Source organism: Setaria viridis, chromosome 4, assembly GCF_005286985.2.
Source record: "Setaria viridis chromosome 4, Setaria_viridis_v4.0, whole genome shotgun sequence".
Lineage (NCBI taxonomy): Eukaryota > Viridiplantae > Streptophyta > Magnoliopsida > Poales > Poaceae > Setaria > Setaria viridis.
Window position 1 is genome coordinate 13178081 of NC_048266.2, and position 72089 is coordinate 13250169.

General features: G+C 46.4%; 1 protein-coding gene, 1 long non-coding RNA gene and 1 other non-coding gene across 3 annotated transcripts; 1 reads left to right on the top strand and 2 right to left on the bottom strand.

Annotated features, from left to right (window-relative positions):
* Nucleotides 1-1374: 1374 nt before the first annotated feature.
* Nucleotides 1375-3038, bottom strand: LOC117853452 (uncharacterized). Its single transcript, XR_011898021.1, has 2 exons — nt 2798-3038; nt 1375-2369 (listed from the first exon to the last, which is right to left on the bottom strand). It is a non-coding gene; the product is annotated as an uncharacterized lncRNA (long non-coding RNA).
* Nucleotides 3039-37610: 34572 nt separating this feature from the next.
* Nucleotides 37611-41935, bottom strand: LOC117853994 (uncharacterized). Its single transcript, XM_034736276.2, has 3 exons — nt 40055-41935; nt 39894-39980; nt 37611-39822 (listed from the first exon to the last, which is right to left on the bottom strand). Exons 1-3 carry the CDS (start codon nt 41664-41666, stop codon nt 37901-37903), a joined length of 3621 nt encoding a protein of 1206 aa, XP_034592167.1. The 5' UTR covers nt 41667-41935; the 3' UTR covers nt 37611-37900.
* A 3418-nt stretch (nt 41936-45353) lies between these two features.
* LOC117854371 (small nucleolar RNA Z247) lies at nt 45354-45492 on the top strand. Its single transcript, XR_004640296.1, has one exon. It is a non-coding gene; the product is annotated as a small nucleolar RNA Z247 (small nucleolar RNA).
* Nucleotides 45493-72089: the final 26597 nt, after the last annotated feature.

Genomic DNA, 72089 nt, shown 5'->3' on the forward strand with positions numbered 1-72089 from the left:
TACATTGAATTTTGGAGGCTATGGCCACGAGTTTGATGTACCGAGCGTTGGAGGCTCACATCGGCTACACCCTAAGGAGGCATAAATTCTGTGAGCGGCAACATACGCTATCCTCGCCAAAAGGTAGAAAAAGTCTTAACGACTACTTTAAGCGCAATCGCGCTCTCTTTTTATCACAATGCCGACTACTTATTTTTTATGTCTTCTCTTAGTGGTTGTTAATCTACTTGAGCAGAACACGCCTCAATTCGTGATAGTCTTGGATCTTTTATCATGCCTAAACGCTTGAACGTGAGACAAAGATCTCCGTAGCAGCAGTGCCAGTATGCATAGACGAGATAAAGATCTTACACACGTAATGACAATAGCTAAATAGGGGCTGAGAGCCTAAACGTAATAGGCTAACTACTCGGGAGAAATATGGCCGAAACAAGAGCATGACACACAATATTTATATTATATTCATCACTGAATAAATTTCAGTAGTTCTAAATTCTACAAATATGCTACATAATATATGCATATCTTTTTACAGGTCAAGTTTAGCAACGACTCTCCAGGATGCTAAGCGTACCTATAATGGCTCCGCTAGCTCCCGGGCTCAGGGGCTAAGCGCCAATTATTACTCAGAATATCTCCAGTGGCTTAGCTAGCTTCCAAGTTCAGAGGCTAAAGCGCCAATTACTACTCTATATACTTCTGGTAGCTCCGCTAGCTCTCAAACTCGTTGCTAAGCGCCAATAACTACTCGATGTGGCTCCTACGACTCACCTAGAGTATAAGCTCGGGGGCTGGATGCCACAAAACTACTCGGATGATGACTTGTGTGAAGACTAAAGATCCTCGAATTGATTAATTAATCATTCAAAGGCTCGGGGCTGATAAGCTACACCCACTCCATATGGAATAGCCCCCGAGCCTTAGGTTGAATCGAAGAATAAGGCTGAGGGTCAATAAAATCTTGAATCTTCTTTTTTCAAGATGGGCTACTCCATACGGAGTGCGACTTCCGCCGCGCTTCATATCACATTCCAAAGATGAAGATCACAAAATCAAGATGATCAAGGACTTGAGCACATCATAGCCTCGTGGCAGCTTTGAGCAACTTTGAAGATTCAGCCAGACAAAGTACTCGAAGAGCACCAAAACTACTCGACGAGGATCTGAAAAATACTTGAAGAGCATTCGACTATGAAGCGCTCGGCGGCTTGTCGGGGATAAATCCCCAGTACCCGCAAGGAAGGAAGAAGACAAACTCCTTTGTAATCCTACTAGGACTCATACCATGTAATCCTACTAGGACTCCTATCTTGTAACCGACTAGTAATCCTACCCACTGGAGTATATAAAGAAGGGCAGGGGTACCTAGATCGGTAGCTCAGAACCATCATCAATAGCCAACAATCAGGCTACACAACACCCAAGTACAGGGCACAATATACAACACCCAAAACATGATGTAGGGTATTACGCTACTCTGGAGGCCTGAATATATATAAATCCGTGTCTTGTGTCCTTGCTTTTACCTTCAAATTTCAGATCTGATAATTCCCCACCAACTAATCTACTACATCAGGATACCGCTTGGTAGGGTGAAAGTATAAAATACCGACAGATCCGAACATATATGAAAATAGCGAAGACTAGAATCCATATGTAAATGGATGACTTAAGTGCCCTCCAGCTACCAGCAGCATAGGCCCCCATCAGACTGAATAGGTCTACTATCACTGTAAACTGCATCGAACGGAGCCATAACTTATGCCTTGTAACACTTTTGCTTAAAAGCAAGATGATTAAGACAAAAGATGCAGCAAAGGCTGTTGCATTGAAGTAAAAGAATACCTCATGCCGTTGGGAGAACTCAACATGAAGGGTAGGGTCAGCAGCTTTATGACCATGCTCGTCTTTTGTCCAAAATCCCCCAGGTGGTGTTAATACAGAATTGTATGTCACACTAAAACTGCTAAGGTTCCAAGCAGTACCAAATACTTCCGCAGTCCCCCATAAGAGATTAAAATCATCCTGGATGGTATCAACTGACGAAACTCCGCTGGACTTATTGCCCATGGAGCCTGACCTGTGCCATCGCTGCCACCGATGCCAGTGTCCATGGCAATCTCCCCAGTGCTATCTCCATGGCTGCCACCGATGCCAGTGTCCATGGCAATCTCCCCAGTGCTATCTCCATGGGTGGTGTTGTCTTCAATCTCACCATTGCCTGCTCCTAAGGATGTGGTGTCGATCGGAGAAATTGCAGACCCAGGATGCATGACAGCTTCCATATGGTTGCTCTCAAGTCTCAAACTCAGAGTAATTTGGGTGCGATTGCAGCAGCATGACCCAGCTCTTTGGGTGCGAGAAGATACCTGGAAGATTCAAAGGTATTCTAGGATTGTTCTGATTAATTTCTGGAACAAGAACAGTAGCAACTAAGGATGCAGCCATGCAGGTAAGAAGAAAAGACTTGGTGAAGAGTGAAGTCAATGCCACCAACATAAAGACAGAAAACAGTGGCAATGAATTACCGCTACATTTCTATGGCTAAGCACCAAACCGAATGTCAGTTGTAGTAAGTTGGACACGGTCGTTAAAAATAGAGAGAGCTTATTGCAAACATAAAGCTTTGAAAAGAAAAAGCCCACCCAGATATAACCCAATAGGTAAAAAGAAATGGCAGCGACACTTCTGAATCTAATCGCTATAATCATAAAAGACGTTAGCCGGAAGTCATAGGCCATTGCGAATGCTATCCAAAAAAGAAGTAAACATGCCGGAGAGGTAAAAGAGAACATACCTAGAGGGACAGCATCACCAATGCTCATCAAATTACACAAAAAGACTCCACAGCTCAGGTTGCAAGTTTGAGCTTGCTACCAGAGCAACTGATGAGTTGGCTGTCGGACTGGTTGCCACACTTCTAAGGCCTGAAGCTCAGCCACCGAGGAGCCTATGGAAGGTGTGAACAAGATGAAGTAGAGAAACTGAATATGACAAAGGGAGGAGATCAGGCGAAGTCAATACCCCCCATAGGCGATACAGTGACCCGCAGCTGACGGGCCACCAACCATGCCATTTACATTTAGGCATTTAAGACGCCACTGCTGGAGTGACATGTGCCTATCCCTTGTTTACTTCACCCCCAACTCCAACTTTGGCACTATGAAAAAGAAGATTCCTCATCACATCAAACTTACGGTACATGCATGGAGTACTAAATATAGATAAAATTAAAAACTAATTGTACAGTTTTGTTGTACTTTGCGAGACGAATCTTTTGAGCCTAATTAGTCAATGTTTGGACAATGATTCACAAATACAAACGAAACGCTACAGTATCGCATTTATAGCAAAATACCAATTTTGCCACTCCCTAATTGGAAACTAAATAAGGCCCTAGTCGAAACTGGAAAGTAGAGTTTATTCTATTCCCAGATTGTAGTAGCACGGAATCTGATAGGACTACTTTGCCGTTAGGGCATCAAATACCAAAATAATGGAATGTTTGGTACCGTTAGAGGATCAAATACCCAAATAATGGCCCCGTGGTTTGCTGCAAAAACGATGTGCTCATAACAAAGATGCCCGGGGTTCAATGCAAACAGCAGAGTGTGATACTAGCGAGGCCCGAGGCCGCGACAGAGGCACAGAGGCAAACCAAAGCGGACTAGCTGGCTCTGCACACAAGTTGGACCGACTGACTGGTAGTGCACGAAGATGAAAGACCTCCGTCCGAGCGCCCCGGGTTCACACTACACACCGCGGCGTCGCAGAGCAGACACCGACTGGGCTCCGAGTCTCCGGCGACTCGCCGATCCGGTCTCCCCTGATGCGCAGCATGCGTTGGCTCGGGAAGTTGACAATTCCGATGCGGGTCGAGGCTCGTCCTCTCATCCTGGCCTGAGAAACTGCGACGTCGCCGTCGTGCTCTCAACGGAGGCCTGAGGCGTCGACGCGCGGGGCGGGGCACAGGGCCCAAGTCCGTGTGCCGGCGCCTGCTGGCTTTGCGAACGGGGCGCCAAGGCGGAAACGCACCCACCGGCCAGGTGTTTGCTCGATCGCCTGGTGGGCGCGGTTGACGGTCGGGCGGCGAAGCACCGCGCACCGGTCCGGCATTTCGTCGAACACCCGCCGGTCGGCAGCGTTGGCCGCCTCGTTTCGTTCGGGGCCCTCGCAGCCGAACGGCCGAGAAGACCACCGGCCCCAGAAAGGAATATTCCACTCCAGCGGATCCCCTTCACTCCACATGTAAACAAAGACCGCGGCAGGCCGGTCCGGGCCGGGAAGTTTTTTTTATTTTTAACCCTTTTTTTCTTTATTTTTAAAAATAACATCACCCGGGTTTTATTTGCGTGCCGTGACCCTTTTGGCCGCGCCAGACCGCCTGGCGCGGCAGGAACACGCTGCCGCGCCGCATGAACTGGCGCGGCGGCCCCCTGCCACGCTGGCGCGGCGAGTCGCGGCGCCAGGTGGGCGCTGACGTGGGCGGGCGTTCGCCGCGCCAGCCCGCCTGGCGCGGCAGGACCTACACTAAGTCCACGCGCCGGCTCCCTTCCTCCTCCCTCCCTCCTTTCTTCCTCCTCCAGACACCCGAGACCGAGCTCCCTGCGCCGCCCCCCGCCGCCCCACCCTCAAATCCACCCAAAATCCGGCGTTTTCGGTGGGGGAAAATAGTGGAAATCGATCCCTGCTTCGTGTGGAAGGTATTCCCCTACTTATTCTCGTGTTTTACCGTTGCATTTGGTAGATCGGAGGATGTTTAGGTGACTTAGGGTTAGGTTAGTGATTTGAAATTTCAATGAAATGCAATGGTGTTTTGTGTTAGATGATACGTAGTTCATACGCAATTGAGTCTCTGCCCGCGATATTGACGTGTAGAACTTGTCGATTTAAGGATATATTCATTGAATCGTATAGTGCAATGTATATGTGTATTTTTTGTTTGCAATTTGTCCAATATATATAATGTGTGTAGTTGATATGTCGAATATGTGCAATGTGTAGTGTATATGACATGGTGAAATGTTTGTATTTTGTAGACGGATCGTTTAGTTCGATTTTTTGATGGTGGTGTTGTGAAACAAAATGGGGAGTTAGAGAATATGAATGAGTCAATTGAAATATTCGATGGTCCTCCAAGTTTTAGTGATTTAGTTGACCGTGTAATGATGAAGTATGGATGTAGAGTGGATGAGATCAGTTTGAGAGGTCGTTTTGATTGTGGGAAAGCTAGAGCTCATTATGTTCTCATGAAGTTAGCATCCGATGCGAATTGGAAGCACTATAAGGATGTTGTGCACGAAGCTAATGTTGCATGTTTGGAGGTTATAGTCGAAATTGTTCGTATGCCTGGCCCAAATGTTGTCATGAGAGAGGAAGTGACGGTAGTGAACCATAATGGTACCCAGGAGTCAGAAATGTTGCATCACGTGTTAGGTGAAACAGAACGTGATTTTGACTTGGCTATTGCCAATGATGATTTTCCCAATAACATTTTTGAGAGGGATGAAGCAAATATAGATGTTGATAATGTCTCTATGGGTTCCGAAGATTGTGAATTGGAGGAAGATGGGGTAGTAGGTGTGGAGGTAGAGGAGGAATCACTATTTGAGAGTGGTGGGCATGAATATGAGAACGTCGGGGTAGAAAATGAAGAGGATGGACTGCAATTTGACACCGCAACCGTACATGATGTAGAAGGCATTCGTCGTATGGACGATTGTTTTTCTTACACCCAGTATGAGTTGCGGATGTTAAAAGAACGTGATGTCGAACTGCCATCCGTTCCCAATGATAAGGACATAAGTATGGTTCACAAAGCAATATGTGAATCTAGTATGGTGAATGCCGAAGGGACGTCCATTGGTGAGAGTCCAGTGATTAAGAAGGGGATGAAGTTCAATAGTCTTGAGGAGCTGAAGTTTTTCGTGGCTGACTACGCGGTGAGGTTACATAGACCTTTTAGCGTAGTTCACTCTGACAAGAACTTAAGATACAATGTGATGTGCAAGCAAGGATGCCATTGGCGTGTATGGTCTCGGCTAATATCAAGCACCGGACAATGGAGAATTTCAAATGTTGTGCAACCGCATACTTGTCGGTCGTCAAAGCCGAAGCGAGAGCATGTACAGTGCACAGCAAAGTACCTTGGACGGCGTATCCTAGGCATTATCCGTAAAGACAGCGAGACATCGGTGCCATCACTCGTGGAGTCCATCTTCATCTTTAGTGGGTACTGTGTGAAGTATTCGAAGGCTTGGCGGGCGAAGCAACACGCTGTTGCCCTACTTTGGGGCGACTGGAAGGAGTCGTACGGCATGGTTCCTAGGGTACTCTCAGCTATAACCTACTACAATCCCGGAGTTAAATGGTGGATCGACTCATGTGGCATGATGGTTCCTGACAATGGAGTGTTGAAGCATATACTGCAAAGGGTATTTTGGTGCTTCCCTCAATGTAGTGAGGCATTTCAACATTGCCGTCCTGTGATACTTGTGGATGGTACATTCTTGACTGGCAAGTACAAGGGTACATTAATGATGGCAGTTGCTGTAGATCCAGAACAATAGCTTGTGCCTCTTGCTTTTGCCTTGGTCGAGAGTGAGAATAATGAGAGTTGGTCATGGTTTATGAAACTTGTTCGGGTACATGTTCTTGGACCTTCACGGATAGTGTGTATGATATCAGATAGGCATCATGGGCTTCTAAATTGTGCGAAGGACCACATTGATGGTTTTCCACCGCTTGTGCATAGGTGGTGCATGAGGCACTTTGCTGCCAACATGTCGCGTCGGCAGAAGAGCAATCGTGTGATTGGAAAATTGAAATTATTATGCAAGGTTCATATAGAGAGAGAATTTCGTGAGAAGTTAGAAGATTTAGTGAAGGACTTGAACGACGACGCAAAAGAATGGTTGAAGGGTGAAATGGAGGACAAGGATAAATGGGCGCAGGCTTTCGATGAGGGAGGGATGCGGTGGGGTATTATGACCACGAACTTCTCGGAATCACTCAACGGAGTTTTCAAAGGCATCCGAAGTAGGCCCATCGCTGGAATTATTGAATACACATTCGAAAAATGCAACGCCTACTTTGTGAACCGATGGGGAAAGGCACGTGAAATGTTAGATCAAGGCTATAGAATTGGGCAAGTTGCAGATAATTATTTATCAGAGGCTGAGCTTAGATCCGTGCACCACTTAGCAGAACCGTACGGGCCAGAAAGGATGGTGTATTCTATAAGAAGTTACGGTACGACTAACATTGGGGGTGAGAGTCATGGAGGCCGACACTATAGAGTGGATCTGCACGAAGTTTCGTGCACCTGCAATGTTCCTCAATTGTTGCACCTTCCAAGTTCACACTTCATTATAGCTTGCAAGACAAGAGGTCTTAACTATGAAAGCCCCATGTACATGTCACCGTTGTACTCTAGGGAGCACACCATCAAAATTTGGGAATCAAGCTTTCAACCTTACCTAGATCCGTCACAATGGCCGGCATATGAAGGGGTAGGGTACGTGCCTAACCCCAGTTTAATGAGAAATAAAGTAGGAAGGAGGCAGAAGAAGCGTTTCATAGGCGACATGGACGTGTCGGAAGGGAGGCTTTCTGCAGATTATGATACTGGTGATTTTGATATTGACAAGTCGGAAAATCGTTGCTCCAAGTGCCACAAGATCATTAGGAATTGCACATGCCGCAGTAGAAAATCAAAAGGCACTAAATCTAGACCGAGCAGTAATAGGCCGCGTACTTCGAACAATTGGGTATGCGCGTTGCTTGTATTATGCGTGGCTATTGTTTTATCTTTTTTATAGTAGTACATTATCATATTTTCCGTACTTATCATATAATGAAGCTTTTTACTAACGATCATTTTTTGTTGTTTCTTTAGGATGGCGGCCCCGGGGTACCCTCTTCTTGAGGCTGCTTACGACTTGCACCACCGTGCCCACCACCTCGCGGACCTAAATGAGGTATAACAATGGTTGCTAATTTTTGCTGATGAATGCATACCTTAGGATGAGAATTGCAAGATTTTCGTATGAAATGTTCTTATAAATTAAGGATGTGCCTATCGTTACTATTCGCTTGTGTACAGTGTAAACAATTTCATACTGCAAATGTCATTTGTATCATATTTGTGTTACTTACCACTTTAGAAGCCCGTTATTCACAATTGGATTGACTTCTCATTTTGTAATAATCTTATAATGTTTTGCAGAATTTGACACCACTCAGGGCTACGGTGCACTCACCACTTAGGTGGGATGAGCGGTACGCCCAGTACCTACAGAGAGCAGGTTTCTTGGATATCGCTGTTCAGGTCGTGGGGGGTCTCCCTCCAATGGACGGACCACTGTTGACCGCTATGGTCGACAGGTGGCGTCCGGAGACTCACACATTCCACATGCCCTTCGGAGAAATGACCATCACAATGCAGGATGCGGCTATGATACTCGGCCTTCCACTGCATGGGCAGGCAGTGACAGGTATTATACAGAATGAGAATTGGCGTGATATGGTCGAGATGCATATTGGGATTAGGCCGCCAGAGCCAGAGGGCGGAGATAGCTCGAAGAAGACGTCCGGTGTTAGCTCGGCATGGTTGAGGGAGCACTTCGAGGTGTGTCCTCCGGGAGCAAATGACGAGGTCGTGCAGCGCTATGCTCGAGTGTGGCTATGGCACTTTGTCAGTACATTCCTCCTTCCAGATGCAGCTGGGAACACAGTATCGTGGATGGTTCTCCCCATTCTAGGTCAAGTTTGGGAAAACATAGCCACTTACAGTTGGGGCTCAGCGGCTCTTTGCAAATGACGAGGTCGTGTAGCGCTATGCTCGAGTGTGAGGCTTGCCGGCGCACAGCGAGAGATTCCAATGTTGGAGGGTGCACTTATATGCTCCAGATTTGGATTTGGGAGCGAATGCCCGTGGGTCGACCTTCCCGCCTCCGTGTCGATGTAAGTCACAACGGCTAATTCCTTTTTCTACGTTAATGTTCGAAAAACTATTGTATCATGTGACCAATTGGACTTACTTGCAATTTCTGCCATGGCATCGAGACGATGCTCTTCCCACGTTCTATCACGTGTGGAAGCATGTGCGGCCCATTCGTGGCAATCCGGATAGGCGCTACAGGGCCTACACGAACGAGTTTGATGTTCTCACGCAGCACCAGGTAATTTGGTAACCATAGTTTTTTAAGCTAACTTGCGTATAATGGTAGATGAAATAAGTATTGCGTGAAAATTTTTGAAGGTGGAATGGAAACCGTATGACCGTGACCAGCTTAGCCATATCGTCTTTTCACCGACGTGCTATAGAGACAGAGAGCTGTGGAGGTGCACGACCCCAATGATACTGTACTACATGGTAGAGTTTCATATGCCGCATAGGGTGATGCGGCAGTTTGGGAGGATGCAACCGTGCCCTCCTTTGGAATTATCGACTTCGCAGCAGCTGCACAGGTACGCAGGAATAAATAACTATTGGAGGCTATTCAATTAACGCAATTAACATGTTATACTAATAGTTGGCTAATTTCTGATGCAGTATCGACCGCAGAAAGCGGTACAAGGAGAATGATTGGAGGGTAAAGCATGACCGGTACGTCCTCCTGTGGCAGAACAAGGAAGGATGCGATCCTGAAGGTGGACCGTACTGGCGACCAAACAATGAGTACATAAGATGGTACTGTACTTCGACGAGAACCCATTGAGGATGCACCGTCTGATGATGACGCTGACATAGCTGACGCGTACGACACGGTGACACGCCATGGGACACAGCCTGAGCGTGCACCTCTCCACGACTACATGGTAAGATTTCGGTTTGTAATTATAGTATCGTCACATTGATCACTTATGGAATGAAAACTCCTGCGTGCAGGGACAGCAGCTTGCAAGGCTCTCAAACGAGGCGGGCGTGATTATGGAGCACGCTGTTGGGGAAGGTGATAGTCTGCTTCGTGCTTTTGCAGAGGTAGAAGCCCAAACTAATTTTCACTTATACTCGTACTATCTTTGTAACCATCAATAACATAGTCGTGAATATATGGCAGAGGGTTCGTAAAAGTTGCAGGCGAATGGCTATGAGGATGAACTGCATGACATCCTCAGATGCGCACGACGGGGGCAATGTCCAGGGTACTTCTTCAGGATCACGTCGGACTGCATTGGCGACTACCCCCACGGCTGCAACACCGTCCACTGCGGCAGGTCCTAGCAGTAGATCGCGAGGTAAGGAACCCGCATCCCCTCAGGAAAGCGAGGACTCGGAAGGTGAGCAGTCTGAGGATGATGACCCTACGTATGGTGAGGAACTCGAGATTTCTCACGATGCTCCACCTGTGACTCAGACGCAGGGAGAGTCCAGCCAGGTATATTCACAAGTTTCTCCAAATTCAATTATACATTTTAATGTTCGCTCCCGAAGTGTCATACAAATTTTATGATTTGTGCCCAATTATTCAATAGGAACCTGCAACTCGTACCCGGTTGCCACGTTGGCGTCATCGTTCCCGGGACCACACCGACGTTGGCAGCGCCAATGTGCTGCCCACGCATCCAAGGAGGGAGCGTCGCCCAAGAGATCCTTTTAGCCCTCCGAATGAGCGGCGGTCAGCCACTGAACCTAGCATGTGCCCAATTATTCCATAAGTTGGTTGTTAGGTTTATTCATGTCACGTTTGTAAAAGACTAAGTTGGTTGCTACGTTTTTTTATGTCACGTTTGTAAAAGACTAAGTTGGTTGTTAGGTTTATTCGTGTCATGTTTGTAAAAGACTAAGTTGGTTGTTACGTTTTTTTATGTCCGTACAATGTTATATGTTTGCTCCATGATGTACTTGTAGTTCGTGTATTTTTTTGTAAATGTTCAGAACAAAAATACGTTTCAGATTGTGCAGCGCGGTCCTAACGCCCCGCCCCACCCTCCTAGGCCGAAACCTACTGAAAGGTTACTAAAATTGACGCCCCATCCCCCCCGGAAACCTACTGACCCCCTGCCCGAACTGCACTGAAAGGTCGTTGTGTGTCGTGCGGTAGGTAACTCCTGCCGCGCCAGGCCGCCTGGCGCGGCACCAACCCCCCCCCCCCCGACCGAAACCTACTGAAAGTAACTTTCAGTGGGCACGGCAACTACCTCCTGCCGCGCCAGGCCGCCTGGCGCGGCAAGGTCCCACCCGACCGAACCTACTGAAAGTGTGGTGCACTTGGCGCGGGAACTGCCTCCTGCCGCGCCAGGCCGGCTGGCGCGGCACCTTACTCCTGCCGCGCCAGGCCGCTTGGCGCGGCAACACCCCCCCCCCCCGACCGAACCTACTGAAAGTCTTGTGCACTTTGGCGCGGCAACTGCCTCCTGCCGCGCCAGGAGGCGTGGCGCGGCAAGCCCCCCCCCCCCCCCCCCCCCGCCCAAAACCTACTGAAAGTTTGGTGCGGGGGGTGCGGCACCTCAGTCCTGCCGCGCCAGGCCGCCTGGCGCGGCAAGGCCAAACCCCAACCGGCGGTTCGTTTTAGATCAGAAAGTAAATATCACTTACAACCAAATTTCACTATTGTGGTGATAACTGATACCAGTTCTTTGCCAATTTGTTTGGTTTAATCAGGAAAAAAACCAGTGCACATATGCTCTGATTTGTTCATAATCGAGCATTATACTTTAAGTTGTTCAAAACGCAGAACATACTGTTTGGTGATGTAGCTGTCCTTGACCTTTAATGGGCATATAATATAGTTAATGTATTTGGTTATCTTAGGGTACCCTTCATTTTTTGTTAATCCATTTTAGCGCATTTTCATTTGTCCATGCTCATATGTGTCCAAGCTTTCCTTCAACAATAACATATCTGCAACAAGAACATAGTTATAATATCCAACTTTTCAGTTGACTAAGTGAACTCCTATGGTCCTATGCTAGTACAGCCATTTGATGAAATTTCTGTTCTTGGAGAGTAACTTAGTGAAATTTGATATTACAATCTTGTAACTTCATTCTAGCTTCCTCACCTCACTATCATATTATGGGTAGTGCATGCCAATCAGATGTTGAAAATAAATTCTATTGATTGAATAACTGGCATTCTCATTTTCCGGCGGTTCGTTTCGCTTGCCGCGGGACGGCCCCCACCAACCGAACTTTCAGCGGCAAGCCCCCTCCCCTGCCACCAGCGCATTTATTAGTAGGCCCGGTAATTCTGGCTACATTTAACACAAGGCACATGGTACTGACAAGACGCCCACAAAGTGTTCTGCAATAGGATTAGATCAGACCGGTGCGCAATCATGGATAAGAATAACAGACACGTGCATTAAATGTTAGGGGTACGTATTTCCCCATTCGTACTTCGTCTTCTACTATTATTGCATCACAAATACCTTCAAGTACACCCGCTCTACCAGCGCTATACCTTCCTCCTCTTCCACCACCCACTCCTCCTCGTCCTCCATCCAAATCATCGATCTCATCGAAGCTACTACTATTTTTTTCACACTTTAGCGCTGACTACTAGCTAACTTTGATGCGTTTGAACATAGTTCTCTCGGAAATGAAAATAGTTTTTGACAACTAATTGTAGTTCCCAGAATAAACATAAACATAATTTTCTCATAAAAGAACATAGTTTTCACAGCTACAGAGAAACATGATCCAGCTACATCAACACGTTCATCTAGTCCGAGTCACCTTCATATAGTAACTCGTCGTCATCATCATCATCATCATCATCATCATCATCATCTCCGGCAACAACAACTCCCTTGCCTTTCTTATCGACATTAACCTTACCAACAGGTAAATCGGCAACAAGAGCCTTCATCGTCTCCATCTGTGCCTCTTCCGCTTTTTGTTGTAACTCTTCCATTTCAAGCCTTCCTTTTCTTGCCCTAACTTGCTACAAATATTGTTCCCATGAACCCTCAGGGTATTTGACATTCGGATCAACCACATAACCTAAGCGATCTCTTTCCTCCCTCAACCTTTGTTTCTCCAACTCCCTCTCCTCCTGCAATTTCCTCCTATTTTCTCTCTTCTCATTTTTAGTTAGAGGTCGTGGATACTTGGATCTATTTTGCCTCCAATACTTAATAATAGTTTCTCTTGCATAAAGTCCTTTAGGTTCCACTCCAGTCTCATGCACCATATCTTGATATATTTTTTCCCAAAGCAAGTCGTCGTCAGGAATAGGCACATCATACTTCTTCCTAATCTTTTCTTTAATTTCTTGTTGTTTCCTTGACTTCCATGGTTCCGATGTATTTCCCAACTTTAATAACAAATCATATCGACCACAAAAATCTTCCCAATCACATGTCCTTCCCTCCTGCAACAACAATTAAATATTCTTACAAATTTGAAACAAGTTACAACCTTCATAAAACATAAGAGACGAGTAGTTACTAACCCAGTAATCGCCATGTGCATTTCCACAGAACGAACCATATCCAAGTTCAGAAGGCACCACACCTTCTGTTGCCAATATACCACACTTGCATCTATCACTAGGAGAGGACACACATGGCCACGGTGCATTTTCACTTTCAAACTCCCGCACTTCCTCCTCTATTGGCCACATTGCCATTGGGCCGTATATATACTCATTGAAATCACACAACGGCCACCCATCCTGCAAAAAACCCACGTGAACTACTCATATGTAAAGTAACTACAAAACGTTGCTCCAACTTCCAAGCAATAACATCAAGTTAAAGTATAAACAATATACTGCAAAATTATAACTGCTAGCTAAACAACATACTAATATTCTCGTAATATACTTATATGAGTCTTTAGGGAGCATCGAAAGAATGGAGTAAACTTAGGTGGATCCCCTAAGTTAGGACGCATAAGCTTAGCAGGAACACCACACTTGCACATGGGAGGATCCCTCACACGCCTACAAGCAGCCTCCTGCTTCTCCTCATCGGTCATCCTAGGTGGGTTTGGTGGAGGAGGAACCCAACGCCTAAACTGATGGTATGGTTTAAGCTCTGTGCTATGATATGGGAATAGGCGGATCCTAGGATCATATTTGTCAGGTCCATCGATCCACTGAAAGAAATCACAAGGTGCGGCAGACAGTGGATCAAAAGTCCATTTGCATACAAAGAAGGCTCTTCCGGCTGTCTTTGGATGCCTTGATTGTTTCACCTCTGCTTGCGCGCCACATCTACAAAGTGGTACCGGAAGAGCAGGAGGTACGGGACCAGCAACATTGGACTCGCCCACATAACGCACATACCACCTACGCCGTTTGTATTCACAACCTAACGACGCCATCTCACCTGGAAATCAAGTGCAACAAATTTAATACACAAATAAACTTTACACACGTAATCCATACTAGCTATATACATCATTTTGATAAAATGTAAACACTCGATCTACAAAATACAAACACTGAAACAAAAATGAGACTAATTAATTGAAGATATAAAAAAAATACATGTCATGTAAACCACACAATTGGACGAATATATACCTAAATCGAAGCATTCAACAAGTTCTACACGTCAATATCGCGGGCAGAGACTCAATTGCGTATGAACTACGTATCATCTAACACAAAACACCATTGCATTTCATTGAAATTTCAAATCACTAACCTAACCCTAAGTCACCAAAACATCCTCCGATCTATCAAATGCAACGGTAAAACACGAGAATAAGTAGGGGAATACCTTCCACACGAAGCAGGGATCGATTTCCACTACTTTCCCCCACCGAAAACGCCGGATTTTTGGTGGATTTGGGGGTGGGGTCGCGGGGGCCAGCGCTGCAAGGTGCTGCTGTGTGGTGTGTCTGGAGGAGGAAGAAAGGAGGGAGGGAGGAGGAAGGGAGCCGGCGGGTGGACTTAGTGTAGGTCCTGCCCTGCCGCGCCAGGCGGGCTGGCGCGGTGAACGCCCACCCACGTCAGCGCCCACCTGGCGCCGCGACTCGCCGCGCCAGCGTGGCAGGGGGCCGCCGCGCCAGTGCATGGCGCGCGGCAGCGTGTTCCTGCCGCGCCAGGCGGTCTGGCGCGGCCAAAAGGGTCACGGCATGCAAATAAAACCCGGGTGATGTTATTTTTAAAAATAAAGAAAAAAAAGGGTTAAAAATAAAAAAAAAGTTTCCGGGCCGGCAATGTGCAGGTCGCGTGACAATCATTAATATAATACTGTTTCAAATTATAAATTATTTTGATTTTTTTTAATTCATACATATTATTATGCATGTAGATAAATATCCTCCAGATGCATAACAATATCTTTAAATCTAGAAAAGTCAAAACGACCTACAATTTGAAACGAATGGAATATTAATTAATACATTGTCTTAACCAAACATGAGTCAAGAGAAGACCAAAATTGCAAAGGTATGATAGGCGAAGTACAAAATCACTTCTGACTTTCGACATATATAATAGAACAATTAACCCTGCAGAAAAATACAATGATAAAATTAACCTTTTAGTGTTCAAGCCTTGTGTGCTCAGGAAGCGACTCACCAGTTTGTCATTGGTAAATTTCATCATTACTTCATTATCCATATACTAGAAATTAAGGATATTACTCAATTATTCATCACCATGGGAAATCATACGTGACAATCTTCTTCAAAACTCAATGAAAAATAGGGTAGCAAATTGTCATTTGTAGATGAGAATTACAAAGACAAGGACTATACAAGTATATTATGATGGAAATATATATAAGAGCATACATCAAACGAGCCACCTAAAATCAATTGGTTTCTCCAATTTGCAATTTCAATACAATTCGCCAAATTGAAATCAGAAGCCTTGTATAATTCGGGAGCTTTGGTCAGAAGAAATCAAATGGTTTATAGAATCAGACGCTTAGAAGGTAACAATTGAGGACGGCAAAGGCGGACGAGCGGCGTGCACAATGGCCGAATGCGACGAGTATATCATATACTCCCTTCGTCCCAAATTACTATTTATTTTGATTTTTCTAAATATATCACTTTTTTTATGTATCTAGACATAAGTATATACCTAGGTGCATATCAAAATGTATACTAACACTACTGGAAAACTGAGCATTCGTCCCGAGGCTCAGTACCGGTTGCATTTTGGCCTAGTACTAATGTGAGCATTAGTACTGGGCCTAACGGATAGTCCCCGAAGAGCCGCCCGTGACCCCCAAACGGTACTAAAGGGTCCACATTAGTACCGGTTGGTGCCCCCAACCGGTACTAATGTGCCACCCACCATACTGGTGAGGGTACCAACCGGTACTAAAGGGACCCTCACCCAGTACTAAAGGGGATCACATTAGTACCGGTTGATGCCACAACCTGGTACTAATGTGCCACCCCCTGTGGACCCTTTAGTACCGGTTGGTGCCTCCAATCAGTACTAAATTTCCTCCTATAAATCCACCTCCTTCTTCCTCCTGCTCGACAGCGCCGGCCCTGGGAGGGGGCACGGGGTGCGATGGCCTAGGGCCCACAGAAAGGGGGGGCCCAGCCCAGGAGGCCAGGAACCCATGTATACGGTACAGGCTGTAGGCCACAACCTGACAGGCTGACAACCGGACTAGGCCACCAGCACCAGGCTTTTAGCATGAGAAAGCCAAAACCAAAACACGTACGCTCATCCAGTCGTCCGTCGGTCCATTATTCGGGAACGCGAATCGGCACGCGGCACGCCGTCCACCCGTGAGTCACGGAGTCGCCGTCTCGCCGATTAGGCGATTACCGTGTGTCCGTGCCGTACTGGCGACTGCCGCCGGAGGGGATCTGTGGCGGAACCACCTCGGATTAGCTTGATTAAGCAGGGTTAAGCCGCCTAACATGCGACACCACTGCCTAATCCGAGTTAATACGAAGTGCCGTCGGATTTCGTCCGATTTAACCACTTAAAACAGGATCAAGTTCAGCAGACCCACACGAAGGTGAGTGGTTACAGAGAATACAACAAGTCCACTGTATTAAGCAGTATTACTCCAGTAGTTCGGCCATGAAAATTAACATCAGAGTTTCATAAAAAGAACAACATAGAAAAACACTAGCGGAAGACTTCGTCGGGGTCGGACGTTCGGGCGAGGCCAGCCAGAACATCACGGAATCCTCTCCTCGCCGTCCGAGGAGGGGTCCCACTCGACCGTCCAGCCTGGCGGGAGCTGGGGCGGCCAAGCGCCAACAAGGGAGGGGTCGGAAGCCGCAACTTCACCTGAAAAACAGGAGCCACAACAAGGCTGAGCTACTAAGCTCAACAAGACTTAACCGGGGAGGAGCCACTACTCTTCCAACTAGACATGCAAGGCTTCTTGGCTGAGGGGTTTGATTTGCCAAAAGCGCTAAGTAACCTATTTTCAAGTTTTAGCTCAGGTTCTATATTTATTTACCAGTCTAGGTTGTGCAACCTATTCTAAGCAACATCGAGCCAAACAAGTGTATAGATAGAAACAACAACATTGCCATCATCAGATTCCTCATTTACTCAGGGTGACATAGCGATCAATTAATCTCAACTGTGAGAGGCAGACGAATCGATTCGAGTTCTTTAACCATGCATGGTGAACCTAGCCCCACGACATCCGCGCACCCGGAGGTCGCTTCCTGTGTCGGCCTTCCCCATCGATCCCCTAACCCGTGTCGGGCCCATTTCCTTTGGTGCAAGGTTCCACAGACCCGGCCTCTGCCGTCCTGTGACCACGCTTTGCCACCACGTGCGACAACCAGCAGGGGAACTCCGTTCCAAGAACAATGGGGCGACCGCTCACGTCTAGGTTCAATCAGGTACTAGGCTTCCTCATCCCATACTAAGTATGAGGCTAGTACTTTCAAACACTTGATCACGAACACCACCAATGTCGGACCTTAGCAAGTTTTCATAGACAGACGGGCAACCATCCAACCACCAAAGAGTTACCAAACCCTGCCCGTCCATCGTCCTTATAGTTGTAACAGGAGAGTAAACATGCAACTCCTACAACTCGCGAGTGACAGGAGATCACTCGGCTTTTACCGTCTCCTATTAAGCAATGCAGCTACTCGGTCAACAGCTAGTGTTCACATCAAGGGTTACTTAGTCATGCATCTAGGGTTTCACACAACTCCTAGACGTAAAAGAACAAGATGCTATTCGGAAGGCATGTGCAAGTCTGGCAAAACACGTAGGATGTCATGCAACCGGGGCTTGCCTGTAAACAAGGAAGGCTGGAACTGCCCGGCTTCGGGGGCGTCTTCGACTTCCGTGGGCGGGAACTCGGCTACCGCTTCTTCTTCCGTCGGCGAGATGCAGCTCTACACGAATGCAATGCAAGGGTTAGCTTATCGTTGTGAGTTGACAGCAACACTGACTCTCCTGATCCCAGAAACTTGCGACAAAGAGCAGGAGGTGGAGACTGTTTGAGAGAGCTAAAGATGATCAACAGGTAAGGGTAGGAAGAAACGAGTGGTCTGATCCTTGAACTAGAGGGTGTGATAACTGGGATCCTCCGACGTAGGCGCTGAAGGGTTCCCACGTTTTACACTTACACCCCCAAGTTGAGGAAAAGATCACAGCCAGACCCTCGGGCGAGGTGGACAAAGGTCGGCAAACAGACAGGGTCGGACGAGACGGAACTGGGGTCGGGCGGATAGGAGGGGTCGGGCGAAGCGGACTTAGGGTCGGCACTCACCTTCTTCCTGAAAGGAAAGCTTGGGGTCGGAAGAGGCTAACTTGGGCACGGAACTTAAACGTTGAGCAGGAACTAAGGCTGGCGGTGCTCCGGCGGCGGCGCTTCTTGCAGATTGCAAGAGAGCTCTTGCGCGGCACAAGAGAGCAAGCTGCGGTGTGACTTGGATGATCTGAGAAGGAACTGGGAGAAGAACTTCTCAAGATTGGGCGGGGGGCGCTATGAGCTTGAGCAGGGAGCTAGAGGAAACTAAGGGCAACAAGGCGGAGGGAACTCCGGCGACGGGGGCATTCCTTTTATAGCTGCGGGAGCAGAGGAACGGAAACGTCGCGGGGAGAGAGAAGGGAAGCCGCGCGAAGGCCGGGGAGAAGCAATGGAGTGCTCTGCCGTGGCGGCGATTGAGCAAACCGGGCGGTGCAACAGAACTCTGGGGGTGACGCCAGCGATCATTGCGCTACTCCGTCAGGGCGGCGTAGGCACGGGTAGACCGGTAGTTGAGATTTGGCGGAAAGCGGGCGTCGCCGTGCGGAAGAGGTGATAGAAGCGACCGGTTAAACGGCGCTAGGATCGAGGGCGCACAGGTGGGAGAACAAACGGACGCGGCGCGGGGGAGAGCGCGGAACAACAGATTGTCGGGCGGCGTCTGACGGGGCGGGAAAAGGAACTGTCGCGGCCGCGGTCGGGGTTGGCGGTGGGGGAATCGTCGTGTAGCGATGACCGGGCGGCGCAACTGTTGCTGGAAGGGACGGAAAAGACGGGCGACATCGGTCTCCGGGGCAGAGATCTGGTATCGTGATGATGGGCGCGGGGAGCGAGGATCTGCAGAAAGGGGCGCAGAGGGCTTCCGCGGCCATTGGGGAAAAGGGCACGGGAACCCACTCGGTCGTTTGTCAGAGACAAAACTGAGCGGTGGCGTCGGAGAAGGCGAGCCACGCGGCAGGAAGGCTCTGAGGCGGCCATGCAACTCGAGTGCGGCTGATGCGGGGAATCTGGAAAAGATCTCACGGATCCATCGGGGAAAAGATCGGACGGGTGAGGAAGATTAACGGGATCCAACGGATGGCCTAACTCGCCAGGGTCGGGAAAAGGAAACGAAGCGGTAGGGGTCGGATCTCAGGGGTCGGAACTGGCGGAAAACTGAGCACTTAAGTGCGATCAACAGAACAACTGACGGAGGTTAAGGGCTGAGATCAAAACTAACTAGGAAGATTAGGGGTCGGTCGTCACAGCCTACCCCCCTTAAAAAGAATCTCGTCCCGAGATTCAAGATCAAGGGTGTGCTGTTCTTACCTCCTTGATGGGATAGAAAGCCTGGAAAACACTTGTTCAAATATTCTTCCGTTTCCCATGTTGCTTCATCTTCGGTGTGATTTCTCCAGAGGATCTTGTACATCTTTACCCTTTGGCGCCGGGGTACTCGGTGTATGTCAGGTCAGGTTCTACTTGAAGCTATTCTTGTTCTAGGATTTCTGTTGGAACTCGGACACATTTCTTCAACTGAGACACATGGAAAACATTATGTATGGCTGACAGCTGCTCTGGAAGTTGGATCCTGTAAGCTACGGGTCCACATATCTCCACAATCTCATAAGGGCCGATGTAACGGGGAGCTAACTTGCCCTTTACTCCAAATCGTTTTACTCCTTTGGTTGGGGAGACTCTAAGGTACACATGGTCACCAAGGTTGAACTGCAAGGGTCTTCTCCGTCGGTCGGAGTAACTCTTCTGTCGAGATTGGGCAGCCCTGAGATTTGCCTGAATTACTCTTACTTGCTCTTCCGCCTCTGCCACTAAGTCAGGGCCATAAACCTGTCTTTCTCCTGGCTGGGACCAGTTCAAGGGTGTTCGGCATCTTCGGCCGTACAGAGCCTCAAACGGTGCCATCTTCAAACTGGCCTGATAGCTGTTATTGTAGGAGAACTCTGCTAAGGGCAGGCACTTATCCCAGTTCTTGTCATAGTGAATGACACAAGCTCTTAACATGTCTTCAAGGATCTGGTTGACTCTCTCGGTTTGGCCATCGGTTTGGGGATGGTATGTTGAGCTTCGAATGAGCTTGGTGCCCATAGATGCTTGTAGTTGCTCCCAAAATCGTGCCACAAATTGAACTCCTCTGTCTGAAACTATGGTCTTGGGTACACCGTGTAGAGAAACGATACGGTCAAGGTACAACTCTGCATATTGCTTGACTGTGTAGGTGGTACGAACAGGCAAGAAGTGCGCTGTCTTGGTCAGACGGTCCACTATAACCCAAATAGAATCGTACCGTTGAGTTGTAAGGGGTAACCCAACTATGAAATCCATGCTGATGTCTTCCCATTTCCAAGAGGGAATAGGTAGCGGCTGCAAGGTTCCTGCTACCTTCAAGTGACTGGCCTTGACACGTCGACAAGTGTCGCATTCTGAAACATAACGAGCTATCTCAGGTTTCATCCCACTCCACCAAAAGGTCTGACGAAGATCATGGTACATCTTGTTGCTGCCAGGGTGGATGGAGAACTTGGAAAGATGAGCTTCATCTAGGATCTGCTTTCTAATCTCGGGGTCGGCGGGCACTACTAGCCGGTTTCCATAGTACACACCTCCCGTTTGGTCCTGTCGAAAAAGTTTATACCCTTCGTCCTTTACTGAGATTTTACTGATGATCCGTTTCACTTCTTCATCCTGTGTTTGTGCTGACTGAATCCGGTCCTCCAAAACCGAGTCAAGGACGATGTGGTTAAGGGTTCCACGGGGAACAAACTCTAGACTTAGCTTTCCCATCTCGTGACACAAGGTGTCGGTGAAGTCTGCTGACAACAGGCAGTTGCAACGAGGTTTTCGACTGAGGGCATCGGCCACCACATTGGCCTTGCCAGGATGATAGTGCACGTCCAAGTCATAATCCTTTATTAACTCTAGCCATCTTCTCTGACGCATGTTGAGGTCGGCTTGCGTGAAGATGTACTTGAGGCTCTTGTGGTCGGTGTAGATGTTGCAGTGAGCTCCCATTAAGTAGTGCCTCCATATCTTCAAGGCATGTATCACTGCTGCCAGCTCAAGGTCATGGGTCGGGTAGTTCAGCTCATGAGGTCGCAACGCACGTGAGGCATAGGCAATGACTCGGTTGTCTTGCATAAGAACACACCCGAGTCCAGTGCCGGAGGCGTCACAGTATACGTCATACGGCCTAGAGAGGTCGGGTTGAGCCAAAACGGGGGCGGTGGTTAACAAGTGCTTCAGGGTTTGGAAAGCTTCTTCGCACTTGGCGTCCCACACAAACTTGGCCTCTTTCTTTAACAACTCGGTCATCGGCTTGGCTATCTTGGAGAAACCCGGTATGAAACGCCGATAGTAACCTGCCAGTCCGAGAAAACTCCGGATCTGGTGTACCGAGACAGGAGACTTCCATTCCATGACCTCTTGCACCTTGCTGGGATCCACGGCAATACCATCCGCGAAGATAGTGTGTCCCAAGAACTTGACACTATTCAACAAAAACTCACACTTGGAGAACTTTGCATACAGCTGGTGATCTCTCAGTCGCTGAAGAACTATGTGAAGATGGTTGGCATGCTCTTCTTTGTCCTTGGAGTACACCAGGATATCATCAATGAACACCACTACAAACTTGTCCAGTTCGGGCATGAACACTGAGTTCATAAGGTACATGAAGTAAGCGGGTGCATTGGTGAGTCCAAAGGACATGACTAGATACTCATACAATCCATATCGGGTAGAGAAAGCTGTCTTGGGTACGTCGCAAGGTCGGATCTTGATTTGGTGATAACCAGAACGAAGATCGATCTTGGAGAACACTTTTGCTCCGGCCAACTGGTCGAACAAAACATCAATGCGGGGCAGTGGGTACTTATTCTTGACTGTTACCGCATTGAGGGGTCGGTAATCCACACACATCCGTAAACTGCCGTCTTTCTTCTTCACGAACAGGGCGGGGCATCCCCAAGATGACGTACTGGGTCGAATGAAACCCTTTTCCAACAGATCATGCAGCTGGGTCTTCAACTCTGCTAACTCAGCGGGTGGCATCCGATAGGGTCTCTTAGATATCGGAGCTGTGCCAGGAACTAACTCTATAGAAAACTCCACTTCTCTGTCAGGTGGCATGCCTGGTAAGTCCTCTGGAAACACATCTGGGTACTCACAGATAACAGGGAGGTCTTCTATACTGGTTCCCAAGAGAGAAAAAGCACAAGGGTTCAAGGACTCAGGATGGGTCAAGGATAGGGTAGCACTGCCATGAGAGGGCGAGCTGATGAAAAGAGATCGGGCTGAGGTATCTAAAACAACACGATGTCGAGCCATCCAATCCATGCCAAGGATGACGTCTAGTCCTTCGAGGTCAAGGATGATAAGGTTTTCCTTGAAGAGGGTGGGGCCTAGCTGGAGAGGTACAAGAATAACGACCTGATCCGACGTTATCCTCCCTCCAGGAGTGGTGATCACATAGGGTTCCTTAGTGTGACCTACACTTAGCCCACATCTTTCCCTTGCCTTACTCCCGATAAAGCTATGGGAGGCTCCCGAATCAAACAACACCTCAACAGTTTGATTTAAAACAAGAAAAGTACCCGTCATCACTGACGCACCTTCGGGGAGTTCGGCCAAGCTGGTGTAGTTGAGTCGGCCTTGTCGGACTTGCACCTTGGGCCTTCTTCCTCTGGCTGCCATGGGGTTCTGGCCTTGCTGCTGAGTCTTGCTCCTGGGGCAGTCCCTTGCAAAATGTCCCTCGTTGCCGTAGGTAAAACATCTGCTACTGGCCGCAGGACGAGGCGGCGTTGGTAAGGTCGGCCGGGGTACTTGTGGTTGGAAGCCTGGAGAACTGGGCATTGTTGCCAGCGGGGGTCGGGCGATCCATTTCCCTGACTGTTGGGGTCGGCCAGGGGCTGGTGGAGGGATCATCCGAAACCTTCGGGCTGGCGGACTCGGAAGAGCCACAGAGGCTTTCCTCTTCTGGTCGGCTCTGAGAGCCTGCATGCAATCCTCCTGGGAGATGGCCAGATTGACCAACTCGTTGTAGGTGTCCACCCGGATGGGGTTCAGCCTCTCCCTGAGCTCCAAGCTCAGTCCTCGGCGGAATCTGTCCCGCTTCTTCTCATCGGTATCCGCGTGATATCCCGCATAACGGCACAGGTCGTTAAATGCCTGGGCGTAGTGCAGCACATCCCTAGTTCCCTGGGTGAGGGCCAGAAACTCGTTGAGCTTTCGCTCCAGGAGACCTTCAGGAATGTGATGTGCCTTGAACGCCGTCTTAAACTCGCCCCAGCTGACTACGTGGTCAGCAGGTAGCATGGCATGGTAGTGGTCCCACCAAAGCCGTGCGGAACCACGCAGCTGCTGAGCTGCAAACCGCGCCTTATTGTTGTCGGGGCATGGAGCGGTAAGGAGCTCGAACTTGGATTCGATCGTCCGAACCCATGCATCGGCGTCGAGCGGTTCTTGGGTCTTTTGGAATAGCGGGGGCTGTGTCCCCAAAAAGTCCTCATATCTTGCGACATGCTGCTGCTGCTGTGTTCTGCCTCCATGTGGCTGTTGTTGTCCTTGTACCAAATGCCTGAGCAACTCGGTCTGAGTTGCTAGGATTGCCTCCAAGGGTGATGGTGGCGGGGGCGGGGGAAGATCCTGGCGCTAGTCACTGCTGCTGGGCATAGTTCCAGACCTCGTGCGGTGCGCCATCTGCAAGAGTTAACGCCCCATTAATCTCATAACCTTAGGTGCATTCCAACGCATGGGAACGTATGAATTAAATCCTTTGATGCAACTCTTGCCAAAGGTGCATCACACGTCCTCATAGAGGAAGCACATTCCTCCCATTTCATCACAGATAGCCTCTACTTGCCCTGGTACTCCACCTCAGGTAACCACACCACATACAGACTCCTAGGGTCGGGTCTACTCGAACCAAGGGGTCGGACACGGCCCGCACTCTCAGAGGGTCGGACAAGGCGGTGACGGTCTTAAGGGTTGGCGCACTCTGGTTCGCAACTAGGGTCAGCCAACTGAACAAGAAAAACACAGGGTCGGCACCACTTACTTAACCTTGGCATTCACATCATACGAAAGGATAGAACTGTACACTGCACTGGATTGACTTTATACACAACGTCATTTCAACTGAGGAAGTACTCAACTCAAGGCTAACCTATTACAACCTTTCCAAAACTAGGCTGCCGAGGAGTACAACAAAGAAAGAAGGTTCCCTGAGAACCCTTAAACTACCACTGGACACTATGAGTCGGAGAAGGGGCGCCATCTTCTTCTATGTCCATGCTGGATGCTCCCTCGTCTTCCTCAGGGTCCTCCTGAGCTTCAAGTTGCATGTTGAGGGCATGCATGTCTTCAAGCTCAGCTTGGTGTTCCTCTAGGTGGGCATTGGCAACGGCCAATTCCATTTCCACCTCCATTTTCTCCTCCGAGAGCTCGATCATATCGTCCACAAGGTCGGCAACTTCTCCTTCTAGCTCGGAGATCCGGTCTTGCATGTCGTGGATCTGGACTCCACGTTGGATTAGCTGGTAGGTTTGGCCTACCAGATCTCTTCTGGTTGCTTGGAGGTACACGTGGGTGTCCGTAGCAGTCCGAGCAAAGAGCGTCATGGCCCTTCCTTGGAGCTCGATCAGCCGGTAAAACGCAGCCATGCATCTGACGTTGGTGGAGATAGTGAGCGTGGCGCAGGTAGCGGCCAACACCTCAAGGTTGCCGATACGGTCCAGCCAGGCCGGGTCCATCCGACTTCTGACAGGAAAAAGACCGATCGGGTCCAGGGTAATCTCCACGGGGTGGAACTGACAGAACTGCGTGAGCAACTGGAGAGCGGCAGATTCCCACGTATCTTCCGGAGAAAGACCGTAGGCTATGATGCCCAGAGAGGGCCAGTCGGGCCTCACAAAAGGGGGTGGCACCAGTGCTTGCACTTGGCATGTCTGGATGCCCTGCTCCACATATAGCCGCCCAGAGTACAGGGGTGGGGACTGATACCCAAACCATCTCAACATGTCCCACAAGATCGCGGGAAACCCCTCAAAATGTAGGCAGGTTGATTGGAAGGTACCGTCCGCTCCAAACACCACATGTCCGGGAACAGCCATCTGGAACCAGAAAACCGAAGCTATGTAAGATAACTCCGAAGATCAGGGGTCGGATAGAGAAGCAGAAGGGCTTAACCGAAAGCAACTAAGAGGAGCTAGAAATCCTTAGAAGGAACTCTGTCGGACAGGGTTGCTGTTGAGAAAGAACATTACCGATTTGTGTATGACGCATGCATGGCCTACCGTATTCTTAACCAAAGACAACTGCCCGATCCTTGGGTCTTACGCGGTCAGCGCCGGTGACAAGGCAACAATACGTCTCTCCCTATATTATCTAGTCGGTTCTAGTAACGTCTTAACGAACGCGGTTAGCAACCTGCAGAAAACACACGCACGAACCTTTCGTGCCAGCACCCACGAAAGCGTTCCCAAACATTACCGTCCACTATAGGAACGGCACCCATGCGTTTAAGGCTGCATGGACAGCACTCAACCGTGGAAATAGGTTCCTTCTGAATAGAACCATATAACCCTTCGCATACTCGCGATGCGGCATCGGCACACGTATGACAAACGTGGCGAAACAACCGTGCCAATAGGTTCGTTGGAATCGAACCGTATCAACCTTCGTATGGATCACATACGGAACCTGCGCACGTATAATAGACGTGGGCGAAAACAACCGCGAAGATAGGGTCCCTTGAATGGAACTCCCTATCAACCCTCGCATGCTCGTGATGCGGAACTCGGCTCACGTATAACAGACGTGGCGAAGTGCTGGAGGAGTTAGCAACATAACCAGATACTTATTTAGTCACCTAAAACAACCCCAAAATCCCCTAGGGCCTCTCGCACTAAGTCATCCTTAACGTTTGTACGAGATTTTTGAAAAGTTCTTGCAACTTTTACATTTTCAAGAAGGGTTTAGGGCTCATTGGGTTCTCTGATATGCTGAACTTGGCTCTGGTACCAGCTGTGGCGGAACCACCTCGGATTAGCTTGATTAAGCAGGGTTAAGCCGCCTAACATGCGACACCACTGCCTAATCCGAGTTAATACGAAGTGCCGTCGGATTTCGTCCGATTTAACCACTTAAAACAGGATCAAGTTCAGCAGACCCACACGAAGGTGAGTGGTTACAGAGAATACAACAAGTCCACTGTATTAAGCAGTATTACTCCAGTAGTTCGGCCATGAAAATTAACATCAGAGTTTCATAAAAAGAACAACATAGAAAAACACTAGCGGAAGACTTCGTCGGGGTCGGACGTTCGGGCGAGGCCAGCCAGAACATCACGGAATCCTCTCCTCGCCGTCCGAGGAGGGGTCCCACTCGACCGTCCAGCCTGGCGGGAGCTGGGGCGGCCAAGCGCCAACAAGGGAGGGGTCGGAAGCCGCAACTTCACCTGAAAAACAGGAGCCACAACAAGGCTGAGCTACTAAGCTCAACAAGACTTAACCGGGGAGGAGCCACTACTCTTCCAACTAGACATGCAAGGCTTCTTGGCTGAGGGGTTTGATTTGCCAAAAGCGCTAAGTAACCTATTTTCAAGTTTTAGCTCAGGTTCTATATTTATTTACCAGTCTAGGTTGTGCAACCTATTCTAAGCAACATCGAGCCAAACAAGTGTATAGATAGAAACAACAACATTGCCATCATCAGATTCCTCATTTACTCAGGGTGACATAGCGATCAAGTAATCTCAACTGTGAGAGGCAGACGAATCGATTCGAGTTCTTTAACCATGCATGGTGAACCTAGCCCCACGACATCCGCGCACCCGGAGGTCGCTTCCTGTGTCGGCCTTCCCCATCGATCCCCTAACCCGTGTCGGGCCCATTTCCTTTGGTGCAAGGTTCCACAGACCCGGCCTCTGCCGTCCTGTGACCACGCTTTGCCACCACGTGCGACAACCAGCAGGGGAACTCCGTTCCAAGAACAATGGGGCGACCACTCACGTCTAGGTTCAATCAGGTACTAGGCTTCCTCATCCCATACTAAGTATGAGGCTAGTACTTTCAAACACTTGATCACGAACACCACCACTGTCGGACCTTAGCAAGTTTTCATAGACAGACGGGCAACCATCCAACCACCAAAGAGTTACCAAACCCTGCCCGTCCATCGTCCTTATAGTTGTAACAGGAGAGTAAACATGCAACTCCTACAACTCGCGAGTGACAGGAGATCACTCGGCTTTTACCGTCTCCTATTAAGCAATGCAGCTACTCGGTCAACAGCTAGTGTTCACATCAAGGGTTACTTAGTCATGCATCTAGGGTTTCACACAACTCCTAGACGTAAAAGCACAAGATGCTATTCGGAAGGCATGTGCAAGTCTGGCAAAACACGTAGGATGTCATGCAACCGGGGCTTGCCTGTAAACAAGGAAGGCTGGAACTGCTCGGCTTCGGGGGCGTCTTCGACTTCCGCGGGCGGGAACTCGGCTACCGCTTCTTCTTCGGGCGCCGGGTGTAGCTCGTAGAAGCCGTCGGCGAGATGCAGCTCTACACGAATGCAATGCAAGGGTTAGCTTATCGTTGTGAGTTGACAGCAACACTGACTCTCCTGATCCCAGAAACTTGCGACAAAGAGCAGGAGGTGGAGACTGTTTGAGAGAGCTAAAGATGATCAACAGGTAAGGGTAGGAAGAAACGAGTGGTCTGATCCTTGAACTAGAGGGTGTGATAACTGGGATCCTCCAACGTAGGCGCTGAAGGGTTCCCACGTTTTACACTTACACCCCCAAGTTGAGGAAAAGATCACAGCCAGACCCTCGGGCGAGGCGGACAAAGGTCGGCAAACAGACAGGGTCGGACGAGACGGAACTGGGGTCGGGCGGATAGGAGGGGTCGGGCGAAGCGGACTTAGGGTCGGCACTCACCTTCTTCCTGAAAGGAAAGCTTGGGGTCGGAAGAGGCTAACTTGGGCACGGAACTTAAACGTTGAGCAGGAACTAAGGCTGGCGGTGCTCCGGCGGCGGTGCTTCTTGCAGATTGCAAGAGAGCTCTTGCGCGGCACAAGAGAGCAAGCTGCGGTGTGACTTGGATGATCTGAGAAGGAACTGGGAGAAGAACTTCTCAAGATTGGGCGGGGGGTGCTATGAGCTTGAGCAGGGAGCTAGAGGAAACTAAGGGCAACAAGGCGGAGGGAACTCCGGCGACGGGGGCATTCCTTTTATAGCTGCGGGAGCAAGGAAACGGAAACGTCGCGGGGAGAGAGAAGGGAAGTGGCGCGAAGGCCGGGGAGAAGCAATGGAGTGCTCTGCCGTGGCGGCGATTGAGCAAACCGGGCGGTGCAACAGAACTCCGGGGGTGACGCCAGCGATCATTGCGCTACTCCGTCAGGGCGGCGTAGGCGCGGGTAGACCGGTAGTTGAGATTTGGCGGAAAGCGGGCGTCGCCGTGCGGAAGAGGTGATAGAAGCGACCGGTTAAACGGCGCTAGGATCGAGGGCGCACAGGTGGGAGAACAAACGGACGTGGCGCGGGGGAGAGCGCGGAACAACAGATTGTCGGGCGGCGTCTGACGGGGCGGGAAAAGGAACTGTCGCGGCCGCGGTCGGGGTTGGCGGTGGGGGAATCGTCGTGTAGCGACGACCGGGCGGCGCAACTGTTGCTGGAAGGGACGGAAAAGACGGGCGACATCGGTCTCCGGGGCAGAGATCTGGTATCGTGATGATGGGCGCGGGGAGCGAGGATCTGCAGAAAGGGGCGCAGAGGGCTTCCGCGGCCATTGGGGAAAAGGGCGCGGGAACCCACTCGGTCGCTTGTCAGAGACAAAACTGAGCGGTGGCGTCGGAGAAGGCGAGCCACGCGGCAGGAAGGCTCTGAGGCGGCCATGCAACTCGAGTGCGGCTGATGCGGGGAATCTGGAAAAGATCTCGCGGATCCATCGGGGAAAAGATCGGACGGGTGAGGAAGATTAACGGGATCCGACGGATGGCCTAACTCGCCAGGGTCGGGAAAAGGAAACGAAGCGGTAGGGGTCGGATATCAGGGGTCGGAACTGGCGGAAAACTGAGCACTTAAGTGCGATCAACAGAACAACTGACGGAGGTTAAGGGCTGAGATCAAAACTAACTAGGAAGATTAGGGGTCGGTCGTCACAGGATCGGCCTGCGTGGCTGCACTGCACAGTTTTACAGCGACACCGGCACACCGCGCGGCACGCGGCACCGCGCGTGCAGCACAGGCTGACAGGCGTACAGCGGGTCAGCCGCACAGGTATGATCTAGGTTTTTTTTCTTGATCGTTTTTAATCTAAATTAATTACTTCGTACTTCTAGTAGTCGGTACTCATATAGTCGTATCTTTCTTCTAATTTAGGTGCTAGAAACTTAGAATGTTACTTTTTAATCTAAATTAATTACTTTGTACTTCTAGTACTCGGTACTCATATAGTCGTATCTTTCTTCTAATTTAGGTGCTAGAAACTTAGAATGTTACCTAAGAAACATTTGTCGGGGTCTCAGAAAAGAAAACGGAAAAGAGTAGAAGATCAATTTATTGAATCTCAAAAAGGTGCTATACATAAGTTTTTTTCAGCTTCAAGCAGTGTTGTGCCTGATGATAATACTGTAGATGCACTTGATATTGAAGAACAAGGGCAGCAATATCAACAAATTAATGATAATTTAAGTGAGCAAGTTGATGACATTGATGATGCTACAGAGAATGAAAATTTACAGCCTTCCTGTGAACCTGAAAATTCAATTGATGATGTGCAAGAAGCTTATATTCATGATATCTTTGATTCTAGAACTTGGGGAAATCTTGATAATAAAGGTAGAGATATATTGATTGAAAAGGGGCCGGTGAGAGAATTGAATCTTGAGTTCCCTGCAGATGCTCCTAATAGACATTTTTCATATGCTTACTACTCCAGAAAGTTAAGCAATGGTGAGGTGGTTGATAGAAAATGGTTGGTTTACTCTAAACATATTGACAAAGTTTTTTGTTTTTGCTGCAAATTGTTCAAATCAAGTCAGAGCAAAAGTTTGCTAGCACATGATGGATTGAGGGATTGGAAACATCTTAGTTTGAGACTCAAACAACATGAGAATAGTGTTGAGCATATAACAAACATGAATACTTGGAATGAACTTAGGCTAAGGTTGAGCAAAAATAAAACAATTGATGATGATTTGCAACGAGAAATTGCAAAGGAGAGAGAGCGTTGGAGACAAGTTTTAGTAAGAATTGTTTCTGCTGTCAAGTTTCTTGCTAAACATAATTTGGCTTTTCGAGGGAAAAATGAGAAATTATATCAAGATAGCAATGGCAACTTTTTGGGCACAATTAAAATGATGGGTGAATTTGATCCTGTGATGCAAGACCATATTAGGCGGATTCAAAATAGTGAGATTCATCATCATTATCTTGGGCATAAAATTCAGAATGAGATGATTTCTCTTCTTGCAGATTGTGTGAAACAAACTATACTAAAGATCATCAAAGATGCCAAGTACTTTTCTGTTATTTTAGATTGTACTCCAGATGTGAGCCATGAAGAACAAATGACTCTAATTATTCGGTGTGTCAATATGTCAAGGAATGTTCCAAGGGTAGAGGAGTTCTTCCTAGAGTTCTTGAAGGTAGATGACACATCAGGATTAGGTCTTTTTAATGAACTAAAGAATGTATTGGCCTCTCTTGATTTGAATATTGATGATGTGAGAGGACAAGGCTATGATAATGGTTCAAATATGAAGGGTTCTCACCAAGGTGTTCAGAAGCGCTTGCTTGAAATTAATCGAAAAGCACTATACATGCCGTGTGCATGTCATAGTCTAAATCTTACTCTTTGTGATATGGGAAAATCTTGCAGGTAAACTATTATTTCTATTATACATTGTTTTCATATAATATGTCATGTTTTGGGAAAACTTTCAAACTTACTATTTGTTAAATCTTGCAGGCAAGCTATTTCTTTTTTTGATCTCATCCAACGTATATACACATTGTTTGCAAAATCTACTAACAGGTGGAAGATTTTAGTGGACAATGTTCCAGGATTGACAGTTAAGTCATTGTCTAATACACGCTGGGAAAGTCGAATAAAAAGTGTTCAAGCTATCAGATTCCAAACTCCTCAAATAAGATCAGCTTTAATAGCGCTAGAGCAGGCTTCAACTGATGATCCAATGGCAGTTAGTGAATGTCAATCTTTGGTGAGTGCACTAGAGAATTTTGAATTTTTAGTTGGTTTGGTTATTTGGCACGATATTTTATTCTCTATAAATAAGGTGAGCAAGAAGTTGCAGTCTAAAATTGTGAGTATAGATGATACTCTCAAACATATTGAAGGTGTCATATCATATTTTAAGAAGTACAGAGATGAAGGTTTCACTTCTAGTATGAATACAACAAAAAACATTGCATCTGAAATGGATATAGAGCCCAAATTTCGTACAAAACGTCAAGGAAAGAGAAAGAAACAATTTGATGAACAAGATGACCAAGATGAGGAAATACAACGATCTGCTGTGGACTCATTTAGAGTAGAGTACTTCAATGTTATGATTGATGCTGCAATTGCTTCATTGACTAGTAGATTTGAGCAGATGAAAAAATTTGATAACATTTTTGGGTTCTTGTTCAACTCAAAAAATTTGAAATCTTTGGATGAAGCTGATCTTTGGCTGCACTGCAAGAATTTTGTGGAAACATTTTCTCAGGATAACTCATCCGATGTTGAGATCAATGATTTCTTTTCAGAATTAAAGGTGCTACAAGTGACTTTGCCAGATTCTTTGATGTCAGTGCTTGAGATTCTGGAGTTTGTTATAGCTGCAGATTGCTATCCAAATGTTTCAGTTGCCTATCGAATCCTGTTAACTGTACCTGTGACTGTAGCTTCGGCAGAAAGAAGTTTCTCAAAATTGAAGTTGTTGAAGAACTATTTGAGATCAACTATGTCACAAGAAAGGTTAAATGGATTGGCTATGTGCACCATCGAGAGGGATATCTTAGACACTATTGATCTCAATACCGTCCTTGATGATTTTGCATCAAGAAATGCCCGAAGAACTATCTTTTTATGAGAAGCAATGTATATTATGGAGTTCTATTCTTCCTTAAGGTAATCATATTAGTTTTAGTCTATATTATTCCTTGATAATTATCAAACATGCTAAATTAGAAATATATTATTAGGTTTGGTTTCGCTTTGTAAGAAAAATTAGCACTTATATATATTATAAGATTTATATATAGTTTAGAGGGCCCTCGCGACGAGTTCGCCAGAGGGCCCTCAAAAGCTTAGGACCGGCACTGCTGCTCGAGCCATTCACCACAGCTTGAGCTTCACCCTATCCATGACGCCATAGGGCAGGTGCTGCCAGATTGAAGACCATTTCTTGTTGATTTCACTCATTCAAGTGTTCTAAAGGTTAGAAACTTCATTCACCCTTGATACATGGTTAGTTTACTATCCTAAGAGCTAGAGTAATTTATGATTTTTAGAATAAGCTACAATTTTTTGGATGCTATATTTTGTATTAGTCAAAGATATTGATATGAGGTTAGAGAAATAATTTCATACTTTAGTATTTTTCAAATATGAGCTAAATATATTAGGCAAATCATAGATATAATAAGATAAAATAGATGTACGTATTTTTCATTTGTGTGCTATATTTGAGCTACTAGTCCAGTACTCCTCTCCGATCCAGCCTACAAATATGCACCACCCCAGTAACCCGCTCCAAGCCACAAGCTTTTGCATCTCTGAGCTCTTAGCCCTCCAACAATTCCCCCACAAAGCTCTATCCCCGAGCTATCTTTTACAATGCATTCCTTTCATGTATTGTAGAAAGTCACTACCGTCGTTAGACCAGAGCCAGCCTGTGGTATGTGACATCGACATTTGAGTTTGTCGTAGTGTATCATGTTGTTTGGGTCTGAAATTTAAATTTTTGTATTTCCATCTAAACTTCCAGCAACATTTCACTTTAATGGTATTTGTTTCATGTTTGTTATGTTTTATTTATAATTGTATGGATGATCAAAATATCTTTAGTCGGTAATATTTTATAGATGGATCGGCAATGGATGTACAACGCAGAAAAACGTTTCATGGAGTACATTAATAGCTTATGTGGTTTTCTTGATCAGGCAGAATCCAACAAACCACCGTCTGGTTTCATTTGTTGTCCATGCAGAAATTGCAAAAATGAGAAGGATTACTCATCCAGAAATACTATTCATACCCACATATACAGTTTTGGATTCATGCATAACTATTTTGTTTGGACCAAGCACGGGAAAGAGGAGTTATGATGGGTGATGATGATGAAGAAGATGACAACATTCCTGACTGGATTCAAGGAGGTGCCTTTGCAGATGCTCCAATGGGCAAGGCTGAAGAAAAGATGGGCGAGGCAAAAGGTCCTATCGATGATCTAGGTCTGGTGTTGCGAGATGTGAAAGAAGACTACGAGAATGTGAAGGGGTCAAAAAATTTCGAGCGTATGTTAGATGATTATAAGAAATTATTGTACCCAAATTGCAAATAGGGGCACAAAAAGTTAGGTACCACACTGGAAATGCTGCAATGGAAGGCAAAAAATGGAGTTTCTAACAAGGATTTTGATGAGTTAATGAAAATCATAAAGAACATACTTCCCGAGGGGAACAAATTTCTATCTTCAACATACCAAGCAAAAATGATTGTTTGCCCTCTGGATTTGGAGGTACAAAAGATACATGCATGTCCTAATGACTGTATCCTCTATCGCGGTGATGAATACAAGAAATTGAAGGCTTGTCCTGTATGCGAAGCGCTGCGCTATAAGATCAGGCGAGATGACCCCGGTAATGTTGAAGGGCAAGCCATCAAGAAGAAAGTTCCTGCAAAGGTAATGTGATATTTCCCTGTAGTACCACGGTTGAAGCGTTTGTTCAGAAATAAGGCACACACAAAGTTGATGCGTTGGCACAAAGAAGAACGTAAGCAAGATGAAATGATCAGACACCCCGCTGATGGGTCTCAGTGGAGAACAGTTGATAGAGAATTTCCCGAGTTTGAAAAGGATGTAAGGAACATACGGTTTGGTTTAAATACAGATGGATTCAATCCATTAGGTGAGTTCAGTAGTGGTCATAGCACTTGGCCTGTGACCTTATGTATGTTCAACCTTCTGCCCTGGATGTGCATGAAGCGGAAGTTCATTATGATGCCGATAATTATTCAAGGTCTAAAATAACCTGGCAACGACATTGATGTTTACCTAAGACCATTGATTGATGAACTTCTACTGTTATGGAAGGAAGAGAGTCACCAATCCATTTGGTGACGTTCAAGGCATGTCACCGAATCAATCAGTGATGCAAGAGGCTCAGGCGTCAGTGCCTCAACGACTAGCTGGAGTTGGACCACCAATTCATTTGGTAGTGCACACTGAGGTGCACTGAATGCAATTTTGGTGATAGTTGGAGCAACGACTAGTTTTTTGGTTGAGGCTATATATACCTCCATTGCTCGGCCATTTGATGTGTATTAGAGCTTGAAGAAGCTATAGGCTTTGTTTCCACATTCACACAAGTGCTCTATCCACCAAAGTGCTAAAGAGAAAATTAAGACAATTAGCACAAGGCTTAAGTCTTTATTAGTGTTAGTTTAGGCCCATTAGTGTATCGCTTTAGGGATTAGCCTAGTGTTAGGTGAGGTTTGCACATCTCTTTGTTATCGATGCTTGCATGCACCAAGAGTTGTAAATTTGTGGCTTGTATGTCTTGCGAGACCCTCCAACTACGTTTGTGGAGTCGCCATCGGTGCATGTGAGAGGGAGGAGAGGCCCTTGATGTTTTGCCAAAGCTCTACCAAGTGAAGAGCGACAAGGAGCATCCGTGAGAGACTAGGCGGAGACCCACTTGCGCGTGTGTTGGTGCTCATTAATGACACACTTCTACCCCTGTTTATCTTAAATAATGACATATATTTAATACCATAACTATTGATCATACCTAATAATCGGGCCGTTTTTGCATATGTATTGTATTTTGGAGGGCATTTTGTTTTCGTAGGAATTTGGACTGTAATGGATCATAATTGGTTGAGGCCCTGAGCAAGCAACATCCCAAAGAAAGACAAAGGCCAGCAGCCCAACAAAAAGGGCCTAGGACGATCATCCTATAGAGCACAAGATGATCAGCCTAGGGTCCCTATGGCCTATTCGTGCTTATTCTGGGTGAGCAATCCTCCAGGAAGACTTAGGGGCTAAGTTTCTAAAGATATAGCAAGCTGGTCTCGAGATCAAAGAGAAGCAATTGATGATTTGGAAGGTTATCAAAAACTATTCTTATCCTGAGGTTATCGTTGTGCCTAGCCCACATACAAGGAAAAAGAAGAATCTAAAATATCTTAGAAGACTTGGGAACGAAGGGAGGCGCAAAAGGCTGAAAGGAAGGGTTAGGCCGATTGGCCTGGACCCACCCAAGACGATCAAGTCTGGGCTATTCCCTTGCCCCCTCGACTTCCCATTTCAACCATGGCTCCCCAAGACTATAAACACTGTGATTCTCCAATGCCACGAGCAATCCATTCGACGTATTAATCGCCAAGCAGCAGAGAAGTGGAATGAGCCTGAGGGACACCATCTCGGAGAGCCGAGGGTCGTGCGGTTGTCTAGGGATTAACATAGCTAAACCTTAGCTGATGTGGGAACCCTACGAGGAAGATCCATGTCAGGAGTTTTGGAGCTAGGATCAACAGATCAAGGTAGGATCCCGGTGAAGGTCTGTTGATGTACAATCATTCATGGTGAAGTAATAGATGTGTTCAAATTCTTTAACGATCTAAGTGCCTCCTTATATGGTTTCATGCTTTATCGGGTTTGCTTGTTTTCAATCTATGATCGATGATAGATTGCATAGGGTGTTCATGTAGTCGTGGTGACTAAATTTGCATACCGGATCTACCAATGATTATGATATGTTCTTTATGTTCATGCCCTTAAACTGCCTGCACTGATTGGGGGGATCGTGACAGGGTCTGCTTCCATGTAAGGTGGGGTTTTCAGGAGCTAGACCAGAGGTGTAGATTTAAAGAGTCTTTTGAACGAGAATGACATCTGTTTTACTTTGCTATTTGCTCAGAATTACAATATATGCATAGTCTAGGTTGCTCTAGTTTTGTTATCTCTTGCTCATATCTGCTATACATCTGATCTACTCATAAACATGAATCATACTAACAATGTTAGTTGAAATAGTTCTTGTATATGCTAGTTGAAATAGTTCTTCTATTATAAGTTGCACGGATTGATAAACCTTAGGGGAGTACTCTGAGGGAAGAGCTACAACTGATCTGTGCGCTTGCGGTTCATGAACTGGTGTGCTAACAGCCACCAATAGCATGGGGAAGAGGCCTGTCAGCTATCCTATGGAGTTACTTAAACATGAAGTTTATGCCCTTGCGCAGGCATTCCCTTTGAGAGGGGCTCCAACAACAAGGACCAATGCAAAAGTTTTGCTTTCCGATAACTCGGTAAAAGTCGCCGTGTCGTCATGTGGGAGTTTGCCTTCTCTACCTTATTTACGTTCCTCATTTCTTATTGCACTTACATTCCGTGTTTACTTTTCCTATAATTACCATGTGTAGTTTATAGGATCAGAATCTAGAGTGCAAAACTCTTTTGCGTTAGAGATAGCAACATATAGAAAAATCTAATGCACATTTAGATAGAAATTGAAATAGATTTTTATATATATGCTTGGAGCCTTAGTGCTTAGAACACCAATTCACTCCCCTCTTAGGGTGTCATGGTCCCTTCACTTCGAAAGAAAAACACAACCCTTATTTGAAGACAATATAGACAAACATATTTTCAATCTAATAATTGCTCCCACAAAAATGGAGCCTTCAGAGTTCAAACTTCAAGACTGCCAATGGCAAAGCCATGGCACTATCAACTTCCATGTCAGAACGGACCTCTAAATTCAGAAAAAAAACATACTGGAATCATGAACAGACCTTTAAATTTATTTGTAAAATCCCCTTAAAATTTTCTCCAGGGCTTTGAGTACATCGGGACCTAACGCATACATATGACATGCAGCTTCAGGGTTGCATCCAAATCTACAATCTGCTAAAAAAATTCCAAACCTGAACAGCTTACACCATCACCATCTCGATTTGGGTCGAGCTCAAAGAAACATACACCGAACCCAAACACATCCATTATTTGCAGATAATACCACAAAATACACATTTAAACCTGATGGCATTCCCATAGGAATGGAAGCTTCATACTTGCCGTCCAGGTATCGGTGTGGTTGTTCCCGAAACATGATTTGGACTCCTCTGAGAGGAAGGGGAAGTCCCACTTCTCTCCCTTGACGTCAAATGTTTTGCAATGCCACTCGACATAAACATTACAATCACAAGGAATATTACAACCCCAATCACTAGTGCATAGACATATACTGAAGTCCTGAATTTCCGGCAGCTTCCAGCAGCAAAAGCTGTCATGAGAGCCAGCAGGTCGACTACCATGATTATGTGCAATACCCAAAGTGGCACATCCTTCTTCCAGACAGATCTATTCAACAGAAACATGATTACCACAATGGATGTCATCAAGGAGATAGAATTGAACCAGAAGAATATTTTGTAGCGCCGGGGATGGATATCAAGAAGGACCGGATTGCCTGCGACATGGCCTTCATCATCATCATCAGGCCAGATTCCACCCGGAGGGTTTAGACCAGCTTGATATGTGATCGAGGCTGCCAAAATTGCAAGAAGAATCAAATACTTGTGCCTCTTTCGACCTTCTTTTTTAGGATGACCTGAACTTTCTTTCTTCTTAGAAGCAGTTTCTTGGCTGGCCTCCTTACCAATAAGCAGCTGAAGGAGACATTCTATCAATTTTCCGGTTTGCCCTCCTAGTGTACCTTGTGTTGAGGAGAGCAGAAGCACTTGAATCACAAGAGCGATCAGAACTGCAACAGCAATTATGATAAGATAAATAGATTGTCTTTCTTTCCGGCAGCTTCCTGCAGCATAGGCGATCAAGAGGCCAACCAAGCCAAACACTAAACACATTCGCAATGCATAGGACTTGATACCGTGCTCACAGGACTCCTTGTTCACAAGTAGTATTGTGATAACTACAGATGACACGAATGAGAGTGAATTTGAGTAGTAGAACAGATCATAGCGCTTTACATTGTTGTGCTGAAGGATTGGATCTCCTGGTTTAGACATGCCATCAGACCATACACTTCCTGGAGGGTTCATGCCAGCTTGGTACGTGACTGTTGCAGCCAGAACAGCAAGCATCAACAGCAGCTTACGCCTCCGCTCCCAATATTTGTCATCAGCATCACCCCTCTGGCCGTGCCCAAGCTCATAGTCCATGTCGTTATCAGCATTTCTCTGGTTGTGCCCAAATGAAGGTTCTTTTGTCCATATATATCTGCAGGACAACTTCTCAATCTTACCTGCCAGAGCCTTTTTCCACCCTTCGGGGATAACATGTATTGCTATCAGAACATGGACGACAACATAAGCTAGTACAAGGCATACCAACAGTGAGATGTAGATGGAATTCTTTGTTTTCCTACAGCTCCCCATAACATAAGATCCTGTTAGAGAAAGAAGATCCACTATCATTGCTGTCTGCAGTGCATATCGTTTTATAACCTTGTTGCTCATCCTACGATTCAGGAGCATAATAATCATGACAAGGGATGCAACAAAAGCAATAGCATTTAAATAGAAGAATGCAATATAGCGTCGATGGTGTGTGTCCTCAAGGATGGGGTCACCAGGTAAATGAGGTCGATGATGAGCACCCTTAAGGATGGAATCAGCAGTCGAACTATTGTTCTCTCTTTTTGACCAGAAAGCACCCGGTGGATTCAAACCTGATTGGTATGTCAGAGATACTGCAAGAATGGCAAGAAGAAGTAGATATGTGCGGGACTTCTTCAGATGCTCATCAGTTTCATTACCACCATCATTTTCATTGCTGTCATCCTGTTTGTGAGCTTCATCATTCTTCTCAATGTTGCCATTTGTAAAAGGGCTAGTGTCATCGTTAATTACTTGCTCAATATCTGCAGACTGATGCTCAAAGTTAGATGTTCCATCTATATGATTTGTAGTCTTGAGGTCATCCATCAATGAAGATTTTTGCTTCACGTTCACATATTGAAGGTTTTCTGTAGATTGATGTCAGGGTTAGACATACTGCCATTAGTATTTGTAGCTTGCTGAAATTTTGATGCATTACCTATTTTGGAAATAGTCTCTTTTGCAGCTGGATTTGTAGTCTTTAAAGCATCCATTGATGAAGATTGTTCCTCTGGTAATAGGTTTTCTGTAGATTGATGTTCAGGGTTAGACACATGTCATTAGTATTTGTATATTGCTGAAATTTCATCGGTGGATTACCTGTTTTGGACATAGGCTCTTTTGCAGCTGCCTGTGTTGAGTGATCTTCCAGACTGTACATGACATCATTGCTATTTTCGGATTGCTCATCACTCATCAATGCATGCTCTGAGCCAGACACAACCTCATCAGTATTTGCAGTTTGATGTTTCCCTGTAGTCTGTTGCTCTCCATGAGATTCACCCTCTTTGTCTTTGATATTCGGAACTTGCTGATCACGTGCAATCTCGTGTTTTGATTCAGAAGCACTTTCTGTTGCATCTGTTTCACAATGTGCAGATTTCCGAGAACTTGCAGTATTATCTCCCTCTCTGTTTCTTAATTTGTTTCTACGAGTCTCCAGTGAAAAGACACGGCCAATAGCATCCACATACTTATTAATGTCTGGTTCAATCTTTTTAAGCCAGTCTGCTACAGGTCTGTGAACAAAGGTCCCAGCTAAAAGTGCAAAGCAGATCCATACTCCAACAGTAATTGAAATAACACAGACAGATGTTGCTACACTCGTACAGCTTCCAGCAGCATATGCTGCAATTAGGCCCAATAGGTCAACAACGACACACGCAATTACTGCTTTGGATCTTATGCCATGCTTGCTCAATTCTGGGCTCAGAAGCAGTATAACCGTGACCAAAGACGCAACAAAGGAAGTTGAGTTGCAAATAACAAAAGTATTATAACGAGCAAGGTGTTTACTGCGAAGCATAGATGTAGCTGGAATTTGTTTTTTCTCATTTTCAGCCCAAAAGCCACCTGGTGGGCTCAACCCTGCTTGGTATGTGACAGTAGCAGCGAAAGTCACAAGCATCAAAATGAATTTGCGAGCTTCATCTATATCTTTCTCTTGGGGACTGTTCCTTTGGCTTTTATGACACTTGGATAGAATCCAACCTTGCACAGAGTCCACCTTCTCTTTCAGCCATTTTGGAACAAATCTTTTTTCCGAAACAAACTTTGGAACAACTCGTATAAATACTAGGATATGGATCATAATATATACGAAAACAGCAAAGACCAGAACCCAGATGTAAATGGATGACTTCACTGCCCTGCAGCTTCCAGCAGCATAGGCCCCCATTAGGCTAAACAGGTCCAGAATCATGGTAAGTTGCATGGAGCGGAGCCATAACTTCTGCCTTGTCACATTTTTACTCAGAAGCAAGATGGTAAGCACAAGAGATGCAGCAAAGGCTGTTGCATTGCAGTAAAAGAATACCTGATGCCGTATGAAGAATTGAGCATGAAGGACAGGATCACCAGCATAATGTCCACCAGGCCCATTTATGTTGTTTGACCAGAATCCCCCAGGTGGAGTTAATCCAGCATTGTATGTCACACTAACAGCTAAAATTCCAAGCAGCACCAGATACTTCCGCAGGCTCCACAGGAGGTCAAAATCATCAGCGACTCTGGATTCAGGGCTACGGTCTAACAAATTCTTGGTGGATGAAGTATCGACGGGGTCGTGCCTGGTGTGTCCTGTGACCATGCCAAGCTCCCTTGTGCTTCCTCCATGGGTGCTGCTGTCTTCACTGCGATCATTGCTTGGTTCCGGAGTAGCGGCTCTGTTGGGCAGAGCAATGGCTGGCACAGGCTGCTTGACATCTGCCATATGGGTACTTGCTCTTCAACAGAGGTTGTTAGCCTCGGCCTCAGGTGAATTGCCCTCTAGCCTTGCATCCGAGGCAGAGCAAGGGATTCTCTAGTTAGAGAAGATACCTGGACGATTCAAGGATTATTGAAGGATGGTTCTGAACAAAAGAGGCAACTGGCAGCTGGTGAATAAGGAAGACGAAGAGACTTGGGTGAGGTCAATGCACTAAACGAAGATGACTAGTAGTCGACGTATTGAAGGCTAACTTGATTGCCTGACCCCACCAACGAGAAGCTCCATGAAAATTATTTGAGCATACTTATATGGCTTGTCAACATACCAGGAAAGATTTGTACCAAGTGGGATCCAGTCAGCCTGAGAGTTCACACAAGTTGGAGCTCAAAAGGACAGCAAAGTGCAAGAGCAAAGTCTTTTTTTTGTGCCCCTAAAAAAGTAGAAAAGTAAACCCTACTGTATATGCCATTGTAAGGTAAAAATATTAGCAGCAACATCCATACTCTAGTGCCTGGATTCATTGCTTGTCTGATGAAATATATATGCCCTGCAATGTAAGTAAATAACTCGTATGCTCGCATGGGTTGACTGACATTGGAACGTACTGCAATACTAACATAGTAAAATGGAAAGTATTGCATTTGCAACAAACAGCAACGTAGATAAAGACTGCTCGGACTCGTAAACACACTCATAATATTCAAGGACGGATTAGTTGCCAACTCACTATCAGGGATGGTGTGAACAAGTAGAAAAGAAGAATATTGCAAGGGGAAAGACTGACTTGAATACAACTACTTTCCAAAAGGCCGCAACACAACGATGTCCACGTGATGTGTATTAAGCTGATGCTCATGGCATATTGAGAAGCCTAATGCAAGCTATGTCAACAAGAATCAAGTCAAATATCTCAACGGTGGAGCTTGAACATGGCGTGCGATGAAGGATGGGCATACCAAGCACCAGTCAGTAAACAAAAGACATGCCCAGTTGTTAACAGCAAATTGAGCTGGGCTGTGCGTGTCAGTGCTAAGATCTCACTGCCGTTGCCATGTCGTTACGAAATGAATTGATGCACGGATGCACAAAAGATAAGCTGCTAGAATTTTATACCTGGAAGACAATGGCGGCCTGGCGGGCATGTGGGTAACCGTAGGCACCGAAATAAAATCTGTGGGTAGCGACAAGGGAAAGCATATTCGCTGACCTCGGGAATTGCTGATAAAAGCCCGAGTTTACACCACTGGTAAATCTGGCACTGCACCGCGCACGAATCCTCACTGGAATGATGGTCGAAGACTCGAAGTGCCTTCCCCAGTTCCTGGCAGCCTAGGATGTCCCTGTCGCGCGTACACCCGCCGAAGCCGCGGATGGGTCCCGTTCAGGAATTCCGTCCAACAGGTGCCGGGCATGGCCTGGTGAGCGGCGCTGGTAGATGAGTTGTCAATCCAGGGCCGGCCAAACGGTACGGCGGACTTGCCCGCCCCCGGCCAAGTAAGGATGGATTCGGATGGCAAATCCGAATTATTCGATATCGGTTTTAATTAAATATGGATATTCGTATTCGTATTAATATGGATGTCTAAATCGATGTATCCGTATTCGATTTTCAATATCTTTCTCTATCCGATCTCGGATTCGTATTCGACAAAAATATGAAATATCCGATATTATCCGTAACCGCAAAGAATAAAGTAACTAATGAAGCCATCTAAAACTTATTTATATTACTAAATACTAATTACGATGTTAATTTTAATATTGCTAATGAAATAATTACTTGCACCATTTAAACTATTAAAAAATTATCCATATGACAAATTAGTAATTATGTTAACCTAATATTACTAGTGATATATAATGATAAAGTTTAATTAATTTTAATATGACTATTCATATTAATTTTAAATACATTATATTATTTATTAAATAATAAATCATATTTAAATGTATTAATGAACTTATTTTTATTATTAAATGATATATATTTATGAAAATACTTATTTTTATATTTATTTTGATATATTTAACTATTTATTAGTAAATATGTTATTTTTAATAAGATATATATTATGTACTATGCTCATAATTTACTCCTTACTTTTAACATGATTTTTTTCAACTATAAAACCATAAAGCAAAATTGACACTTGTTATGACGATATGTTATAGACAATATGTTATAAATACGAATCCGAATTCGAACCATTCGTTTTGTATTCGTATTTGATAATATTCGTATCCGTATTCGAATTCGAATTAAAATATAGTAAATAGTGCTATCCGAATTCGATTCAATCCGATCCGAATCCATCCCTACCGCCAAGCGGCGACGCATCGAAGGACGAAGGGGATGTTTTGTCGGCGGCTCCTAGGGAGTCCCTTCTTCCGATAACGCCTCCAGAGCGCAGTCCCAGAAACTACACTGTGATTTCCGTAGCTGCCACCTCATCAAAGAAATCACCCATAGAAACTACAGGCTCCAACGCCTGATTCCTAGCTGTGGCCTCTAATAAATTTCTCCCCGGTCCGGTCCCATCTCGGTCTCTACCGGCCACCGCCCCACGTCTTCAAGTTCGCGTGCCGTCGAGATCTCCGTCACTATTGCCAACTAATGAGGAATCCCGTGCGCTTCTTCTCTCTAGTCTCTACTCGCCTGTCCGTTTTCCTCCGCTTAGACCCGTCGCCGAGAACCCAAGCAACAAATACACCACCAACAGCAAGAACTCTTGCCTTCCTACCTCATCCAAATCAAATCCACCGAACGAGCAATCCATTGTAGCAGCTCAGCTCGTGTTGCTTCGGCGGAGAAAAGGAGAGGAGCAGGATGCTTCCTTGCATCTCTGCATCTTGCAGGAACTCAAATTGGAGAAAAGGAGAGGAGCAGGATGCTTCCTTGCATCTCTGCATCTTGCAGGAACTCAAATTGAAGAGCAGCTTGGATTGGTGGAGAAAGGGGAAAAGATGAGATAGATAGTGTTAGAAATATGTTTGAAACGAGAAAAGATTTGTGCTGCGGTTGTGGTGTTAGAGATTGACTCGGATTGCTTAGAGGTAGGTTAATTCAAGTCATAAGGCAAATGAATCCTAAGTGATCACAATTATGCTCATGTACCTTTATAAATACGCTACCGTGGCCGATCAAAATAGAAAACCATATTTCCGGTAATCAGAATCCTCTTCCACAATCTCCCAAACTAAGCTTATAGCGTCACCATCTACCTCTACGTCGGCATTGCTAGGGGTTGTTTATGAGAAATTAACTCGAGAAAACTACCTCCTATGGAAGGCTCAATTCCTTCCTGCTATACGAGGAGCTTAACTCATGGGGATTCTAGATGGATCTATCCCTGAACTGCCTAAGACTCTGAAGGTGGTCAAGGCGGACGACAAGAAGGAGATCGTCCACAACTCTTAGTACGACTCCTGGGTTGTGAAAGATCAACAGGTATCGAGCTACCTGCTGAATTCTCTCACCGAGAATGCATGGATGCATTAGCATCGGTGGCAACAACAAACACAATAGTAGAAGCATGGGAGACGCTTGAGAGGATGTTCTCGGCGCACTCCAAGGCGCGGATTGCAAATCTGCGCGTCCTACTCTCCACAACTAAGAAGGGTAACATGTCCTCCTCAGCTTATTTCACCAAGATGTCTTCTTTCGAAGATGAATTAGCAATGGTTGGAAAGATTATAGATGATGATGAGATGGTTCACTTTATCATGAATGGTCTTAACTTTGACTATAATCCTTTTGTATCATCTATGCTTGGTTGGGTTGGCTCCCTCTCTTTGAGTGGTTTGTATTCTCCGCTGCTCACATATGATCAACGCATGGAGATGTATCAAGAAGGAGGTCAGTTCCAGTCATCAGCTAACATGGCTGGTAGAGGGCGCGACTGTGGCAGCAACTATGGTGGTCGTGGCCATGGCAATAACAACAACCGTGGTCATGGTCATAGCAATGGTGGTCGTGGTGGACCATATTGTGTCAGTAGCTCTGGCCCTAGCAACACCAATACATTCAAGCAAGGGGGATGCAATACCAAGACGGTTTGTCAAATTTGCAAGAAGGTAGGACATGAAGCGGATTGCTGTTGGTATAGATATGATGATAATGAAGATTATTAGAATTAGAAAACGGCAAGGCGGCTACTACTGGGGTTATGGCTATGACACAAACTGGTATGCAGATAGTAGAGCATCTGACCATGTTACTAGTGAGCTTAAGAAGATGACAGTCCATGACAAGTATAATGGATGAGATCAAGTACATGCCGCCAATGGAACAGGTGTGAAAATTAACAAAAATATTATTCTGAAAAATATTCTTCATGTTCCTAGTGCTAGCAAGAATTTAGTTTCTGTCCATAAGCTAGCTTGAGATAATGATGCCTTTATAGAATTTCATCCAAATTTCTTTTGTATAAAGGATTAGGGAACGAAGAAAGTCATCCATCAATGTAGATCCTGAGGTGGCCTCTATCCTTTAGGATCTCATCTGTCTCCAAAAGATTCTAGAAACAAAGCTTTTGCAGTCAATAAGCCCTCAACTACACTATGGCATAGTAGATTTGGTCATCCAGCTGTTTTTATTGTAGAAAGAATTCTTAGTTTGAATAAACTTCCATGTGCTAGTGATAAAGATTCTGAGTCTATTTGTAATTCATGTCAAATGGCCAAGAGCCGCCAGCTTCCATATCCTACATCAAATAGTTCATCTAAATCTCCCCTTGATTTAATTTTTTCCGACTTGTGGGGACCTGCTCCCTTATCTATTGGGCAACATACCTACTATGTTAGCTTTCTTGATGATTTCAGCAAATATACATGGATCTATCTTCTAAAGAAAAAATCGGATGTCTTTCAAGTTTTCCAAGATTTCCAACAACTTGTAGAAAGAAAATTCAGTCAAAAAATTAAGTCTATGCAGTCGGATTGGGGAGGAGAGTATGAGAAGCTAAATTCCTTCTTTCAACACATAGGAATAATGCATCGAGTTTCTTGTCCTCACGCCCATCAACAAAACGACACTACCAAAAGGAAGCACCACCATATAGTTGAGGTAGGTCTTGCCATCCTTGCTAATGCGTCCATACCTTTGAAATATTAGGATCATACTTTTCTTACAGCTACCTATCTCATTAACCTCCTTCCAATCAAAGTCACTAACTATGATGTTCCCGTGGCTCGGCTCCTTCATGAATCTCTAGATTATACATCTCTAAGGGTCTTTGGGTGTGCTTGTTGGCCTAACTTGTGGCCATACAACTCATGAAAACTTGCTTTACGTTCTATTCGTTGTGCCTTCCTAGGGTATAGTGCTATGCATAAGGGTTTTAAATGCCTTGACATCTCTACAGAATGCATCTACATCTCCAGGGATGTTGTCTTTGATGAAGATTTTTTCCCTTTTGCTCATCTTAATCCTAAGCCGGTGCTCAATTGCGTAAAGAAATCATTCTTTTACCTGCATATTTGCTTAGTCATGGGGATGTAAGTTGTGTACCTAATGTTACTAATGATCCTGGTGAAGATGTTGATGTTTTACAAGAATCAGATGCAACAAATTTGGAGCTAAATGATGGAGAAAACACTACATATGATAATAATACAGCTGCTAATGAAGCTCCGGTCGCAGAGAATCCCGATAATAGATCCCAGGCGGATCCACCTGCGCTGGCCAGCAGATCGGGCTTGCCCTTCCAAGGAGATTCGCCGGCGTCCGCCCCGGACTCCGGAGTCGCTCCGGTTTTGACGTGTGGGGGGAGGGGGGCGGGGACCCGTCGTCCACACATGCTGCTCCCTCCTCGCCACGTGGTGCCTGGTTCCTGCCAAGCCCAACAGCTTCACGGTCCTACCGACAGCGCTACCTGGAGGATCTTCTGCGCCCTCCACCGGATCAGCTGTGCCGCCACAGTCATTAGTACTTGATCTTCCTTCACAATGGCGCACACGTCTACAACATTGTATTGTCAAAACTAAAAAGTTTACATATGGGACTATTGGATATGGAAACTTTTGTGCCATTGGAGAACCAAAGAGTTTACAAGAAGCACTAAATAATTCAAGGTGGAAATAAGCTATGCAAGAGGACTACACAGCTTTGCTCAGAAATAATACTTGGCATTTAGTTGAACCCAAGAATGGTTGTAATCTAATTGACTGCAAATGGGTATACAAGGTCAAAAAGAAGGTTGATGGGACAATTGATAGATACAAGGCACTCTTGGTAGCAAAGGGTTTTCGGCAAAGCTATGGAATTGATTATGAGAATACATTTAGTCCAGTTGTCAAGATTGCTACTGTGAGACTTGTTCTGTCTTAGCCAATATCCAGAGGTTGGTGTTTAAGACAGTTGGATGTTTAGAATGTGTTCTTACACGGTGTTCTAGAAGAGGAGGTATATATGAAACAGCCCCTAGGTTTTGAAAGAAGTGATGCTCCACATCTAGTGTGCAGACTTCATAAAGTAATTTATGGTCTGAAGCAAACTCCACATGCCTGGTATGCGAGGTTAAGCTCTAAGCTTATTGATTTTGGGTTCATATCTTCCAAATCAAATAATTCTCTATTTATTTATAAAAAATCAGGAGTTATTATTTATATGCTTATATATATTGATGATATCATTATCACTAGTTCTTCTAGTGAAGCTGTTTCAGCCTTGTTATTAGATTTGAGAAAAGAATTTGTTCAGGAGGATCTTGACGACTTGAATTACTTCTTGGGAATTGAGGTTCATAGAAGTAAAGAAGGGTTGTTACTATCTCCAGAAAAGTATGCGCAGGAAATTCTAACATGAGTCGGTATGGTAAAGTGTAAAGGCTCTCCAACACCATAGTCAAGTTCAGAAAAACTCTCAAGTTTTGAAGGTGAACCGTTAGGTCCAGAGGATAGTACATGTTACAGGAGTATAGTTGGGGTATTACAGTACCTTAGTCTTACGCGGCCTAGATCTAGCCTTTTCAGTCACAAGGTCTGTCAATTTTTGCATGCACCAACATCTATTCATTGGACTGTTGTTAAACGAATTCTTCGTTATGTTCAATGTACATTTACATTGGATGTTGGGTTAAATATAAAGAAATCAAGTTCAATAACTTTGAGTGCCTTCTTTGATGCTGATTGGACTGGTAGTGTTGATGATAGAAAATCTGCTGGAGGATTTGCAATATTTTTCAGTCCCAATCTTATGTCTTGGATGCTAGAAAGCAGGCTATGATCTCAAGGTCTAGCACTTAAGCAAAATATGAGTCTATGGCTAATGCTACTGCAGAATTGATTTGGCTGGAGTCTTTGTTGCTGGAACTTGGAGTGCAATTGACACAACAGCCTATTTTATGGTGTGACAATTTGGGAGCTACTTATCTTTTAGCAAATTCAGTTTTTCATGCTCGAGTAGAACATATCGAAATTGATTTTCCCTTTGTGAGAGAGAGAGAGAGTCACCAAGAAGCAATTACAAGTCAGATTAGTGTCTAGTCATGATCAAGTTGCAGATGGGTTTACTAAGGCCTTGTTGCTGGTAAGCTAGAAGATTTCAAGCACAATTTAAATCTTAAGAGAAGTTTAGATTGAGGGAGGATGTTAGAAATATGTTTGTAACAAGAAAACATTTGTGATGTAGTTGTGGTCTTAGAGATTGACTCGGATTGCTTAGAGATAGGTTCTATTTGTAATTCAAGTTATAAAGCAAACAAGTCCTAGAATTGTACTCATGTAAATCTCTTAGTATTTTTCATCCTTTATAAACATGCAACCGTGACCGGCTGAGATAGGCCACCACGTTTCCTCTAGCATGCTACAGAGTAGGGGGAAAAATTATTTGAGCAATCCCTGCAGGAAAAACTGCTTGCTACACCCGGTGAGGGGCGTGGTAGCCAGGAGGTTCCCCGCGGACACGGACGCGGCAAGCGGGGCTGGGCCAAGCGAGAGCTGCAGCTGGCGGGGCTGCGCTACAACCGCCGCGCGCGAGCTGGTGGGGCCACGTTGTGGCCCCTGCGCGCGAGCTGGCGGGCGAGGCCACCAGTGTGAGCACACAGCGGCGGCCGGTGTCGAGGTAGCCCGCGCCAACGACAGGGCTATGGCGAGCTGCGCCCCCTCAGCGCTCTCCTGCGCCGAAAATGGTAGCACGGCTAGGTAGGGGATAGAGACTGCAGAGCAGGACGTGTAGGCAATGGTGGTGGCTGGGAAGCCGTGAGCAAGGTGAGCTCGTGCAAGTGACGAGGCAACGACGGCGAGGCACGAGCCGGCCAGGTTCAGGCTAAGCCGCGCGGCGTTGTTGGGACTGTGGGTCCCACAAACTGCGTGCCGAGAAACGACGCACCGCTCCAACACGTTTTTCAATGCGTCTATGATTGTCGGTAGTAGGACAACGTCGATTTTTTCTCCTCTCCTCGATAACTCTCTTGCCATATCAGCTTTTTGCTTGTGTGGCAATCCATTTAATACTATGAAACCATCTGACCTGGAGGGTTGGTACTGCCGTCAGGGCTGAGGGTTACTTGCGTGCTGCCTCTAAAAGCTGCCTTAAAAGGAGAAATTTGGATTTTTACCGTCCTAAACAACAAACTTCGCAAAATTGTCGCTTGAAACATTGACGCATAGTTTTCCTTGCAATTTTCCTTCTTTTAGTGATTTCTTTTCCATTTTACATTTTCTAGGCACTTAAAATGATGAAACTACCCTTGCCTCATCTGGTTTGATTGATGGAATCAAAAGCAAATCATGGCAGTTCCGGAGCCGCAATTTCTGATCGCCGGGTGCCGTTCTAAAAGCGCACTGATCGCGATCTGGACCCCGATTGGAAGACAGGCCGTTCCCAGGCCACCACGGTTCGCCACACCACGACCCCGATCAGTTTAGCGAGGCCGTTCTTCACTTCCGGCAAAGGAGAGGCAACACGATACATTGATGGCAGACTGCTCGCCATTGATTATTTTGTTTATATATAGTTTGCAAATTCGATTGCTGACTGGCTTCTGATATACTTCCTCCATCCCAACTTACTATTCTTTTTAACTTTTCTAGATACGTAACTTTTGCTATTTATCTCAACATAATATATATCTAGGTTCATGTTAAAGGCTATGTGTGTGTTTAGTTGAGCTTTTCAACTTGTTTTAGATTTTTAAAAAGCCAAAAACCAACCAAAAGAGTTGGCTCCCACCCAAAGCCACAGCCAAAAGTAGCTTTTAATTGGTACAAATGCCACAACATCCTCCCCTACTTTCACCGGCTGTGGCTTCCAACTTTTCACCGAAATTACACACCTTCCACTAGTTACGTAGCATACGGGTTCGTTTCTTTCCTTTCTTTCCCATCCATGACGTCTTCTCGTGAGCTCCTCCCATCGGCACCATCCCACGACCTCGCCAACGTGAGCTCCGCCGCGGCCTCACCCCCTCCTTCCTAGCACTACAAGAAATACGTTGATCTATGATGAAAATTTTATGACACATTTGTTCTCGTCATAGATCTATGACATTTTTGGTTGAAAACATCATAAAGTTTCACATCCGAGCAAATTTAGTGACAAAGTTACAAAATGTTATAAAAGTTGCCACTATAGTAAAAAATAAATCGTCACTTGCTGTTACATGGTGGTTTTGTGATAATATAAGCTTTGCAAAAACGTCATAAATGAACCGGAGTCCCACATGTAAGTTTAAGTTGATATAAGAAACGGTAAAATAAAATAGAAAATGTGCTCCTCCCACATGTAAGGTAAGTTTCAGGTGAGTGTGGTAATTGACAGCAGAAAAGCTCGCGCTAGATCTAAAAAATAGTTTACCTGCTGCCGCGCTCCCATGATAGAGAAAAGAGAAGAACAGAGAGAAGGTGGCCAGGACAGAGCACTCTGGCGGAGATCTGCGCCTCCCCGTATCGGCTCAGTCCTACAACAGCATAAGTCTAATGCTTTCTGCTGTAGCGTATCAATCTGGTCAGCAATTTGAGTTGAATTCGTCAAAATTTCATTTCACATTAATGTCTTTCAATCTGTTTAGTAATTTTGAGTTGAATTCATGAAAATTTCCTAGATGGATAGATGTTGGATACATAGTTGTCAACTATTTACCCCCGATCATGAGAAAGGGGTCAGTGATTTCATGGAATTTGTTAAGAGTAGATACTCTGACGATGAACAAATACTATACCCGTGTCGTGGATATGTGAATCAGTCTAGATGTACTGTGAAAGTGGTGAACATGCACTTACTTATGACTAGGATGGCAAGCACCTACCCGAGGTGGATCCATCATGGAGAAACATTCAAGGATAGGGTTCAGCAAAATAAAATTTGCAGGATAATAGGGTTCAGGAAAATGTAATTCTGCAAGATGATGGGGTTGAGGCAATTGCAATTCTTTTGGATGAGGGGGTTGTGGATAATGCAGATCTGCAGGAAGATGGTGATTAGGAAATGGTTCAGAAAAAACGAACACATATCGGGTACGGAGGAGGATGAAGGCACTGAAGATGAACTTCGTGAAATGATAGCCGACATGTGCCACACTAATGAGCTTGAAGGGAAAATGTTAGAATGTATAAAGGAATGTATAAACCATAAGGTGTTACTGGGATATAAAAATATACACAATTTATATTTATTGTGATGTTACTTCATATCAAGTCTTTCTATCGGATCAGCAATGTCGCATTCAATGCGATTTTGAAGGTGTTATCTGTTGCTTTCATAGGAGCTTGTGTTCTGACATCTTATGATGATGCAATAAAGTACATACGTGCCATGGGACTCAGCTATGAATCTATCCATGTTTGCAAAAATAATTGTGTCGATGCGAAATCTGGTCGACTAGTAAATATTTGTAGTTTTGCCGTGTGTTAGATCGGATATGGCCTACCACATAATGGCATAGTATGTGTGTGTGTGAACGGCTGAGAGGACGTCTCTTGTCTTTGTCTAAAAGCGGGGGGGGGGGGGGCGTCCCCTTTTATAGTACAAGGGGACAATCCTTATAGGTCGGGGAAGGAGAAGAGAGTGAGTGTACGGGTACTGCCTAGTCTTGTCGAATCCCACATCGGTGGATATGGTATGGCTTCTATCCTCGGTCCCTATTCTCCTCGTCAGGCCACTACGCCATAGCGGGTAGGTTTACCGCGCCACTGTATAGACGTGCACAGGGCGTGGCATGGTACGGCTCCGCGTACGGCCGGCTAACCCGGGCACCACCTCGTTATCCACCCCACCTACTCCCTGGGCCCACTCCGGGTGGGCATCCCCAGTCAGGGAGATCAGTGCAAGTGGTACAACAAGTCTCTAGTCGGGGGATTAGGTCAGGAGCACTCGGTCGGGTTTACTTAGTCAGGGTCGGACTATGGCCCTACCTCCGGCTGGCTCCCTCTAGTCAGGGCACCAACCAGGCCTCCTGGTCGGAGGAGCCGATCGGCAGCCGGATCATGGTCTCAGCCTGGCTGTGTGTAGCTGGGCCGGCCCAGGTACATGTTTGTTGTTATGCTCTTTATTGGGCTAAGCGTCACGGGAAAGTAGTCCCGTTGGGGACCTCGACACTATGGACCTGTCAGGAGCCCCCGTGAAGCCCTAAAGGGGCTGTCGGTCGGAATGCCTTGCCACGGGGAAACACACCCAGAGGTGTTGTTTATTTTTGTTTTGTTTGCAAAGCGGTCAGGCCACATTGAGGGGTATGGCCCCATGTTCAAGAGGATAAGGACAGACTCTGCGTGGGAGCCGTACCGACGCCTCGTGACCCGGTACTTTCACCTCGTTTTTTTGGCGTACGGTGGTCAACCCGTCATCTAAAGGCCTGATGCCTTTAATGCGTGGGCGTTGAACCGTCGCCTCAGCGTAAGGCACTTTTATTGTGTGTCCATGGATGCGAATCGTAACCGCTCCCAGATCTTGGCCATTTGCCCAGCCATAAATAGGGAGGCTTCCGCGTCCGGAGCCCCCAAGGCTCGGGTTGTAAGTCCCATGGCTCAAGTTGTAGATCCGAAAGGTTTGAGGCTCTTGCTCTTTGTCCTAGGTGGCTTTGGCTGCTCCTCATGAAGCCAGAAGATCTCTCGTAAAAGGTGTTCCACCTCCTTCTTGCAGCCTCCTTCATCATACCCGGGCGGCACGATGCGAGAAGAACTCTCATAACGTTGACCTGGCGCGCATCGGAGAGGTAAGCCTTCTGCAATCCTGACTTCAGCCCCGGTCTTTTGTTTTTTCTACCAGTTGCCTTAGCGTGCGTGCCCTTATTTCTGTAGAGCCTGGAGATGATATTGACCGGTAAGTCCTGGTTCCTTTGGGAGGAGCATGGTCGTCAGGGAATAGGATGCGACACATTGCGGCAGGTCGGTGAGCTTGCTCACTAGATGAAGACTACCCGTTATGAGTCCCAAAAACAGGCGGCACGCGCGACCGAGAGCGTCAGGAGTCTCACCTAGCGGAAGCCGTGGTGGCCGCCCGAGAACATCAGGAGGCAGAGCGCCGAGCGGCCGAGCAGGCGATTGCGACCGAGCAGGCGCTCACCACGGCGCCAAAGGCCCTGGGGGCAAAGCAAGAGGCTCAAGCGCATGCCGAGCAAGAGGCCGCTCAGCTACAAAAGAGGGTGACCCAGCTGGAAGAGGTGCAAATCATCCTCGAGAGCACCAGTCAAGAGCTGGGTGAGAGGAATGCCTTTGTGCGGCAAGAGCTGCAGCGGTCGGAGGAGGGACGGGTCACGACTGTTGCTGCGATGGAGAGTAAGTCCCGCCATCCCAAGAGTTTGAGGTGGGTTCGTACCCCTTTTCTACCTTTTACTGACTTGGTCTCCTGTGCAGTCCTGGAGGGGGAGTTGAGGATGACCTAGGTGACGGTCACTTGGAGCGCGGAGGCGTTGGCCTGGTCCGTGGCCGAACGGTTCACCCTCGCGGATGAGCTCAACCAACTCCGCGATGTGGCGCAGGTGGTGGTGACTGAGGTGCTCGGGTCAGGCCCAAGTACAAGCAAGCCTGCCATCCAGCTTGTAGAGGTCCCGGACATGGTCAAAATGCTTATCTCCGACGGTGTGTTCCACGGGGTGTCAGAGGTGCTGACATCGGTGGTGACCCACTACCCTGACCTGGACTTCAAGGCGATCTGCAGAGGGTACACTGACGGAAGGAGCTTCGAGGAGATCTAGATGCTGGGTCAGAGCTTGGCCCCAGGCGCGCGAACGATCGTCGCGCACGTGACCGCGACGTGGGTCATCGAAGCTCGCCACTCATGGATGGCCGCACGTGCAAGTCGGTAGGGTACCACCAATCCTAACGTAGTGGTGCAACTGGGGAGACTGCGACTGTGACTATCAGCCTGACTGTGACTGGGGAGCCCTCGTCCTCATCGGCTGTGCCATCGACTGACCCAGCCGAGGGGGAGTAGTAGAAAAAAGGTAGTTAGTTTCTTTGTGTATGTAAGAAAATTGCAGGGGGATTGTGAGCCTCCGAGTGAACAATTTTAAGTTCGTTTGTGATTGTGACGGGATGTTGGTCCCACCCGTCCTCGTTTTTGTCCTTAATCAACTTCCACTTTTTTCCCTTTTCCTCTCAGACCTACCCGTTGACCATAGGCTGCAACCTTTAGAACCTGGGCGTAGCCCATGAGGCTCAGTTGCTCATAACCATAGTCGTGGTGGGGTCCGATCGGTCTGCAAGTTAGAGCATAAGTTGCCTTTAGGGTGAGTTAGAGGACGGGATGCCCTTTCCTTTGGGCGCGCCCTTTCGCTCGGGGCGTGGTGCGTGTTTACACAAAAAGTAAAGAGGGGGTGGTGCCTATCCTCCGTGGAGGCTTGGAGCAACCCGGGCCGAGAGTGCTCGGGCCGGGGTGCTGTAGGAGCGAGTGTTGAATGGAAATGGACTTGTAATGAACCAAGCTAAGGAAAGAAATGACGTAACTGCTCAATATTCTAAGTGTTGGTGAGGATGTTGCCGTCGTCATCCTTCAGTTGGTAGGCACCTGGTCGGATCACCTTGGCTACCGCGTACAGTCCTTCCCATTGTGGAGAAAGCTTGTGCCTGTCCTTGGTTGTTTGGGTCCTCTGGAGCACGAGGTCACCGACCTTGAGGGTTCTTCCTCGAATTTTCCTCTTGTGGTACATGCGACGGGTTTGCTGGTAATGGGCAGAGCGAATGAGCATCGTCTCGTGTGCCTCCTTGAGCAGGTCAACCGTGTCCTGTTGAGCCTTCGACTTTGTCCAGGTCGAACGCCTTCACCCTTGGAGTGCCGTAGTTGAGGTCGGATGGCAATACCGCCTCAACATCGTACACTAGGAAAAAGGGGTGAACCCTGTCGACCAGTTCGGGGTCGTCCTTAGGCTCCAAAGGATGGTTGCGAGCTCCGTGACCCATCTTCTGGCATGTTTCTTCAGCCGGTCGAAAATGCGTGGCTTGAGTCCTTGGACGACCATGCCATTGGCCCGCTCGAGTTGGTCCGGGGGTGTCCGACTGAGGCCTAGTCGACCCTGATGCCGTAACCGTCACAAAAATCTAGGAACTTCTTGCCGGTGAAGTCTGTTCCGTTGTTTGTGATGATGTAGTTAGGGACGCCGAACCGGTAGATGATGTCGAGGAAGAACTCGACCGCTTCTTGTGAGCGGATGTTGGTGATGGGCTTTGCCTCAATCCACTTGGTGAACTTATCCACCACAATGAGCAGGTGGGTGTGACCTCCTGAGGCCTTTTTGTGGGGTTTGACCATGTAGAGGCCCCAGACCGCGAATGGCCAGGTGATGGGGATGGCCTGGAGTTCCAACGCTGGCAAGTGAGTCTGTCGGGCGTAGAACTCACACCCCTTGCACCTACGGACCACCTTCTCTGCGTCACGTAGTGCTATGGGCTAGTAGAAACCTTGACGGAAGGCTATTTCCCCTGGTTCCGGTGTGGACTTTGAGGAGAAGCTATTTCCCCTGGTTAGTCAGGATGCATTTCAGGAGTACCCCGACAGACTTTGTTTGTAAAGTTCATCACCGATGGCAATGAACGTTTTGGTGTGGAAGGACCGAAACAGCGACCAGAGGGGGGTGAATGGGAGCCTCAAATATTTCTTTTGAAAACTTAGGCCGATATCCCAAAATCAAACCCCAAGTCCAAACGAGTGGAAGAGGAGACGAGCAACCAAGGTAGCTGGGTGTCTATGATAATGACCAAAAGACACAGTGGGACTCTTGAGAAGCAACTAGAGCAAAACCTACAACAAAAACACCTCAAGAACTCAAACATAGCTCAGGCCAGAGTGGTTCTATGAGCTCTGGGCGGATGGTCCACACCCCAGGGGCTGATGGCCTACCCTTGGCGGACAGAGCTCCCTGAAAATGTTCGCATGAACTCCAAATTGTCCGAAAATTGGTCAAATCAAAGCCAAATGCCACCAAAATTTAACCAAAGCATCTCAAGGTAGCAGAGAAGCTACTCCTAAGAAATCATCCCTCAAAGATTTGTCAATGAACGGAAAAATCAAATCTCGTGAAGAACACTACTTTTTCAACTACGAAAATTGAATCGCCTTGATCGATGAACTCGTGAGGTTTCAATTGAATTCCTTTGGTGGAAGGATTCAAATCACGTCCTTGTTCATTTCCAAAGAATCAGTTTGACTCAAAGCACCTTACAAATCACGGATCGAACAAAAACTTTGAAGGGGGTGGAGAGGAAGAAGCAAGAACGCGAAGAAAACAAACGGAAATTGCAAATCCAAATGGGATGGAACAACATGGCATGAAATAGATCTTTGGATTACTTCACCATGTTCGGTTACAAGCCACTCCTAAGGACAATCCAAATTAGGATGGCAAAAAGATCAAACAAAGATCCCTCCTCTCTCCCTCTCTCCCTCTACCAAAGACTCTCACAAAACAAATGAGGAGCCTACCACCAACTAGCCCAAAAGGTTGCTGCCCCAAACAGCTCTCCTACACATATATAGGCATTTGGCAAAGGTCCAAAATGCCCTTACATCAAGCACACAACTCAAATACCCCATAGGGGTAAGACCGTTCAACTTTTTCTTCGTTCATCGGACGGACCCAGCGCCTTCACGACTTAGCTTTGCCTCGATGCAAGATTCGCAATGGTGCCACGTGTCCTCTGACTCGACGCTGTCCGGCCGCACCAAACTCTTCCCCCAGTTTTGAGGCCAAACTGGTCAAACCTTCTTGCACGGCCACCTGGTGTGACTCACCCCTAGTTTTGAGGCCAAACCGGTCAAACCCTCTGGCACGCCCCGCAAGGCATGACTCACTGATGTCGATGTGTGTCCAGCCTCCACCAAGCCTTCAACGCCTCCAAGTCTTTCGCTCTCGGCTCCCGGGCCGCCTACTCGACTTGCCTCCGTCTTGCTTGACTCGACCAACGCTGTCTCCATCACTATTCATATACTCTTGCTGTTTCGTGCACCATGTGGATTGCCCATGACTCCATCCAAACTCCTCAAGTCCCTCGGTCAAATCCTAGTCGTGTCCACCCTTCACAGCCCTGGTACATCAGCATGAACCTTTTACTTGACCTTCAGCTCATGCCGTTGACCACCATGTTACATCCTACACCTGCACATCACAAGTCAAGAGACACAACATACAAGCTATTGTTTACACAACCACCACAACACAACTCACACAACTCACACCTCCGGTTAGCCATTAACATAATCAAGCGCATATGGAATAAGGACTCAACTGGTAAAGCCTCAAATCATCTTGTCAATCACTCATCACAAATAGACCAAGGCACTTCTCAACTTGGTCTCTTAGGCGCGTCGAGCGATTCGTCGCCCTTCAATCCTCTCCAGTGGGAGGACTTCTTCGATCATGTAGGCGAGCAGCGGCACCCTTCAGTCTGTTGGGTCAAGCACCATCACCACAGTGTCCAAGATGGAGCCCCCCTAGCCCTTGGTCAAGGTCAGGCCATGCTGATGTGTTGGATCCCTTGAGCACCTGGTTGGGACCATGCTGCGCCTAGGTCGGATTCACCCGGATGCTGGCAGATGGCTCATGGTGGTCGTTTACGAAGACCCCGTCTGAGGGCAGATCCCACTTGGCCGCTAATTTCACGAGGGAGTCGGTGGCGTCGTTGTCCCTTCGTGGGATGTGGTGCAGTTCGATTCCTTCGACTTGCCCTCGAGGTTGCGCACCTCTTGGAAGTACACTACCATGAATGGACTTTTGTAGGACGACTCCTTCATGACTTGGTCGACCACTAATTCTGAGTCTCCGCGAACGTAGAGCCGTGTCGCGCCAAGCTCAATGGCGATACATTGATGAGGGTTTCATATTCTGCGATGTTTTTTGAGGCCTTGAAGTAGAGGCAGATTGCGTAGTAGAGCCTGTTTCCCTCCAGGGAGATCAGGACCAGTCTAGCCCCCGCGCCGGGTCCCATGACCGACCCATCAGAATACATCATCCAGTATTCATGGAGGATGTCTGGGTCGGGGTCTGGACCTCCCTCCACTCGACGATGAAGTCGGCCAAGGCCTGAGACTTAATCGCGGTGCAGGGGGTGTACTTGATGTTGTACCAGATGAGCTCGAGCGCCCACTTGGAGATTCGGCCCTTGAGGTCGCGGTTGCGGATGATCCCTCCTAGCAGGTACGAGGTGACAACTGTTACCTCGTGCTCGGTGAAGTAGTGCAAGAGTTTCCGGTTTGCCATCAGTATGGCTTACAGAAACTTCTGGACCTAGGGGTAGCGCACCTTGGTGTCGGTGAGTACCTCACTGACAAAGTACACCGGTCGCTGGACCTTCAGCACGTGTCCAGGCTCCTCCCTTTTGACGACGAGAATGGCACTGATGATGTGGTCACATGCCACGATGTAGAGGAGGAGGGGTTCCTCTCGTTTAGGAGCAACGAGGACTGGGGTTGAGGTCAGCAGCAATTTGAGGCTCTCCAAAGCCTTTTGTGCCTCTTCCATCAAGACAAATGCGTCCGACTTCTTGAGGAGCTTGTATCCCTTTCCCGCCAAGTTGGGAGATGAACTAGCTCAGAGCGGCCAAGCAACCTGTGAGCCTTTGTACGTCGTTGACGTTGTGTATGGGACCCATATTTGTGATGGCCGTGATTTTTTTGGGGTTGACTTCGATGCCGCGCTCAGACACGATGTACCCGAGTAGCTTCCCCCTCGGAACCCTGAAAACGCATTTCTCGGGATTCAGTCTAACGTTGTACCTTCGGAGGTTCGTGAACATTGCAGCTAGGTTTGCGATCAGGTCGCCTGCCCGAGCCATCTTTGCCACTATATCATCCACGTAGACGGAAATAGTGGCCTTTGGCCGCTCGACGTGGTCGAGCCGGTCAATCTGGTCAGCGAAACACCGTTGCATGCACCGCTGGTAGGTGGCACTAACGTTCCTCAGATCGAAAGGCATGGTCATGTAGCAGTACGAACCAGACGAGGTGATGAAGGAGGTCGCGACCTGGTCAGACTCTTTCATCATGATCTAGTGATAGTCCAAGTAGGCATCAAGAAAGGAGAGGATTTTGCATCCTGAGGTGGAGTTGACTATCTGATCTATGCGCGGTAAAGAAAAATGCTCCTTAGGAAACACTTTCCCATTTTTCTTTTAGAAGAACTGGGTTAGCGAGCCAGTCGGAGTGGTACACCTCCTTGATAAAACCGGCTGCCACGAGTTTGGCGATTTCCTCGCCTATAGCTCTACACCTCTTGTCGTCAAAGCGGTGCAAGCATTGCATGACAGGCTTCGAGCCTAGGGTGATGTGTAGCGCGTGCTCGGCGACCTACCTCAGGATCCCCCGCATGTCAGTAGGCTTTCATGCGAAGACGTCCCGGTTGGTGCGCAGGAACTTGAAGAGCTCGCTTTCTTATTTTGCTAGGAGCTTGGTCCCGACCTGCACCATCTTGGTCGGGTCGCTGGGGTCAATCTCCAGTGCCTTGGTTTCCTCGGTCGGGCTGAAGGCGTTCATGATGCTCGGCTCGTTGTAGTCCAGCATTGCCAACTCCTCCTCTTTCCCGAGCTTCAAGAGCTCGGTAGAGTTGGCGAGGCCGATGGCGAGCTCAAAGTTCTCGCGGTCACACCCATAGGAATGCGAGAAGGTGCTTTCCACCATGATGGTGTCATGTGGTCCCGACATCTTCAGCTTGAGGTAGGTGTAGTTGGGGAACGCCATGAACTTGGCGTACCCAGGATGGCGTGGTAGCACCTAGGGAAATCCACCACCTCAAAGGTTAGGACCTCCATGTGGAAGTTGGCGCGGTTGCCAAACATGACAGACATGTCGATTTGCCCAAGCAGGTACGCCTGCTTCCCCAGGATCATGATATGGAAGGGCGCGCTCACCGGTTGGAGCTTGGACTGGGGGATGCGCATGGCATTCAGGGTCTCAACATATATGATGTTAAGGCTGCTGCCCCCGTCCATGAGCACCCAAGTGAGGTGCTTCCTGTTGACGATGTGGTCGATGACGAGCAGGTACCGACCCAGTCGGGGGATGCAGGGGGTGGTCCTTCTGGTCGAATGTGATTGGATGGTTCGACCAACGCAAGAAACTAGGGATAGCTGACTCAACAGCACATACCTCTCGGTAACGCACTTTGTGTTGCCGCTTGGAGTAGTCGGCGTCGGATCTCCCGAAGATCATGGGGCAGGTTTCAGGTTCAGGGAAGCCGTCCCCATCCTTGCCCAACGCGGTTTCCTTGTTGGATGCGTCCTCCTTGCCCTTGCACTCCTTTGGCTTGTCGGCTTGCTGCTGGAAGTGTTTGAGGAGTTTGCAGTCCTTGTAGAGGTGCTTGACAGGGTAGGCATAGTTGGTGCAGGGACTCTCCATGAGCTTCTCGAAGTCATCGTGCTGGCCCGATTGGGGCTGTTTGCCCGGTCGGTCGACCGCAGCGACCAAGGTTGGGTCGGTTGGGCGCTGCCGATCCTTCTTGTTCTTCTTGCCCCGCTGCATGGAGGGGCCTTCATCCCAGTCTTCGCTCTTAGCCTTGCTCTTATCCCACCCATTGTTGAAGACCGCCCCGACCACCTCCTTGCTAGAGGCGTGATTTGTAGCGATGTCGAGCAGCTCGCGGGTGGTCCGGGGCTTGACACATCCGAGCTTGTGTATTAGGGACTTGCACGTCATCCCTAAGAGGAACGCGCTGACAATGTCTGCGTCGACGTCGTCAAGTAGAGAGCATACAAGGTATACAAGCCAGCGAGATCTAGAGATAGACGTCGTGGCCTAAGGGCTAGGAATGAGACATCTCCTGATGAACACAAAAATGAGAACGATTGCTTTGACAGTGAAGGCACTGAGGAGGAAAATACGAATGTATCTTGTCTCCAAGTCGCTCATGACCAGGAGATAGGTGCATCGCGATATGCTATAGAAATAGTATTGGTCACTCCAGCAATAGCCAGTCAGCTGATCGAGCTTGCCTTAATTCTTCAGAGACTGATTGTTGGTCAGGAGAAACAAGCCGAAAATAATCTCTGTATGGCCGAGCTACAGAAACAGTTGGATGAGAGACTGGCTTGTCAGGAGGAGAGACAATTCGTGTGGCTAGAGCAGGTGACACAGAGGGCAGACTAGAACATGAACACTATGTTCACCACCATCTCTACCATTGTCAATCAGTTGCACCAGCATGTCAGGTTACCACCACCGCAAATTCAACTCCCACATGCTGGTCAAACGCCCCTGCTACTCAATAAAACCTCCAACTGAACCAGGTAAAACCTCTAAGGCCTCTGTGCTGCATCACAATTCAACTGGAATTCCACAATTTTTGACATCAACGATGACCCTGACAGAAAAGGATTCCACACTTATTCCCGCAAAGAAGGGTGGTGATTGTGAGGAAGCAAATGCATCAATACTAATGGTTCTATCTGATATTGCTGCCTCACAATAGCGAAGGGAAGATCCTATGGTGGAAACAACTACAGATTCGGATGATCATGAAGTGTCTACCCTGCTACTCAAGATGATCCTAGTCTCACTACTTTGCAAGCTCAAGATGATCCTACGGTGGCTCCAGCTCCTGGTATCGCTATGTCGGAACGATTTCCTGCACCTGGTCCTGGTCTCACTACGTCGGAAGCCTCTCCTGCACCTACTCCTAGTTGAACTACATCGAAAGGCTCTGCTGCACCTGCTCCTGCTCCAACTACGTCGAAAGGCTCTGCTGCACCAGCTCCTGCTCCAACTACGTCGGAAGGCTCTGCTATACCTGTTCCTACTGCTGCTCCTCCTCCAAATAATCATGTATCTCTAGCTCCTGATGACCCTCTTCTATCAAACAATCCTGCTACATCGGCACCTTCTTCAACCCCAATGACAAAGAGATAGAATGTTAAACAATTCTTTCATTTCCATTCATTGTTGTATTCGATTTGAACAATAAATGTTTCGTTGTCATGTACAAACCAACTATTTCATTGAGCCTTATAATAATATTTGCCTCAGCTTTGTGCTCAGATTTCAATTATTGGTGATCTGGTGGAGTTTGTACCGGAGGCAGACGAGTCTTATAGCTAGTTTGGCACCAATGGGATACATAATGACCAAGCGGATAGGCTGGCACATCGCCTTCAAATTGGGGATGAAGCTAAATCATCAAACTGCTCTAGGGACATTCAAGACTCGAATTTCCAGACTTCTCCAACCTCACCATCATGTAATGAGTGATGCTATTGATAAAAAGAACCCAAAACTACCTTCGTAGTGTTTTTGTTTGTAATATTCAATGTAGCCCAAAACTATGTCTGGAGCTACTTAATCCAAGGGAGCCATTTAATTGGAGGGAGGGATGTTTGATCTCTAATGTGCGCATGATTGAGTAGTTAGCAAATCCAATCGGGAAAAATGATGTTTGGTTGCCAATGTGCACATGCATAAGTAGTAAGCCCACCCAATCGAAGGGAGATTTTTTTGGTTTCCAATGTTGACATGTAAGTAAGCACATGCAACCAAACGGATTTCCAATGTGCACATGATTAAGTAGTAAACACATCCAATGGAAGGCATCAAACAAGGACTTCCAATGTTTCCAGGATGGTACAAGGATTTCTAATTGTAGTAAGCACACCGAATAGACGGGAGGTTTTCAAATGTAAAACTCAACATATATAGTAATTATCCATCCTAAATACTCCCTTCGTTCTTGTTTATAAGACGTGATATGATATGACAATATCTCCGTTATTGCACTTATCTACATACGCCTTATTAATGGAGGGAGTGATACCTAACAACGTACTTCAATATAAGCAGAGAAGTATATAAACAGAGCGAGTGGTACCAAATAATGGAATATCCGGCTTTTTGAAGGTGTTCTCGTGATATACCAAAGATTTCGAATTATAATTTGTTGAATCTCCTGATTCTAGCAATAGAGTTTTGGTACAGTTTCCGCTAAATTGTACCAAGAATAAGAAACGTCGATGAATAGACTACTAGACATTCTACTATTCAGATTTTTGTCTGGAATATTCTACCAAGCGGAACATCCTTTGGTCACCATTACCTAGCGCTGGACCACCCCCAAAATCTTTCCAGCACGCTATTCAAATATTCGGACGCCCGGATTGACAGATGTGAAATGTCAATTTTCCTCCCCCATTCCCAACAGCACCCTATTTCATCCACCACCATTGTAAAAGGGTATATTGGTAATGTGACAGGGCCATCCACCCAATTGGCCAAATACCCCGTCCCTTTCCTTCCTCCACCCAAATCTTTCACATCAAAAAATTTTCCACCATCAGTTCCTCTTCACCTCATCACCCCCATCCCAAATCTTCACCTCCTCCTCGTCGCCATCCCAAATCTTCACCTACTCACCGCCATCCACAATCTTCCCCTCATAGCTGCTGCCCATTTCCCATCTCCCTCCATTGGACCAGCAGTGACGCAATGGCACCAGGCGGGAAGGTCTTACAAAGGAAATGTCAACAACCAGGTACAATGTTTTCTTCCCTAGTTCAGCATCCCCGGTGATGCGATTAAAGAGTTTCCTTGTTTGGTTTTGTTATTACTTTTACTTTATTATTTGTTAGCAGATTTGGTAGTTCCCATGTATACACTAGTTTGTTTCTTTTACTTGTTTGTCCTTTCGGCTAGTACAAGGTTGGGTAGGAACATCCTATCTTGGATCTTGTTTTGGGGGCCAGTACCTTTATGATTTTACATTAGTTTATTTTTTTAGAGTAGTTTGCCCTTTCGGCTCGTATAAGGTTGTGTAGGAACAACCTTTCCTAGATCTTGTTTTAGCTAGGAACATCCTATCTTGGATCTTGTTTTTGTGTGCTATACCTTTAGATTTTACAGCAGTTTGTTTCTTTTATAGCAGTTTGTTTCTTTTACAATGGTTGGATAATTTTACAAAAGTTTCTTTCTTTTCTTAACTTAAAGAACCGGAGCTCCATCCATACGAGCAGGCGAGGGTTGCACGTATCTTAAGAAACCAGAGTGTACTATCTTCCCTCGGCATTTGAAAACTCACACGCATTCTTTGCCAGTCTAGAAAAGGTAAAATAAAGGATACCAGTGAAAGAAGAAGTGAAGATCTAGATCTGGAGTATGACCTATCTCAGGAACGGCCCAAATCTGACCAAGAGACAAGCCAACACGAGGTGAATGTTGTTGTTGCCTACCAAATTTCTTATATCAGTTATGCAGGATTGCTTCTCATTATTTTTGTTTATGCAATTTGTCACATCAGATCAGTGGTAGCATACCTGTAAGCGGGGGAAGAGGGTTGTCCAAGAGAATTCGAGCACCTGATGCCTCTGACAGTATGCCTCCTAGAATGACTAGGACCAAGATAAAGGAATTTGCTTTAGCTCAGGTAGGAGTTTCGGATGGGACGACTCCTGATTCCCAAGAATTGCCAACCGAAGGTCAAGCAAAAGCCACCCACACTAAGGACATCATCAACATGATGACTGGTGAAGGCAAGTCATTTGATCTCTTTTTCCCAAAGCCAAAAAATTGGAACGTCGCAATTAGCAACAAAATCATTATTAACACATACGACCTGTATGACCGTAACAAAATTGTTAGGTGATGCACGCCCTTCCAAAAGAGCACAAGTGCCATGGGATTCAAGAAGGTTGGGCAGAGATCTGGACAAGATAAGCAGTGGGTTACACACCAAGCTTCTAATCCATGTTCGAGAAGGGCTCAAACGACCAAAGGCACCAATGCAAGCTGCAAAGTTTGCATCAGAGGGTTAGATCATACTGCGTGGGCATATATCGATCCTTACTCGCTGGAAGGACTACAAGACCGATAATGAAAAATATCTCAAGAACTACATTGGCAAACTAGTGGTGTGTATATATCGACTCATCTACTACCATAGTTCTTTGCATCCTTTCTTTTCATCCATTTTTTTGACTACTCTTGTGCTGTGATTAATATATGGACAATTTGACATTGACACCACTAATCAACATGTCATAGAGGCATGCACTGACATGCTCAAGTCGCAACAGAGATAGGGGAGGTAGCGGCTCAAGAAAAAAATTCTTCAATGATCTTCCAGCAAATGAAGTCCCAATCAAATCTCCTGTGACCACACTGGATGACGGCCAGTGGTACAAATTGGTTACAATATGGTCTAGCCAACCTCACAGGGTATGATAGAACTTCAACTTACCACTAGCACATTTGCATGTACTGATCTGTTCCTCTTATTCATGTATCATACACAAGTTTTCATTACTGTAAAGGAGAGGTGTACTATAAACACCGGTAATCATGGACTGGTCGGGTTTCCTCAGCGCACAGGATCTCGAAGATACGTTGCACAGGCTCATGTTGTGGTAAGCAACTGAACAAACCATGTTTTTTCTCTATACTTTATTTGATGAACCTACTCATGCTCCTTGTTCCAAGCTAACATTTTATGTCTGTTTTCACATCATATTAGAGGGAAAAGCATGTTGAAGGAGACCCAACTCCAATTGATCTTTTCAAGAACTTCCATTGCAGCAAAAATGGCTACACCGCTCCAGTACAGGCAGCCATTGTAAGTACTTGTTTACTTTGCATTCTTCTTTGCAACAACACTAGGAACATTTGTGAGTACTTTTGTGAGACCTTTCATTTTCTTTCTTTTATTAGGCTCGAATGGAATAAATTATCGCCCAATCTGGAGATGACCAACTAAAGACTGCTGCCGAAGCAGTGGCTGATGTTGTCCAATCTAGGACATTTCGAAAAGTTGCTTGCATTCACCCACCCTCGAAGAAAAGGACTAGGGTTGGTACTGCACTGTAGGTAGAAGAAATCCAAGTTGATCTTGAGAGTGAGAAACAAGGAGGGGTGAAAGGACTGAGATGTCGCCTAGAGGGGAGGTGAATCGGTGAGTTAATCAATTTATAAAACTTCAACCCACTCAGCAACATTGCCCAGGCCAAACCTGTCAGACCGGTCCTGGCAGGGTGGCACGCAAGTGCTGCTGGAGTCCCTCATTGACTTCTAGCACCAACCAAACTTGGAGAGTTTCTTTTGTAGATGATTTCCAACAAGGCAAAGTATCCCCTGCACACCCAAGTAGATCGAAGCAGAAGCATAAGTAAATTGCTAGAAATCAACAAGTGAAGCAAACCAAAATGAAGACACGAGGATTTTTGTTTATCCAAAGTACAGATTCACCGCAATGAATCCTACGTGTCCATTAAGGAGCCTATTGGAATACGAGTCTATTTCAATTCCCTTCCAACAAGCCAGGTCTCTTTCAACCACTTTCCTCATCTCCACTAGTTGATCTTTTTCCTTGCGGAGGCAAGATCGCAGCCCTCACAAACTTACCGCTGCTCACCACACCTTGGGAGCTAGCCGGCGATGCCTAGCCATATATGAGGCACATCTCCATGAGTAACAAATGCTTCAAAGGTTTTCTTGACGCGAACCACAAGTGCTCAAACTATGGATTGCTCTTTTCAGCTCACTAATGCTCACACAAGATCACTCTCTCAACCCAACTCAAAGATTTCTCAAAATCACTCGAGTCTCACAAAGAGAGGTTGGGGAGAGCTTTTCTGGTCACTAGATGATGTCCAAGTCTTGTGTAACCAGCAGCCTACCAAGGAGAGGGCCAAGGGGTATATATAACCCCACAAATAAGAAACTAGCCATTGGAGTTGATCAAACGGTCAGACCGGTTGCTAGACCGATCAGACCAGTCTAGTTTGAAAAATTAGCTATTGCTCTTAGACCGGTCAGGCCGATCTGTCAAACCGGTCAAACCGGTTTGGCTGAGTTAGCCGTTAGCTCTGTTAACCCCTAGACCGGTCAAACCGTTTTGGCTGAGTTAGCCCAAAAATTCTCAAACACTCACTCTCGGTCCATCCACTGGTTGAATTGACCATTGTTAGCTGAGCTGGAATAGTTAGCTCACTCAAGGGTTTTCTTAAAGCCAATATCACATAGGTCAACTAGGAGCACTCTTGGTGTTGTCAATTAGCTAGTGTTGCATCCCTCTTGATAGTACGACATATCTATACTCAAGAATAAATATAAAAACTATATCATCCACTGAGCTTGTAAGTCTTCATCCATACCATACTTTGATCAATAGTCATTTGAGGGCTCTCAACATAGTTATCATCTTGAGCTAGTGACTTAAGATTTTACCTTGTTCATGATAAGATATACTTGAATCGTTAAGTCACTACATTTTACCAATCACAATAGATTAGATGCGCGGCATTGTTTCCCTCAATAAGGCTTAGATATGATACTTTGAAACCCCCCAGATACTAGCCACTTCACCTTAGCAAAACACATGTTGTCCAAGCCATCGCTTGACCAAAACTTGCTTAGTTGCTCGTTCTAGTATCTCGCTTGATTTCTTCACCTATTCTTACCACTTTGAGTTTAGCTTTGCTTTTGACATGAACAATGAAATCACATTTGAAATCCTCTTCAAATGCTTGTTCTTGATTGATAAAGAATATCTCATGGATTGCAAACTTTCAATAACAAGACCAATATGTAAACACATAAGCTCATATCTTTTTATCATATGCACATGAAGTCTTGCAATATCCATTTATGAATATCACTATTCTTTTCTTAATGATCCATTTACTTGTCAATCAAGCTATCAAATGATTAGAAGACTTATAAACCAATCATAAAATATATCCCCAAGTTTTACTTCACCCTTGGTTGTCATTGATCATATAATTTCATCACAGGATCACACACTTGCTTGCTTTTCTTTATTGTAAGCCATATACTACATATTCAACTTATGAGATAATATCACATCATAAATATGAGAATAAATCCCTGCTCACAATCTTAAACAAACAAGTTAGCCCTTTAATCATTTTGTCATTCAATTCATCAAAACCCACTTAGGGGCCTAGATGCACTTTCAGGGGGCACAACTTTGGCAAAAAAAATTGCCGAACATGAGCCTGAGATGGGTGCACTAAGATTGATGGCTGAAACACAAGAAAAACATTGAAGTCTCAGACAGAAGAGCTCGAAGTTTTGAAGAACACCACAAAGTAGTTGCATTCTCTTATTTGTAGCCTGATAAACTTGAGCACCAGTCAGAACCAGGTGAATGCTTCCCTCAACTGAAGTGTGTTGCTAGTGAACTTGTTGTTTGTTACTCATGAACTTTTATTGTATGTTGCATTGTTGATGCTTAACTTGTTGTGTGTTTCATTATTATTGTTGGTGAACTATTCACTGATTGTGATATGAACAATATGAAAATTGGAAATGAGTTGTTTTTATGTCTGTGATTGTGATGGTGATCAGCAGCCAAAATTGAATATATGGCACTAGAAATGTAATAATAGGCTAGAGCCCAGAAAAAAGGGGTCAATATGGTACTGCGAAATGCAATAATGGCTCTTCGTTAGATGGGCTAGGACCTAGAAAAAAAGACCCAATATGATGTGCAACAAACATTTTTTGGCAAAAAATAGCGTGGAAACATAAAATAGGCTAAAAATAGCCCAACAAAATTGGGCTCATAAAGACTCTTACATGAAACGGGCTTCAATTTGTGACGAACCGAAATCATCATAACATCCCTACCACGTCGGAGCCACGTTGGATTCTTGTCCAACATGGCGCAACCTCTAAAACAGTTTTATGACAACATCTGGGACGAAATGCACCGAAATAAGGAACATCACTAGTCGTGGTTTATGACGCTTGACTAATGACGAAGGGTTTTCATCACTTGAGCGTCCTAAATCACGATTTATGATGCAAAAAACCTATTTATGACACTTTTAGGTTCGTCATAGACCGGTAGATTTCTTGTAGCGCGGCCACGCGGGCGAGGCCCAGGCTCATGCGCATAGGCTCTACCACCGCCACGCGGGCGCGGGCGCAAGCTTCGCAGCGGCCTCGCGCGGGCTCTGTTGCCGCATCGCCCCTCCCCGCGGTTCCTAACCGGTCAATGAAGAGGATGGCCGTAGGTAGGAGTTCACCGACGGGGCTTCCATGGCGTGTCAGGGGCACAGGCGGCTGAAAATACGACGATTGCTGGTGGATTCATGCTCGAGAAGGCAACTTGGTGGTCTAGATGGGTGGAGAGGTAGGTGAGGGAGCCAGGGGCGTGCCCAATTAGTTTTTAGTGAAAGAGGCGGGGAGCATTTGGCCGGCGACTGAGCTCCAGGCGGCGGGGCAAAGGCGGGCGGGGGAAGCTCGAGTACCCGACGGGGAGGAGCTCGGGAGGCCTCCAGTGGTGTCAAGGAGGTGGCTGGGTAGGTTTAGCAGCTTCGGGTGGTGGCAGCAGGCTGGCGCGGACGGGAGGAGTGCCGTTGGGTCTGGTAGAGGGGAGGAGAGACTGGAGGAGGAAGAAGGGGCTGGTGAGCGGGGTTCGCTCGTCAGTGAGACAGCGAGAGGGTTGAGTAGGATGGGCTATGAATGACATGTGGGGTCCGCTCGCTACTTTTCTCAAAAGCCATAGCTGTTCCACCAAACGGGTTTTTCACAGCCCACAGCCCACAGCTCACAGCTACTTTTCCACAGCTCACAACTACTTTTCGAAAATCCACAGGTTAACCAAACGCACCAAAGCCAAAACAAATAGTAATTTGGACAGAGAAGCTATCACATACGCATACAGATACAGTACGTCCTGATATGCTTTGAGTCTCGTTCTGACTCACGCTGGCAGCATGGAACCCAATCCAAGTTTTGAACGGAATCGCAAAGCTATCCGTCAATGTTTGCAAATGTATCGCTCCAGAACAGCTGCACCTCCTTCCAAGCTTCGCGCATGTAACTGGCCATATGGCTGCCGGAGCAATTAGTGCAGGACACCATCGTGTTCCAGTGCTCCTACGACGGGCGCCGGGCGGCGGGCAACAAGGCCAGCGGCCAGCGGGTGGGTGGGCGTGCGGACGGTGGCGCGCGGTGGCCAGCGGGGGGATGGACAGACGGCGGCGTGTGGCGGCGACAAATAGAGGTCGACCCATTCGTAAAGCTAGATAATGTAAAGCGCTTAGGGGTAATTTAGTCCTTTCAGCAGTCTGGAAAAAGGTAAATGGAAAAGACATCACTAAAAGGAGGAAATGGCAAGGAAAATAATGTGTCAACGTTTCGAATGGTGATTTTGCGAAGTCCACGTTTACAATGGTGATTTTGCAAAATCCATTATTTGGGATGATAAAAATTAAAAATTATCCGCTACTAGATCCGAATTTAAAAACACTTCTAATAATGATGAATTTCTATGAAAGGATCTCTGGCCTAGTGGTTAGAGCACCTGAGTAGCACCCAGCAACCCTGAGTTCGACTACCCGTGGGAGCAAATTAAACAGGTATGGAATAAAAAAATAATTCTTATCATCTCAAATAATTTAGGATGACATTATGTGTAAATAATTTAGAAGAAATAAATTAAAGTGGCGTGTCATCATAATTAATCAACTAATCCAGAAAACACTATTGGGTACCTACTTGTCCCTGTGTATGTGTTATTTCTGTTAAATAAAATGAACGGAGAGGTTATATATACTTGTAATAAAAGGGAGATTCTGTATGTGCTATCCCCCCATGTTGACAAAATAATTTCTATATTAGATATCCTTGGTACTACCTGAAAGTTTTCCGTTAAGGATTGCCATTCTTTTGACGATGTTCAAATATAAAATGCTACAGTATTGTATTTTCATCATTGCTCATGTATAGCCGATCCGACATGAGATGACATTAATGTATAATGGATAGTCCCCACTCTCCGCAGAAAAAGAAATGTTGCACGTAACTATAGCAGCACAGCACGTGATGTCACAGATTAGTGTTGCATTGCACAACCCATAAAGTTCATTGCAGACACTGCATGTTTTAATCCAAGTCGGGTTACTCTCTAACTAGCTGAAGCTGAGCCAAACCACAAACACTTCATCTCTCTGTCATCGATCTCATCGTCGACTGTATTCCGCTCTCAACTTGCTCTGCAACAGAGCGACACGCTCTCCATCAGTCCATCCTTGATCCTTCTACGACTACGAGAAAGAAAC

Coding starts and splice junctions, on each gene's coding strand:
- LOC117853994 (XM_034736276.2), bottom strand. CDS start 41,666: ATGGCAGATGTCAAGCAGCCTGTGCCAGCCATTGCTCTGCCCAACAGA. Junction 39,981..40,054: donor AGAGCCTATGTCCAAAACAG/GTAATCCACCGA, acceptor ATCAATCTACAG/AAAACCTATTACCAGAGGAA. Junction 39,823..39,893: donor AGAGACTATTTCCAAAATAG/GTAATGCATCAA, acceptor ATCAATCTACAG/AAAACCTTCAATATGTGAAC.